The sequence below is a fragment of the Chenopodium album genome, chromosome 8, assembly GCF_948465745.1.
Source record: "Chenopodium album chromosome 8, dcCheAlbu1.1, whole genome shotgun sequence".
In the NCBI taxonomy this organism is placed as follows: Eukaryota; Viridiplantae; Streptophyta; class Magnoliopsida; order Caryophyllales; family Amaranthaceae; genus Chenopodium; species Chenopodium album.
The window spans coordinates 25,669,725-25,741,813 of NC_137841.1; the positions used below are offsets into that span (position 1 = coordinate 25,669,725).

The 72,089-nt window shown below is 36.4% G+C and overlaps 1 protein-coding gene and 1 long non-coding RNA gene across 2 annotated transcripts; one reads left to right on the forward strand and one right to left on the reverse strand.

Moving 5' to 3' along the window:
• The first annotated feature begins 37,610 nt into the window (after positions 1 to 37,610).
• LOC145555956 (uncharacterized) lies at positions 37,611 to 39,203 on the forward strand. Its single transcript, XR_014091638.1, has 4 exons — positions 37,611 to 37,707; positions 38,016 to 38,202; positions 38,928 to 39,040; positions 39,123 to 39,203. It is a non-coding gene; the product is annotated as an uncharacterized LOC145555956 (long non-coding RNA).
• A 6,700-nt stretch (positions 39,204 to 45,903) lies between these two features.
• On the reverse strand, positions 45,904 to 51,225 carry LOC145641787 (cystathionine gamma-synthase 1, chloroplastic-like). The gene is made up of 11 exons (XM_081692746.1): positions 50,599 to 51,225; positions 50,130 to 50,233; positions 49,874 to 49,947; positions 49,616 to 49,784; positions 49,094 to 49,153; positions 48,655 to 48,858; positions 48,474 to 48,560; positions 48,119 to 48,226; positions 47,147 to 47,242; positions 46,913 to 47,031; positions 45,904 to 46,208 (listed from the first exon to the last, which is right to left on the reverse strand). Exons 1-11 carry the CDS (start codon positions 51,095 to 51,097, stop codon positions 46,085 to 46,087), a joined length of 1,644 nt encoding a protein of 547 aa, XP_081548872.1. The 5' UTR covers positions 51,098 to 51,225; the 3' UTR covers positions 45,904 to 46,084.
• Between the last annotated feature and the right edge of the window lie 20,864 nt (positions 51,226 to 72,089).

Consider the following 72,089-nt stretch of genomic DNA (forward strand, 5'->3'; position numbering starts at 1 on the left):
TGGTATTACTGACTGGGAAAATCTTGCTTTGAATTTCTATAATAAAGACTATCCTGCAGAGAGAACAGCGGTGCTAAGGAGTGTTATTCAGAACTTCGCTCAAGAGGCCGACGAAATTCTATATGAGGCTTGGGAGAGGTTCAAGGATCTACAGAGAGAGTGCCCCCACCACAATCTAGCACAATGGCAATTGATCCAAGCATTCTATAATGGACTTGGAAATTCTTCTAGATCAGTGCTAGATTCTGCAGCTAGTGGGAGGTTCATGAATTTAAATGTGGACGATGCAGGACAGGTTATCGAAGACATGGCAATACACAATTCCCAATACAGGAATCCGACAGGGTTTGCAAATAAAGGAAAACATAATGTCGATTCCGTATCCTTTTTGCAAGCTCAATTAACGTCTATTTGTCAAAAATTAGATAATCTTACTGTTGCTCCTAACTCTGTAGCTAATGTTTCTGATGTTGCTAACAATGAAGCTTTTTGTGAAAATTGTGGAATTGTAGGTCATTGGGAGCAAGATTGTAGGAGCTCTATGGAACAAGTTAATGCCTTTCAAACCTATAGGCAGAATAACCCATATTCCAATTCCTACAATGCCGGTTATAAGAACCATCCATATCTTTCATACCGGCGCACCAATGTACAAAATCCTCCACCTCCACAACAACCACAACAGCAAACCCCACCACAGCAAAAATATTATCATCCTAATTCCGGCCAGAAAAGCCAAGCATCACCCTCATCATCTTCCGACCCTGCCATGACAGAAATTAGAGCAATGCTTGCCAATATGCAAAAGCATATGGAGAGTAGGGATGCGCAAATTGATTCTATCCTAGCCCATAATAAAATCATGGACAATCAAATTGCAAAACTTTCATCTACCCTACAATCCCGTCAGCAGGGAGCTCTACCATCACAACCTATCCATCCTACAGATCATGCCAATGCAATCACTCTAAGGAGTGGTTCACATTATGATGGACCTCCTATGCCAAAGGAAGATAGACCAGTTCCTGATCTAGATTCCTCTATACCAAACGCTAATCCTGCTAGCCCTGTAGGGCTACAAATAGATAATAACTCTACTAATGTTTCTGTGCAGGGTAAATCGCAGGATAAGGGAGGATATGTGCAGAGCTCGGTTATCAAACATCCATTCCCTAATAGACAATTGAAGAGTAAGCTTGATAAACAATTCGGTAAGTTTTTAGAGGTTGTGAAAAACCTGCATGTAACAGTTCCTTTTACTGATTTAATCACTCAAGTTCCTGCTTATGCTAAATTTAGGAAAGACATTCTGACTAGGAAAAGGTCCCTTGATGAAGTAGAAACTGTAGCTTTCACAGAGGAATGTAGCGCTTTATTGCAAAATAAATCCCCTCCTAAATTAAAGGATCCCGTTAGTTTTTCTATCCCTTGTCATATAGGGAATGTTTTTATTGATAAAGCTTTGTGTGATTTGGGTGCTAGTGTCAGTGTCATGCCATCGTCTGTCTGTGCTAAACTTAATATGGGAGAATTAAAAGTTACTAATATAACTTTGCAAATGGTAGATCATTCGGTAAAATACCCCTTAGGTATTTTAGAGGACGTCCCTGTCAGAGTTGGTAAATATTTTATTCCTGTTGATTTTGTTGTGTTAGACATGGCAGAAGATACACAAATACCCATTATATTAGGTAGGCATTTTCTCCATACTGCAGGAGCAATTATTGATGTTAAAAATGGTAAACTAACCCTTTCTGTAGGTGACGACAATGTTACTTTTAATTTAGGGAAGGTTTTGAAAGGGCCTATGCTAGAGGAGAATTGTTGCTATATTGATGTAATTTATATAATGGATGATATTTGTGATGATAGCTTGCCACAAGTTCTTGCGAGGGATCCCCTAGAGGAAGTCCTCTGCGGGAATTTATCTAGAGACAATGCAAGCGTTTGGGGTAATGAGGTACAAGATATTGAAAAGGCTCTTTCCTTAAAAGAGTTAATCCCCAAGGAAACAATGAATGTAGTAAATTTAGTTCAGGAATCAAAACCTGCAGAGGTCAAGAAACCTGAGCTAAAACCTCTCCCTTCTCATTTAAAATATATTTTTCTTGATGAACAGGAACTATACCCCGTGATCATCAGTACTGCACTTACTGACCTAAAAACTTCCCAACTTCTAGGGGTTCTCAAAACCCATAAGAAAGCTATTGGGTACAGTATTGATGATCTTAAGGGTATTAGCCCTGACTTTTGTATGCACAGGATACATCTAGAGGACAACTATAAGCCCTGCATTCAACCCCAACGAAGATTAAATCCCAACATGCAGGAAGTAGTCAAGAAGGAGGTTATGAAATTACTTGATGCATGCAGGTATTATCTATCCTATTTCTGACTCCAAATGGGTAAGTCATGTGCAGGTAGTTCCAAAAAAGGGTGGGATGACTGTGATAACCAATGAAAAAAATGAATTAATTCCCACTAGAACTGTAACAGGGTGGCGTATGTGCATTGATTATCGTAGATTAAATATCGCCACTAAAAAGGACCACTTCCCCCTTCCCTTTATAGATCAAATGCTTGAGAGGCTAGCTAACCATAAATTCTTTTGCTATTTGGATGGGTATTCGGGATTTTTCCAAATTTCGATTCACCCTGAAGATCAGAAAAAGACAACTTTTACATGCCCCTATGGCACTTTTGCATATCGTAGAATGCCCTTTGGTTTATGTAATGCACCCGCTACCTTTCAACGTTGTATGATGAGCATTTTTTCTGATTTCATAGAGTCTATTATGGAAGTCTTTATGGATGATTTTAGCGTGTATGGTTCTTCGTTTGATTCATGTTTAATTAATCCCGCTAAAATTTTGAAAAGATGTGAAGAGTACAATTTAGTTCTAAATTGGGAAAAATGTCACTTTATGGTGACAGAGGGAGTAGTTCTAGGTCACATTGTATCTGATAAGGGCATACAAGTAGGCAAAGCTAAGATATCAGTGATTGAGCAATTACCTCCCCCAGTTAATGTTAAGGGAGTTAGAAGTTTCTTGGGTCATGCGGGGTTTTATCGCCGCTTTATCAAAGATTTTTCTAAAATTGCTAAACCACTTACTCAGCTTTTGCTCAAGGATGCTCCTTTTATTTTTACTGACGAGTGTCTTGAGGCTTTCAACAGGATTAAGCAGGTTTTGATATCGGCACCCATCATATGTGCTCCCGATTGGAATCTTCCTTTCGAGATCATGTGTGATGCAAGTGACTTTGCGCTAGGAGTCGTGCTTGGACAGAGAAAGGACAAGGTTTTGCATGCTATTTATTATGCAAGCAAAACTTTGGATGAAGCTCAAGTCAACTATGCCACTACGGAAAAGGAGTTTCTTGCTGTTATTTATGCTTTAGAAAAATTTAGATCATATCTTGTTGGTTCTAAAGTCATTGTTTTTACTGACCATGCAGCATTGAAGTACTTGATAGCTAAGGCGGAATCAAAGCAAAGGCTACTCCGATGGGTTCTTTTGCTCCAAGACTTCAACATAGAAATAAAAGATAAAAAGGGAGCAGAGAACGTAGTGGCAAACCACTTGTCACGAATCAGGTATGATGAGGGTAAGGATTCTCTTCCTATAGATGATTCATTCCCTGATGACAACATGTATGCAGTTGTAGAGCAACACCCTTGGTATGCGGACTTTGCTAATTATTTAGTGGGTGGTACTCTACCTCCTGACTTGTCCTACCAACAGAAAAAGAATTCCTTTCTGATGTTAAACATTATTTTTGGGATGATCCTTTTTTGTTTCGTGAGTGTGCATATGGATTATTTTGCAGGTGTGTTACCGAATGGGAAGTTCATGGCGTTCTTACCAGTTGTCATACTTCACCTTATGGAGGACATCATGGCCCCACTAAAACGGTGGCTAAGATTAATAAGTCAGGCTTCTATTGGCCCACTATGTTTAAGGATGTTAACACTTTTGTGAAGGCTTGTGACTCTTTCCAGAGGACTGGCAACATTTTGCGGAGGCATGAGATGCCCCAAACCGGGATTCTTGAAGTAGAAATATTTGATGTTTGGGGTATTGATTATATGGGGCCGTTCCCATCTTCCAATGGGAATTGCTACATACTTGTAGCCGTCGATTATGTGTCCAAGTGGGTCGAGGCCATAGCTTCACCAACAAACGACGCCAAGGTAGTCATCAAGCTCTACAAGAAGATCATATTTCCGAGGTTTGGTGTTCCACGGGCTATTATTAGTGATGGAGGTACTCACTTCCATGAAAGACAATTGGATAACCTCCTTAAGAAGTATGGTGTATATCATAGAACCGGGCTTAGTTACCACCCTCAAACTAGTGGTCAAGTTGAGGTCTCTAATAGGGAAATCAAGGCGATTCTAGAAAAGGTAGTAGCCAAGTCAAGGAAAGATTGGAGTATGAATCTTGATGACACACTTTGGGCATGCCGAATGGCATTCAAGACACCAATTGGTACTTCGCCTTATAGATTAGTTTATGGTAAGGCATGTCATCTTCCCGTGGAGTTGGAGTACAAAGCTTTTTGGGCGATCAAGGAGCTTAACATGGATTCTAAGGTCGAAGGTAAGAGAAGACTCCTCCAACTCAATGAGTTAGATGAGTTTAGATTGTCGGCATATGATAATGCGCGAATCTACAAGGAGAAGACCAAGAAGTGGCATGACAAGAGGATCTTACCAAGAGAGTTTGCACCGGGTGATAAGGTTCTTCTCTTCAATTCTAGATTAAAGATTTTCCCAGGAAAGTTGAAGTCTAGGTGGTCCGGTCCCTTCACTGTCACAAGGGTGAACAAATTTGGTTCGGTAGAGTTGGTCAATGACAAGGGTGAAGAGTTTAAGGTAAATGGCCAACGATTGAAAGTGTATCATGAGGGCGCTACTATTAGAGATGTGGAGGAAACCCTCCTAACTCCACTTCCAACCTGAGCTACAAGGTGGTAAGAAGGTCGTTCGGGACCTAGATAAATCAGCGCTTTGCGGGAGGCAACCCGTATTTCTTGCTTTCTAGACTAGTTTTTCTTTTTCTTTATTTTTATTTTTATTTTTATTTTAGAGAGGCGTGGAGAGTGAAATTTTACCTTTTATAAGTGTTTTTGTACAGGTATAGATTTGAGTGGTAAGGAGACTTAGAAAAATTTGAAGAAGAAAAGAAATCGAAAAAGAAGCTAAGAGAAACCGACTGGGCCCGGGCCCGATCGGGCGGAGCTTGCCCGATCGGGCGCGCAAGCGAGGAGAATTTCAGCTCTTATTTCGCCTGATCGGGCGAGGCTTTCCCGATCGGGCGTGCAACAGGAGTTGGAATTGGAGCTTAATTCGCCCGATCGGGCAAGCTTGCCCGATCGGGCGCGCAACTGGAGTTGGAATTGGAGCTTAATTCGCCCAATCGGGCGAATCTTGCCCGATCGGGCGCATTTTTGTGGAAAATCGAGTGAAGGAAAATATATGTCGGGCGAGTAAAAAGGCGAAATCTTACTTCGCATTCGCGCCCGATCGGGCGAAGCTCGCCTGGTCGGGCGAGCAAGGAGGAATCTAGAATTCAGTATTTTTGCCCGATCGGGCGCGCTTATTTTTTGTCGTCCCCTTTTATTCCTTTCCCTTCTTTCTTTCCTCACTTTCTTCTTCTTCCATCTTCTTCATTACTACTTTCTCTCTCTAAAACCTCCATTTTCACACCTTCAAACTCCCTTATTTTCAAGATCTCCTCCAATTCTTCCATCAAAACTCAAATATTTTTACATATTCTTAATCCTTTCATCTTTCTCTACAATCTACACCAAATTTCTACCACTTTCTCTCAATTTTCTCAAAACCCTAAGAGAGAGAAAGCTTCAATTCCTACCATTTCTCATCAAAAATGGCTCTCAAAAGATCTACGACCATAAGGAGGGAAAGCTCAAGGCAACAAGCGCCTAGGATTGACCCGGAGTTGCAAGTTTCGGGATGGGAGAGGGTGGTCATCACCACCCAAGAGCAAAAACTACGGATGATCAATCTCACGTCAAGGCGGGTAATTCCTACACGCTTTGTTCATCACCCCACCCTTGCTAGATTAGGAATTGATAAACCCGTAGAAAAATTGTTAAAAGGAATTGGCATGAGTGGTTTGTTTAACTTGCATTATGATACTTCTGATTATTTGACCTTGGAATTTATTTCTAGTTTTAATTTTATAAAATCTGATGCTTTGATTACTCATGTTCAATTTAGATTGCTTAATAATGATGTTAGATTGTCTTTGAAAGAATTTGGCAAATTATTTGATTTAAAATCGGATATAACAATCGAACCTCCTCAAGACAACATTGTCGTTGTCTATCAATCCCTTACGGGGGATGCCAACTTGAACCTCCAACGTGCCAAGGGCACTTGGATACAACATCTCGTGCCAAAGTTTTGGCAACGGTTTGTTGGCCTTACCATCTTTGGGAGGCATGAACCCGCCAACGTTAGGAGGGATGAACTAGAATTGTTAGGGTCATACATGATACCTAGGAGTGATAAGCTCAACATTGTCCATAGGATGGCCCAACACTTCCAAAGGGTGGCCAATGCGGCCGAGGGGGGTAGGTCTAGGGTACCCATTTATTTTGGTGGTCTAGTAACTCACATAGCGGTCAAACACCTTAACTTTGTTCCTAACAACAAGGGGAAGGTAGCCAGCCCAACAATTATTGACCTACCCTATTTAGGTGGCCTAAATTGGATAAATGTCATAGTGTAGACACCTAAAAATATCTCCCCAAAACCAAACCCGATGATGAACAACCTTTCACCGCCATTAGTGGTCGGGTTGAGTATTTAATCTTGGAGTGCTTAAATCCATATTTACATTTCATAAAACCAACCTAGTTCCTATCCCATTTCCCCAAACCATAACTTATTTTCCTCTTTTCGTGCCTTTAAACCCAAAATAATTCATTTCGTGTCCTTTAAAATCATTCATTTCGTGTCCTTTTTATAAAAACGTTTAATCCAGTTTATTTTGGTCCATTATCTGGGTTCAATGATTGAATAGTTGGATGGGGATTTAAAAGAGCTTTCCAACGATATATTATAAGCCCAAATCCGAGTTATAACGAATAAGTTATGGTTAAAATATTAAACTAGCCCAAACCGAACCTAAGCCCGCCTTACCTACGACCCAATGATCATGTGGAGTGTCCAAAAGATTTAATCCCATTCCTAAACCAATTAGGATTAATTGGAAGCTTCTATAATTTTCTAAAAGATCTTAATTATTCATTTTTGAAAAGATAAGATTAAAGAATTTGAAATTGAACAAAACTCTTTTTTTTTAAAGTCCTAATTCTATCCGAATTGAAAGACGTTCAAAGAAAGACGGATATCAATTTCGTGCCTCATATTTTTTATCTGAATTTTATATGGTTGGATAGCCCTTGAAATTATCTTTCCAATGATATATTATAATATCAATTCCGAGCTATAACGGAAAAGATATGAATAAAATGTCAAATTCTATCCAAAACTGACACCGTCTCACTATTTCGGCTATATCTTTTGTTCTACAAAATATTTTAATCTGATTCTAATTATGTTAGAAAGTAGACTTCAAAAGATTTCCAACGATATCTTATTTATCTTATTCCGATTTCTGGATCAAAAGATATGATAAAAACAAAAACCGCAAAAAATGATGTCTATCACAAGAGTTTTAATCCGATTCGAACTTGATCTTTTCTTGATTCTTCGACCCTATTTTTTCCCTATAAATAGAGGTCATATCACCCCTTTTTCAAGGATCAACAAGCTTGATCATCAAATAATTTTCTTCTCTCTCTTTAGCCTAAACACTAGCCACCCTATTCTCTCACCATTCTTCACTTAAGCACTCCAAGGAGTCTATACAATACCCGAAGTTCTTTACTTTAACCAAGGCGTGAAAGTTGTAATTAACTGAGGGTTTGGACCAAATCAAATCTATATTTATTTAATTTAATTTTCATTTGTTTTATATTTTTTTATTGAAGTTACTAACAGTTTATTCATGATGTAGCAATTTAAAGGAACGCGCGGAATGTGAGTAATTAATTAATTTAATTACTCTTATTTCATTTTAATATTGCTAGCATCATGATTAGCTTAGGTTATTATTATTATTTGATTTGACTAACAATTTATTGTTAAATTGCTTCCAATATTAATGTTTATTCTATTATACTATTTATGATCACTATATTGCATGTTTAAAGGGAATATGTAATTGAAAATCATGCCTAATAAGATAATTTGGACAACCGGTTTAGGATCCTTTTTAATCTTGTTGTTAATTCAAGTGATCATAATATTTTAGAATAATATGTTGCATTAATATTAAACCAATTTAGCTTAATAATAGTTTGGAGCAAAATGAATTTTTGTTTGTATGCCTTTGAGATCGCAGGAATCACTTTTCACTATAAGAATCGAGTAGAGGCCAATACGGGCGAATGTGACTCCATGACTCACTTCGTACCATCATCCCCGATCCTCCTTTCGTGGTTCCGAACCATATGGAGTTAGTAATCTCATGGATTATGAATGGGGTGTAACCTTCACGGGTCAATCGTTGTTGCCTATCGTTGTCCCTTATCGTGGTTGCCTTTTTATGATCCGTGAACGGTTTACAAGTTCCTTAAAAACTTGTTGGCGGCTCCCTACTTTCCTTGTCCCTAATCTTATATGTCAATTCCCACTTCCTATGAGTGTCAAGCATATTCACACATGCTTTAACGTAGGCGCACTTCGAACGACGCCTACACATAGGAGGTGAGACTTGGTGGGTGATTCAAAGGGAATCGGGTAGAAGGGACAATGCTTTTACTTTGCCTAACCCGGTTTTGACCAAGTTTGAGAAGGGTCTACCTTCTTACACCTTCGACTTAGGCAACCAAGGTGAGGCCCAAGCGTCTCACCAAGCACCACCCTCACCACAACCTTAATTGCACCAACCACCACCCTAACCCTACACGTATGACATTCCCACTTCCTCAACCAACTACAACATTGACCCCAACGCCCCTTATGACTTTTCGGCTTTTAGGAGCCAATTGGATAGGATTGAGATGGGGCAAGGGAGAGTCGAGAGTATTGTTAGGAACTTGGACACTAGAGTTGGGTCTCTAGATAGACGGGTGGGGTATGTGGAGAGGAACATCGGGAGGGGTTTGTACCCAGTGTACGATGATTATGCACGTCAGGGGGCTATTCCCCCCGAATCATTTGTTCCTTATTGGTTCCAAAATCCTCAAGGAGGATACACGGACCCAAGTGCCTACGGTACCTATGTGGACTACTCATCGATCCATGGTTATGGGACCGGTGTTCCTTTTGGTGGGCTTGGGGGAATGTGGATCCTAACTACTTTGCAGGTGGTTCGGGTTATGGAGGTGGTGGTTCGAGCCATGGAGGAGCCGGTTCTATCCATGGAGGGGGCTATTCGAGGATGGACGAGGATGAGGAGTAGGCTACATTCCCAAGTCAATGAGGGCATTGCTTGATTTGGCTTGGGAGGTGATCTTTCGCTTGGTAATTCTCTTCCTTTTTTCTTTTTATTTGTTTTCTAGTATAGTTTTTTTTTTAGTGTAGTTTCTATTTTCTTTCCCTTATGAGAAAAATACAAAAAAATTGAAAAATAAAAAAAAAATTCAAAAATACGTTCCAATGAATTGTAAATCATGCTTCCCTATGCCCCTTACTTGAGAAAATTTGTTTTGATTCTTGCTTATTGATAATGAGCATTGTGGATTTGTTGGTCATGATTTGAAGTTTAATTGTTTGGATTCCTAAACATGCGTCAATTTTGCCAACTATTTGTGAATATAGTGCTTGACTAGTTGATTTGGTTAGGAATGTGTGATAGTTCCATAGTTCCTGGTATGTCAATGAATTTGAGTATTGGTTTGCAACTATTAGTAATGTTTATATAGCTCAATATTATGCACATTGAGGAGGACGAAGGCATTTGTTCTCTTAGGAAGCCTTCAGACGATATTAGATACATTTGTTCCCTTCTTGTTACCCATGTTGTTGCTTGTGCCTTTTTATTGTTTATTTAGCCACACTACAAGCCTATATGAGCCCCATTGGTTACTAGTCCCAAGCTTGGCTTGGGGGAGCTATTAGTTGGTGAGGTGAGGGAGTTGTGGTGTGCACATTATTTGCACAATGTGGGAATAAAAGAAGAGTGATTGTTCTTTGATTTTATGATTGGAAAATATTGATATGTTGTGTTACAAAGTTGAAATTTCCAATATGAGTTAAAAAGAAAAAAAAAAAAAAAAAAAAAAAAAAAAAAAAAAAAAAAAAAAAAAAAGAGCAAAAGGAAAAAATTTTAATGTTCAAATGTTCTATTTGAAGGTTGTTCAAGAAGAAAAAAAAAAGAAAAAAAATTCAAAAGAAAAAGAAAAAAATTCAAGTTTGAAAAGAAAGGAAAAAAGAATGAGTTCAAAGTTTGTATTCCACTCAAGTTCTACATTATCATATTTTTAAGAGTGAAAATTGTAAGTGTTGGGATTGTTTATATTGTTTGGAGTTGTATTTGGTGGATTCTTGTTGGAGTTAGTTATGTTGATGGAGATGTATGATCATCATTTATTTGGATCATGGGTTTATTAGGATTTAGCTCCCTTAATGCATAGCTTTTCTCTCACATATTCCCAAATTTATCCTACCCTTTACCCTAGCCTTACATTACAAGCTTTAAAGACCTTCCGACCTTTGTGCATAGAGTTGTGTGAATGTGAAAGTGTTGTTTATCAATGCAAGTTATGATTTGACATATTTCGAGTCGACTAGTAGGTTGAGCGTTCATTGTTTTAAACACACGAGAGTGTGAGATGGGTGGGCATTGTTCACAATTAAAGGGGTTGGTTGGAGAGCGATCGAGTACATCTTTTACTCGCCACATAAATGAGAGTTGAGTGCGTGAGCACTAGTCTTGAATTCTATATGCTCATGTGGTTTGCTTTACTTGACAATTGTTGGGGATGAATGATAATTAGATGTATGAGATTGGTTGACATTGAAGCATGTTCATTAGATTTATCTTGAATCGTTTGTGCTTGATTTGATTATTGGGGTGAGGCATGTTTTATATGTTCATTGATGAGCTCTTTGCTTAGGGACAAGCAAAGGTTTGTCTTGGGGGAGTTTGATATGTCCGTTTTATATAGTAATTTACCCCCGTCCCTTGGTCATAATTAGTAGTGTTTTTGGCTCTTTCGAGCCACTTTTATTACTAATTGGTGTTTTCAAGTGTTTTCGTAGTCTTTGTTGAGTTTTGTAGGAAATTGCACCTTTGGAGCATTTTCTCGGGTTTTTCATGGAGCGACTATGGAAATTAGAAGAGCACGACCATCTTTGAAGCCCAAGGCCGGTTAGAGTCATCGAGCCGGTGATTAAGGGCTCGGTAATCGGGATATCGAGGTATTTGGACTGAGTATTCAAGACCCGAAGAGGAAATCCGGATTGGGCCGAGGAATCAAGCCCAATCGAAGTCCAAGCCTCGAAGAGAAACAAGGGCCCGATCGGGCAAGCATTAGCTCGATCGGGCGCGACGTGCAACTTTGGTGCTGGTGCGTGGCCTAAGGCGCGCCCGATCGTGCGAGCATTTAGCTTGATAGGGCGTTGCTGCTGAGAAGAGGCGCGAGGAAATCGGGCGGCCCTTTGCCCGATCGGGCGCGTGTTTTTATCAGATCTGATTAGATTAGTTTAATTTTTGTTTTGAGGAATGTTTAAGAATGAATTATGTACGTAATTTTGATTACCTTCTTTTTTAGATTTTCTCTCTCTACTTAGGATATTTCTCTCTCTTAAATTCTCTCTCAACTTTTGTTCTTAATTACTTTCATTAATCCAGATTTCTTTTGGTAACAATTTCTTCTCTTTTAATTTCAGCTATTTCATTTACTTCTTTGATTATGTTTTGTTTTATTTATTTGATTAGTTTAGTTATGATTATGTCTGAGTAGTTTAATTCTAGGGTTTATGGGGATCCATAATTAATATGAAGGGATAATTTGTTATTATTGATTATTGGTATTGCATGATAATTTCTTATTGAATTGTTTTAAATCTTTGCAATTAGATTATGAATCGAGCAGATGTAATTTGATTGTGAATGTTTAGCAATATTGAATTGATGAATCGAGCAGATGTTAATTTAATATTAAAGGCTATTTTTAATAGGAACTTAGAACTAGTAAATTGCGAGAGCCTGTTAGATCTATGTTGATTAATAAATTGCGAGAGTCTGTTAATCATGTTATTTGTGAAATGTTAATTATTAATTATTATGTTTTATCCCGGAATATTAATTATTGGTGAACATGTAACTCTAGGCCTTCTTATTATTGTTTTTCTCCCTAAACTTATTCTTCGTAGTATAGAATTTATTCCCAAAAATATTGGTTACTTAGATAATTTAGATTATAATAATTAATTAGGAGTAAAAAGACTTGTTTCCCTGTGGAGTTCGACCCTACTTCCCTATCTACTTTAGTTAGAGGACTTAGTTATATACTTTTGATTAGGGGATACGACTTTACCCTGTCAACCACTTTAATTACTTTTCAATATAATAAAATAATAACCTTATTTATTACCCCACTTACATCTTATTTTATTAAACCTTCTAAACTCCACGCAATCTCATCAATAGCATATAAAAAAACAGAAGGAGTACTAAAGTACCAACCGCTGACATCATCCTATCATAAAATTAGACACATGTGATGTTGTTACTAAATATTCTCCCTCCAAACTATAATTGATGTCATCATTTTATAATTTTATTTATTACTTTATTAAAATTCTAATCAATTATAATATTAGAAGTATTAATTTCAAAAAATTACTCTATACTCTATAACAATAATAATTTAATATTTCTCCTTCAAGTACTCGTTTCATCATTCAATTTTTCTATGAACCCTGTTTTTTTTTTTTTTTTTTTTTTTTAATGATGCATAGTTATTTTCAAAAATTTCTTTTTGTATTAATTTGGTATAAAAAAAAACAAATTTAGAATAGTTTATGTGTTCAAATCATGTATCGCATGAGACTAATCTAGTAACACTAACGTAGTAATCCCCATGATGATAGGGCACATCACGTATGACCACGTATAAGAATTTTTGTACTTTATTAATATTAACATTTTATAATTTTTTACAACAATCGAATTTAAGAGATTTGAGCTATAAATGTGCATCGATAAGCGCAAAATCCCTAATGTTGTTATAAAAAAAAAGGCGAAAGTATTAGCTATCACATTGGGCTGTCTGGGAGGAACGACGAGGCCCTTAGACCTGCATATGTGTTGCTTTACTCTTGAGAACGTGGTCGCGATGTATGTGTTCACTTGACTAGGTCTTCTTCTTAGACTCAGACTGGGTTGTCTGACTTTGTAGCTTGGCGAGTTGTGACTGATGCGGCTCATTGTAAGTGGGTCAAGTATGAATCTAGGTTTTAGACGATTGGGTACGATTTCCTTCATTTCTCTTTCTCTTCTCTTAGGGAATTAGAGAAGAAGACAGCTACATTGCTAAAGCGGGCCTAGAAGTTCTTTAAGACTCAAGACATTGGGGCATGTGCTGCTGCTCATATATTCAGTATGATAGGATTTGTTATAGCTAGAGGAGTGGGGGCTCAGATTGTATCTCGGCTCCCCACTATTTTCTTATAAATCGATTGAATTTGTAGGTTTTTGTTGATATTCTATAATAATAATAATAATAATCTTTTTGCTATTGTTATCATCAATATATTTGATAAGTTGAAATTAAATACTACGTAAGTACATTTTATATTACAATTAATAATTTGATACCAAAATGTTTAAAAATATGTAGAATAAATCCATATTTGATACTAAAAATAAATAATTTTTGTACATTTTTTTTATGAAAGCAGCCAAAGGCTATCGTAATTTATTTATTATAAAAGCAAGCGTCAGCATCAACAATATCATCAAAATTATTTGGGCATCCTTCCACCCACACCCTCGTAGATCGAATGATCTAAAGGACTAAGGTGAGCCATCACATGAGATCCTTCGTTACCTTCCTGAACACATTATTAATAAACTAATAATATCAAAGCTATTTGCAAGTGTTAAAGCTTCTTTGACAATGGTTCCTAGATATGACCCCCTTACATTGTCTTGAATGGAGCAATTGGAGACTATCACTTTCTACGTCAATCCAACTACAATAGCATTGCAGAGCCATATTCAAGTAAAAAAACAACATTGTCTTTGCCTCCATTATACTCGCAATTCACGATTGTCGAATTTACTGGCAACCTACTCGTATCAAAACACAGTCATGATGGTCTCTAATAACCGCTCACAATCTAACCCCATTCACTAATTTTTTATAGTACATTCTTAGGTTTGAATTTCAAATTTTAAATTTCAGAAATTTTCAAATTGAAATTTTATAAGCAAATTTATTGGGACCTACTTGCTCAACCAATCAAAACTCAATTTAGTGAATGTCTATACTTGACCCACATAGACTAACGTTGTGTTTGGATAGAGAGAAATGGAGGGAAAGGAAGAGAAGAGAAATGAAGGGATGCATCGTCCCTTGTTTAGATACCTAATGTAAGGAGGGAAGGGGAGGGGATTGGAGGGATCCATTTTCCTTCCACTTTTAATAAACCAAACATCTCCATTGTTGGAGAGATTTGGAAGGAAAATGTAAGGTCTCCTTCTCCCTCCCCTCACCTCCCTTTCCCTTCCCTCTTTTTCCTTCCCCTCTATTTCCCTTCACTATTGTTATCCAAACATAGTGTAAGTCTATGTGTAGCTTTTCCGTCCCCAATCACCTACCCAATCCCCACCACCTGAACCGAAACCCCCACCCCTGCGACTTCACTTGAATTGAAACCACCACCCCTCCCCCACACCAATCCTCGCCCATCCATACCCCAAAATTCTAACCCCCCACTCCCACCCCGAAACCACTGCCCCCACCCACCAAGACCCCAAACAAAACACTAAACCCCCACCTTATCCAAACCCCGAAACCATCACCCCCACATGCCTAGACCCTGAAACCACCACTCCTACTCCAACCTCGATATCACCACCCCCACCCACCTGGATCCCGATCAAAACCCCAAACTCCCCTCCCATTCAAACCCGGAAACCATCACCCCTACCTTCTTAGATCCAGAAACCACCGCCTTCACCCGCCCAAACCTCAATTGGAGGACAGTGAAGAAGAGAGTTTAGAGGATAAAGATAGGGAGGGTGAAGGCGGTGGAGTTCTAGGCGGTGGTCGAGGTCTAGTGGTGGCTGAGTGAGGGTAAGAATAAGGGTGGAGGTTGTGGTGGGGGCGGTTGGGTTGGTGGTTGGGTACGTTGATTTTTATATACTAGTATATGTATATAGTTTTTTTAAAATAAATCTAATCATAGATTTACTTATACTAACTATTTAAGTAAATAAGGTTATAAGTGGAATAAAATTCTTAAATAGAGCAATTATTAGTAAAAAAATAATAATAATAAAGGCGGTTAGCATTTCAGTGTAGAAAATAAAAGATTACCATTGAGAATTTCCCTACAAAAATTTATGTACACTCTATAAGGTGCTCCCATGGGTATAATTTACTCATATGATATATTTTTTAAAGTGAGTAGAAAAATCAAATGAGCAGAAAACAACTTTATGGTTGCACCCACTTCTATAAGCAACCAAGACACCAGGTTTACATCGAGGTGTTGTCGAGTTTGAGCTAATTGGTTGACATTTAAACAATTTATGTAATTGTATTACACGTGTTGATTTCGGGTTGAAGCCCAAACCAAATCCGTTTAATTTTATGTCGAGTTTGTGTCAACCTAACTATTTAAACGGGTCAAGACTTATTGACCTAAATCCACTTATTTCGAGTCAGATTTGTGTTGGGTTATCGTGTTATATCAGCTGTTGACAACCTTAGGAGGAAATAGGCGATGGATTTGGGATTAAGAATTGGATGAATCTTAAACCAAAGATAAGGAGAGAGATATAGAGAAAATGGAGTTATAGAGAAAAGTTTTGAAGGTTTGTGTTATTCCCCTTGATGGAGTTAATGTGTTAGATTGATTAGTTTGTGGCCTGGGTAATGCCTCGGATTTTATTTAAAAAAAAAAATGAAAAATTTGCCTCAAGTTTGTAATTTTTTTTTTTTTTTTTTTTTTGAATGAATGTTAAGTAAAAACTGAAATTATTGTGGAATAAAAGCAACAAAGACAATAAAGTAAAAGAAATTTTATTTATGTTGAATTAATGTGAAATAATTGTCCACTTTATTGGACAATAATGGTAATAAAAGATGGAAATTTCAAGGGGTGTAAGAGTTTAAACATGGTCCAAATACTTATTTGCCAAAAAATTCAAGTTGATTTATGAGATAAATCTGTAAATATATCTCTTCTCACAATAAATTGTTTTTCTTTTATTTTTTATAAATAATAAAAGTGAAATTATAAAGTGACAAAAATTAATACATAAAGTTGTGAGAAGAGATAAACTGAAATGTTAATCTCAAATATTAACTTGGGCTCCCTCTTTGCGGGAACCTCCTTATTTGCACTGTCATGTCATTATCTTTATGGCTACATGTCATAGACCGCATTATGCTATAAGAGTGACACATGTCGTCACCATGTTACCCTTTATGTTTTAATAATATTATAGATTATAGATTATAGATTACTTAGCTTGCGGTTATTAATTACCCTCCAAAGGGTTTCAAAAGCAAAAAATAATGGTGAACTAGTTTGTAACATATTTTGTGTACGATTTTACAGTACAATAATACTTTAGTTACTCGTTTATTAAAAAACATATAAAACGAAATTATTATTTGTAAAAAAAATAGAAATAAATAAATAAATAATTATAATAAACATTATATTGTGATACTTTATAGTACAAGTTATGTGAGAAGGAAGGAGTACAAAGTAATAATAATTCAGTATTTGTAATATTAAAGCTTACACTTATTCTCAAGTAAGTAGTATTATATAGTATTACGTAAATCTTTTATTCTTTACTATTACACTTTTTAATTTTATTTAAATAATTATGGTTGTGCATCATTCCCTACCCTAAATATAAGGCTAAACTGCTAAACTAAACAAACTTCTCTCAATAAAATAAAAGAAGTAACAAACTTTTTAGCTGGACATTTTTTTTTAGGTAATGATATGTGTACTTTGGGATAATTATGGGGATTACTTTAGTATATAGTATAGATAGATATTGATATAGTGCTACTACATGAACTGGATTAGAACAAAAAAGAGTAAAATTATAATAAAGCTTAATTACTTCTTCCGTATCTTTTTAGATCCATCGTCTTTCTTTATTACCTTTTAAAAAGTTTGAGTATACTCTTATGAATAGTATTTGGACAATTATACTCTCTAAAATATTTTTTTACTTATTTGCCCTCAATAATATATGTTTATCACCTCTCTTTTTTTAACTCTTAAGAATAGTGTTATTACATTTCTACCCCTAAAAAAATTGTTTATATAATTTCTCTTATTTACCATACCAACAAATAAAGTTATGAAATAAAGCTAAATCGAAATAACTTCCCGAATATGGATAGTTATGGCGTGCGCATCGCGCGCGTTTACACCCTAGTTACTCTAAAATTAAATGTATTACTTTTTAAAATTTAAAAAAAAAAAAAAAAAAAAAAAAAAACTAGTGAATAGCTCAAGTAATGCCCCGAGTTGCTACATTTATAATTGTACAACTACTAATTTTTTAAAAAAATAATTAATAGTTTGTACATCCTCTGTTTTTTTTATATTAGCAACACACCTTTTATCACGCTTATCGATGAGGTGATTAAACTAGGTACACGAATGAATTAAGCTATGAAATTTAAACCCTAACAACTTATCCCTTTCTTCTTATAGGTGTTAAAATTTTGTAATTTAATTTATCCGTTTATCTAGTCTAATATATTCTTTAACAAGCGTGCCAAAGGGGTGTGTTGCAACTAAATAACAACGAAGTAAGTATGTGTTTTTACTTTTTTTTTTATGGTATATTATTAATAATTTATTTTTGTGCAAAATTAGAATGTAAGTGACAATTAGCTTAGGTGGTTAAACAATGTTTTTTTTTTAAGAAGTGTTCAAATCTCTTCTTACGCACGCCTTTTAATAGATTAGTATAGATTTCAAATTAGACAAGTCACTTTTCTTTTATCTATCTCTCTCTCTCACATCACATGGTTTCTCTTTTCTCTTTCTCTATATCTCAATCTCCAAAAAGTATTAGGAATCCGTGGTTTTTCAAATCTATAACTATTAAAAGTGAGAAGTTGGCAAGTTGAAAATCTCTTAGTAATAGTGTGATGACCATTTTGCCCCTGAAAAAGTACAATTACAATGTTGCCCTTATTTTTGCTGCTTGTGATCTATTGGCTCCTTCTTTTCTCTGCCAAAATGCTAGCTGGTGTTCTGTTTTGCCTCTTTCCCTCTTTTTCACCTTTTGCTTTCCACATTCATCACTTTCTCCAAGATTACAATCAAAATTCAATCTTTGACCTAGGGTTACTGTAGGGAATATTTTCAAGCCTTTAAAATCACACTAGCTTGAACCCCACTGTGATCATACACTAAAGTACGGTGGCGTCCAAAAGGGAAGAAGATAGAGCAAAAGAGTCGCCAACAAGTTTTTAAGGAACTTGTAAACCGTTCACGAGGTGAAGGTTACACCCCTTAACGATCCGAGAGATCGTCAACTCCATAAGGTCATGAACCAAATAAGGGTCCGGGGATGAAGGTACAAATCCAACCTAAAAGAGATTGAACCTGCCCTAATAATAGGCCTCTACTTTATTCTGCTCGTATTCATGTGCGCTTTCTGACTAACATACAATCAATAGAATTAACCCTAAACCTGTTTAATCTATGTTGGTAGAATATTAATGCACAAATAAACTATTATTGGCGATCACTTGAATTATAATCACAATTAACCTAACAAGATTATTAATAATTTTATTAAGCGTGATTGCAAGTACCAATTCCCTTTAACATGCATAAAAGGTGATCAAGCAATAACAATAAAAAATATACCAAGCAACATAATAATGAATATCATCATCATAAAAATAAATTATAATTGAAATAATCATGATAATAATCATAAAATAAAATAATCATCATATTAATAATAATTGAAATAATTATCATAAATAAAATAATCATCAAAATAATAGTATTCATAATCATTATAACAATTATAATTATAATCATATTCATGTTAATATTAAAGCATAATAATAACAGCAAGATCCTAGGCATGATACTAACAAGATTAATAACAAACCCTAGCATGTCACTAAGCAATAAAAATCAAATCTTTAACCCTAACACGATACTAACATGAATTAACATTAGGAAGAACATAGGAAGCATCGTACTTTTAATCATACTTGATATTAAATTTACCCTAGACATGATACTAGGAATCAAAATAACAATATAAGCATGATATCTACATCATAAAATCAATTAAACCATTAAAGTACTTACTTGGATGCCTCGTACCTCTTTCTAATAACAAAATACACACGTTAGTAACTTTAAGGAAAATAATAATCAAAGCAATTAAATTAAATAATTTAAATAGAGATTTGGGACCAAACCCTCAGAAATTAAAACCTTTCACGTCTAGGGCGAAGGCAACTTCGAATATGGCTAGGTGTTTCTAGATCTAATGAATGCGGAATTTTGTATGAAAACCAAAGTTTAGAAAAGAAAGAATGAATGAAGAGATGAATGAATTCAAAGAATTTGATGAATGATTGAGAGTTGATGAAGACTTAAGAATGGAGAGAATTGGTGAATGATAGATGTAGATGATGAAGATAGTTGATGAAGACTTAAGAATAAGGAGAATTCGTGAATGAAAACGGAGTTTTTGATACGATATTTATAGAGAAAATCATCCAAAAAAGATAATTTATCAAAACAGAGTATGAAGACCACAAATCCACCTTGGCGCCAGACCTGGCTCATTGGCGCCAGGAACTGTGGCTAGCGCCAGGCGCCAATTCTGCCGTCTGGCGCTAATCTTGATTCCAGGCGCCAAGGCCTGGGGTTGGACGCCAAACCGGATTTTAACGCATTTTCGAAAATCTAATAATTTTACCGTACTGGAAGATAAAATAATATAATTTCGGTCGAAAATGCTATTTGATCTAATTAAAACTCTGAAGAATCCTAATTGAATTAAAAATGATAAAACCTTCTAGAATGTTCTAGAAGACCAAAACCATTCCTAATTACATTAGGAATGATAAATCATATTAGGCCCTCCCCTAGATCATTGGGCCGTACTTAAAACTCAAACCGGGCCCAGTTTAGTAAATTGGCCATAAATTCCTCAATATTCATTGGAATTGGGCTTATAATATATCGTTGGAAAGGTCTTTGCAAGCCCCATCCAACTACACCACTATTGGACCCATATCATGGACCAACCATACTGGATCGGCTGTTTTCCCTAAAATAAAGTTTTCAAAAACAGAGAGAAGAGAAAAGAAAAGAAAAGAAACTTTCCGCAACACTAGACCTTTCCATACTTTCGTTTCATTCGATTATGATTCGACGTGAAAGGTACTCATCACTGGGTTTGGTTTTGGGGAGACACAAATGGGTGTCTACAGAAGCCCCCACTTTGACTGAGTTTGGAGAAACGCATGTTTCGAAAACGAAAGTCAAAGTATCGATAGGGACGGAGAATGATTCAGAACGTTCTGCGATCCTAAATCAATCTTATAACGCCGATACCTGCAAAACAATGTTAGTTAAACAGATAAGAGAGTTAAGAAACGCGTATCTTGCACCGTCGAGCACACGTCTCTGAAAGTAACCGATTTGCTTTGCTGTAGTTTTGACGACCTCCTGCAAGCTAGAGAATGTCATCCCGCTTGAAAACCGCTACGCCTTGTAACTGCTTCCAAATTAGAAGATTGCTTCGCCTGAAACTATCCTCTCCGCTGTGATAATATTCCACGTCCAAGAGAATACTATCGAAAATTATTTCTCTTGAAACAATCTCCATCCGCTTGTGACAACTCTCCACAATCTAGGGAACGCCACCTTGCTGTTTCGATGTTCACTCGTCTCTGAACAAAGAGCTTCTTTTTTATATGTCTCTAATTTCCGCTTTGATAGTCTTCGAAAAGATCACTGCTTCTTAATGTTTGTTATGCCAGTACGTCGGCGCTTTGCTGCTTTGTGAACCAGTATGTTGGTGCTTTTGCTGTGATGACAATCCTCTTTTCTTTGGGAATAGTTGCCAACACAACTCTTGTATGATGTATGACAATCCGATTTAGGGAAAGTTGTCAATGCCACGTAACAATCCATCCTTGGAAATGTTGTCACGATGAAGCGACAATCCGTACCTCGGAAAATTTGCCAAAATCCAATTTTTGGAAAAGTTGTCAATGCTTCGTAACAATCTTTCATAAGAACTTTGCTACGATCGAAAATCAACATCTTGGAATATAACTCTTGAAAGCAATCCACCTTGGAAATTTGCCAACGCTATGCGACAATCCTTTCGGGAAAATATTGCCACAATTGACAATCCGCGTCTTGGAACATTTGCAAAAAAGAGTCGACCGACAATCCACTTCGGGAAAATTTTCCACTTACTGAAATGAATGATAATCCATGTTGAGGAACTTTGCCGAAATTTATAATGAATAGAGACCTACGACAATCCTTTGGGAAATTTTGCTATAGGGAACTGGGTGTATGACAATCCAATTTCAGAAAACTTGCCAACGATGACAATCCAATCTTTGAAAAAATTGCCAAACAAATAAGGAGCACGACAATCCACGCTTGGAAACTTTGCCAGAGATGACAATCCAATCTTGGAAAAATTGTCGTTGAAGAAGATGCACGACAATCCATTTTTGGAAATATTGTCAGTTGGGGATGACAATCCAATATTTGGAAAACCTTGTCGTTTAATAAGAATGCGCGACAATCCATTTTTGGAAATATTGTCGTTTAAGTGCTTGCTTTTGAACCGATTGTAATGAGCCAGTGTTTTAGGCGCTTTAAGCTAAGCGAGACGATCTTTCATCAGGTCGACCACTTATTGCAATTGTAATCAAACCGACTACTTAATCATGTCAAATTGCTTATAGGGGCTAACTAGCGTACCAAGGAACCCGAAATTGCTGCATGAGGTCGAAATCACCTTTCTGGGAGGCTTCGAGCTCTGTCGTTGCTGAAATATCTCTGGTGCCAGGCGCTGGAGTAGGGTCTTCCCTGTTCTGCTGCATCTGTATTTATTTTTTACTATAGAACTTTGCCAATTTCTTTAATTATCTTAGGGTTGACCTAAGGCTTAATGTTGCTTGACTCATTGACTTGACACGACTCAAGGTATAAACTTGACTCGATATGTTTGACTGACTCGAGGTTGACTCGACTCAAAGTGTAATGACACATGTGTTAGACTCAAATCAAAGTGATATGGCACGACATGACTCAATGTGTACATGACTCGTGTGTGCATTGTAATGTGATCGTGCGACTCGAAAAAATGCAAAAAAAGCAAAAATTTTCCGTCAATTTTGTGGAGGGTACCGACTTTCTCCCGAAAAAGAAAGACGTGAAAAAGAAAATCGAAAGTTTGAAGATGCATGTTGAATGATCTTAGTCAAATGTTGTTTGATACTATCTCTCAAGGTTCAAGGATTAATCCATCCTAGGCTATCTCAACTGTTGACTCCATGATGAAAGTATTTGGGTAACTTAGGCACGGAGGCTAAGCACTTCATACTTCGTGATGCAATGACAATTATGAGTGATGAGTGATGTAACAAGGCATGCTTCATCGTCATGTTAAGATTTCATGACAAAGGGTTCCTAAGGGAAATATATTTGGTCATGTATCTGTGCAGTGTGTGATAGTGACACTAAGGCTAGGCCGCAAGAGCTAAGTGTGTGGAAAAATATATGGAAAAGAGTCAAATGGTGGTGACTCTTAGGCTAGGTAAGCTAATAATGTAGGGATCAAGCCCCCAAGTCTAGCTCTAAATGAAAAGGGATGAGCATAGGGAATTCCTTGATATGATCATGGTGTAAGTGTGTGAATGTGAATATGAATGCATGTTTATTACGGCCGCACCTCGATGTGAGGTTGCCTACGTATCCATAAGGAATCAGGCCAAACGTAGCTCTAGCCAAACCTCGCACAAGTGTGTATACCTCAAAAAGGTATTTTTAAGGGTTGTAACGTGGTTAGGCTAAAGGTTTAAAGAAGAAGGGGATAAAGGCTCAAGACCCTAGATAAGCCCCCAAGGTATGCAACCTTGCTTTTGAATCTTTATATTTTCATGCTTGAGTTTCTACTGTTTTTTTAGCTCTCTTTTATCTTTTGCTTTAGCATTTATTTTATTTTTATAAGTGTGGGCAATCCCGATCATGCGGTCTATCACTCACTTGGCATTCATGTTTCTCAGGCACGGTACCGAGCACTCGATAAGAGACGCAATCTGAGACGTGTTCTTATCAAAGATATTTTCACATCATAGACATTGGAACACTTGCCCTTTTGCACACTTTTATTTATTTTTGCTTTTGCTTATTTTTGCTATTTTTTGAATTACTCAAGCTTTTTATGAAATTGAAAATTGCATAAGTTGCACACCATCCCATCCCAAGGTTAGATAGATGTAAGTTGAAAAAAGAAAGGTCTATCGTTAGACGAGGCTCAAAGGGTTTATGAAGAAAGGATCGTATAATTGAAGGGCGAAAGGAGATATGATGTGGCTACAAGAGGTGCCTCAAATCATTGGTATACCTTGTGCTTAATTTGACATGGATTTTTTTTTTTTTTAATGAAATGATCATATGCAAGGAAATAAATGCTCATTTTATTAAAAAGGGAAAAGAAAAGAAAAACTACAAAATAATCTAAAGGAAAAGAAAAGGTGCCTATGCTAGACTTATTGGGGAAAGGAAAAAAAAAGAAAAAGAAATAGACAAAAGAGGTCATGAAATCTGGTCATTGAAGCTCGCCTCTTGTCTTGTGTTGTTTGCTCCGACATCATCCAGTCTTCTCGCTAGCTAGAGGCAATGGGATCTTATTTGCTTCTATGAGATCTTGAATGAGATTTTGAAACCTGTAGCATTGATCGGTGGTATGACCGTTTCCTCGATGGTACTTGCAATAGGAATTTGGATTCCATCTCGAAGATCGATTTTCTGGTGTTGGATCCTCGGTAGGGCCAATAGGTTTGATTAATCCTCGATCATAGAGATGATTGAAAGCAGCATCGTAGGTCATTCCAATGGATGTGAACTCTCGCCTGGGTTTCCTTTTAGATCCTTGATTGTCCACGGCTAAGACATCATTATGGTCAAAGGTACTAACATTATTACTAGAGTGGGCGCTTTCGGAAGAAGAAGGATTGTCGCTCTTCTTTCCTTTCCAGCCACCGTGGTTGCTATTGTTAGTAGCTTTTTGCTTTGCGAGGTCATCTTCGATCTCGATACCTATGTCATAGACGGCCTTGAAAGTATTCAAGTTGTGTTGATATTTTAAGTGCTTTGAATACTTTTCTTGGAGATTCTTGATAAACATCCTCACGGATTCTTTTTCAGTGGGGACCTCAATCATCTTGGCGGAAGTTTCTCTCCATTTATTAAAGAAAGAAGTAAAGCCTTCATTCTCTTTTTGTCTTAGCATCTCAAGTTGTCTATGATTGGTTTCAACTTGAATATTGCACTTGTACTTATCAACGAAAGCGTTTGCTATCAATTCCCAGGTAGAGGTTTTCTCCTTGTCAAGGGAGAAGAACCATTGTTGGCAAACGGTTTCAAGAGATAGTGGGAACAGAGAGGGGAAAACCTTCTTATCGATACCCTTAATGCTCATTATAGTTTCAAAAGCTCTTATATGGAAGTAAGGGTTGTTTGTTGCCTTGAATTTAGGGATGTCGGTGGCGTTGAACTTATGCGGAAGAAGTTCCTTGTCCAACGAGACCCCTTGTGAACTCATGCCTTGAAATTTATAGTCACTAGATAGCTTGCTTAGACTCTCTTGCATGAGATCCATCCGTTGTTGCTTCACGGGATCATCGACCTTAAGTGTGAGGAGCTTCAGTGTTTCAGTCATGGTAACCAATTGGTTCCTAAGCTCATTGACTTCTTCTTGAGTTTCCATTATCTTCTTAGCCTTCCTCTTCTGACGAATCGGTTTATCAAAAGGCGAGACTTGAATAAAGAGGTTGTCCTTGATTAATCGCCCTTCTCTCCTCGACCAAGTACTGTGGGAAAGGAATTTGGGGATACTTATCATTAATTATTTAACTCAAACTTTATTCAACATGCAATGGATGGAGGAATGAAGGAAAATTGGAATAAAATGTGAAAGAAGATTTAGATGGAGGGATATGAAGAATTAGGAATAGAATGTACCCCCCAACTCAAATGACGGAAAGATCGACTCATGCATGGACCTACGACATGGTCATGGTGACGTGTACTCAAAGTGTGTGCTAAGATTAGTGAGTGTAGATGACATGTTAAGGCTCGTGTCATGACCATGTGGCTAGACTATGTGACTAGACTCAAGCAAAGACTAAGTTAAGACTTCACGTATATGCATTAAACTGGACAGACTGTGGTATTTTAGTCATAAATTTTGATCTGAGACTCTGATTAGGATGAAACCAACGCCAAATTAAAGATAAAACTCGGGGCTACAGATCCATAGGTTGTACGACTCGTAGTTCTTTCTAGAACTCCAGCTATGACCAAAAAAAGTTGACGTTTGTGCAGTATACGGGAATAAAAATCCGGGTTGACTTAAAGGAACTATGACTCGATTTTATGTTTATTTATTAGCTCAAATTAATTAATTAATTAATTAAAAAAAGTCCTTTAGTCATTAATCAGTTTATTTAGTCTTAACACAAGTCAAACAAACGGTTAAGAAAAACATAGAATATATATGCACAACAAATAATGCACAATTAGTCAAGTAGGCACAATATGATGCAATGAGTTCGCAACCTAACCATGGCTCTATTTCTCTAAAGTTCGGGATATGGTTTAGTCAAATAGGTTCCATGGTTAATTGTCCAGATGCACCGCGTAGAAGCCTAACCGTGAAGGGTTAACGCGTGTGGATAGGACACCGCGAGTTTTTAGAAAAAACTCACTTCCATGGTTTGGTGAATTCAACCTCTCAGATGTACCCTTTGTTGCCAGGAGCGTTCAATCAGGTAGATAGAGCATGAATTCCCAGAGGGTTATGTCCATATGTAGAACACATATGGGTTTCAGAAAAGTGAGAAAAAATTCAATCAGGAAGTAGGATCGAGCAAACAATACGAAAAACCGGTCGAAATTAGAACGCATATTTCTGGCTCAGTATTGGGGAAAATTGGCGCCAGCAAACAGAGACTGGCGCCAACTTTTAACTGTAGCGCCTAGCGCCAATACTGGCGTCTGGCGCCAAGCTCTGGCCCCTGACGCTACTTCCCACATGCCTCAGCAGCTTTCTGTGCTCGATAAAATCTTCCAGTTTCGCGCGGTGTTATTTCAGTCCTAGTTGTGAAAGACATTTCTCAAATTTCCTACGTGTAAAAATCCTATGTTTTTGACTCATTACGGATGGTCTTTCCAATGAGAACCTTTTTATGCATATGACACAATGTTAATCAAAATTACGCACATGAAATACTTAGAACTTTTCGAGTCTCATCCACTCATTCTAAATCATTGCCGAAACAAGTTCAGGAATTAAAATAGAAATCCTCCCCAGTGGAGTCGCCAAAAACTGTAGGGAATATTTTCAAGCCTTTAAAATCCCACTAGCTTGAACCCCACTGTGATCATACACTAAAGTACGGTGGCGTCCAAAAGGGAAGAAGATAGAGCAAAAGAGTCGCCAACAAGTTTTTAAGGAACTTGTAAACCGTTCACGAGGTGAAGGTTACACCCCTTAACGATCCGAGAGATCGTCAACTCCATAAGGTCATGAACCAAATAAGGGTCCGGGGATGAAGGTACAAATCAAACCTAAAAGAGATTGAACCTGCCCTAATAATAGGCCTCTACTTTATTCTGCTCGTATTCATGTGCGCTTTCTGACTAACATACAATCAATAGAATTAACCCTAAACCTGTTTAATCTATGTTGGTTGAATATTAATGCACAAATAAACTATTATTGGCGATCACTTGAATTATAATCACAATTAACCTAACAAGATTATTAATAATTTTATTAAGCGTGATTGCAAGTACCAATTCCCTTTAACATGCATAAAAGGTGATCAAGCAATAACAATAAAAAATATACCAAGCAACATAATAATGAATATCATCATCATAAAAATAAATTATAATTGAAATAATCATGATAATAATCATAAAATAAAATAATCATCATATTAATAATAATTGAAATAATTATCATAAATAAAATAATCATCAAAATAATAGTATTCATAATCATTATAACAATTATAATTATAATCATATTCATGTTAATATTAAAGCATAATAATAACAGCAAGATCCTAGGCATGATACTAACAAGATTAATAACAAACCCTAGCATGTCACTAAGCAATAAAAATCAAATCTTTAACCCTAACACGATACTAACATGAATTAACATTAGGAAGAACATAGGAAGCATCGTACTTTTAATCATACTTGATATTAAATTTACCCTAGACATGATACTAGGAATCAAAATAACAATATAAGCATGATATCTACATCATAAAATCAATTAAACCATTAAAGTACTTACTTGGATGCCTCGTACCTCTTTCTAATAACAAAATACACACGTTAGTAACTTTAAGGAAAATAATAATCAAAGCAATTAAATTAAATAATTTAAATAGAGATTTGGGACCAAACCCTCAGAAATTAAAACCTTTCACGTCTAGGGCGAAGGCAACTTCGAATATGGCTAGGTGTTTCTAGATCTAATGAATGCGGAATTTTGTATGAAAACCAAAGTTTAGAAAAGAAAGAATGAATGAAGAGATGAATGAATTCAAAGAATTTGATGAATGATTGAGAGTTGATGAAGACTTAAGAATGGAGAGAATTGGTGAATGATAGATGTAGATGATGAAGATAGTTGATGAAGACTTAAGAATAAGGAGAATTCGTGAATGAAAACGGAGTTTTTGATACGATATTTATAGAGAAAATCATCCAAAAAAGATAATTTATCAAAACACAGAGTATGAAGACCACAAATCCACCTTGGCGCCAGACCTGGCTCATTGGCGCCAGGAACTGTGGCTAGCGCCAGGCGCCAATTCTGGCGTCTGGCGCTAATCTTGATTCCAGGCGCCAAGGCCTGGGGTTGGACGCCAAACCGGATTTTAACGCGTTTTCGAAAATCTGATAATTTTACCGTACTGGAAGATAAAATAATATAATTTCGGTCGAAAATGCTATTTGATCTAATTAAAACTCTGAAGAATCCTAATTGAATTAAAAATGATAAAACCTTCTAGAATGTTCTAGAAGACCAAAACCATTCCTAATTACATTAGGAATGATAAATCATATTAGGCCCTCCCCTAGATCATTGGGCCGTACTTAAAACTCAAACCGGGCCCAGTTTAGTAAATTGGCCATAAATTCCTCAATATTCATTGGAATTGGGCTTATAATATATCGTTGGAAAGGTCTTTACAAGCCCCATCCAACTACACCACTATTGGACCCATATCATGGACCAACCATACTGGATCGGCTGTTTTCCCTAAAATAAAGTTTTCAAAAACAGAGAGAAGAGAAAAGAAAAGAAAAGAAACTTTCCGCAACACTAGACCTTTCCATACTTTCGTTTCATTCGATTATGATTCGACGTGAAAGGTACTCATCACTGGGTTTGGTTTTGGGGAGACACAAATGGGTGTCTACAGAAGCCCCCACTTTGACTGAGTTTGGAGAAACGCATGTTTCGAAAACGAAAGTCAAAGTATCGATAGGGACGGAGAATGATTCAGAACGTTCTGCGATCCTAAATCAATCTTATAACGCCGATACCTGCAAAACAATGTTAGTTAAACAGATAAGAGAGTTAAGAAACGCGTATCTTGCACCGTCGAGCACACGTCTCTGAAAGTAACCGATTTGCTTTGCTGTAGTTTTGACGACCTCCTGCAAGCTAGAGAATGTCATCCCGCTTGAAAACCGCTACGCCTTGTAACTGCTTCCAAATTAGAAGATTGCTTCGCCTGAAACTATCCTCTCCGCTGTGATAATATTCCACGTCCAAGAGAATACTATCGAAAATTATTTCTCTTGAAACAATCTCCATCCGCTTGTGACAACTCTCCACAATCTAGGGAACGCCACCTTGCTGTTTCGATGTTCACTCGTCTCTGAACAAAGAGCTTCTTTTTTATATGTCTCTAATTTCCGCTTTGATAGTCTTCGAAAAGATCACTGCTTCTTAATGTTTGTTATGCCAGTACGTCGGCGCTTTGCTGCTTTGTGAACCAGTATGTTGGTGCTTTTGCTGTGATGACAATCCTCTTTTCTTTGGGAATAGTTGCCAACACAACTCTTGTATGATGTATGACAATCCGATTTAGGGAAAGTTGTCAATGCCACGTAACAATCCATCCTTGGAAATGTTGTCACGATGAAGCGACAATCCGTACCTCGGAAAATTTGCCAAAATCCAATTTTTGGAAAAGTTGTCAATGCTTCGTAACAATCTTTCATAAGAACTTTGCTACGATCGAAAATCAACATCTTGGAATATAACTCTTGAAAGCAATCCACCTTGGAAATTTGCCAACGCTATGCGACAATCCTTTCGGGAAAATATTGCCACAATTGACAATCCGCGTCTTGGAACATTTGCAAAAAAGAGTCGACCGACAATCCACTTCGGGAAAATTTTCCACTTACTGAAATGAATGATAATCCATGTTGAGGAACTTTGCCGAAATTTATAATGAATAGAGACCTACGACAATCCTTTGGGAAATTTTGCTATAGGGAACTGGGTGTATGACAATCCAATTTCAGAAAACTTGCCAACGATGACAATCCAATCTTTGAAAAAATTGCCAAACAAATAAGGAGCACGACAATCCACGCTTGGAAACTTTGCCAGAGATGACAATCCAATCTTGGAAAAATTGTCGTTGAAGAAGATGCACGACAATCCATTTTTGGAAATATTGTCAGTTGGGGATGACAATCCAATATTTGGAAAACCTTGTCGTTTAATAAGAATGCGCGACAATCCATTTTTGGAAATATTGTCGTTTAAGTGCTTGCTTTTGAACCGATTGTAATGAGCCAGTGTTTTAGGCGCTTTAAGCTAAGCGAGACGATCTTTCATCAGGTCGACCACTTATTGCAATTGTAATCAAACCGACTACTTAATCATGTCAAATTGCTTATAGGGGCTAACTAGCGTACCAAGGAACCCGAAATTGCTGCATGAGGTCGAAATCACCTTTCTGGGAGGCTTCGAGCTCTGTCGTTGCTGAAATATCTCTGGTGCCAGGCGCTGGAGTAGGGTCTTCCCTGTTCTGCTGCATCTGTATTTATTTTTTACTATAGAACTTTGCCAATTTCTTTAATTATCTTAGGGTTGACCTAAGGCTTAATGTTGCTTGACTCATTGACTTGACACGACTCAAGGTATAAACTTGACTCGATATGTTTGACTGACTCGAGGTTGACTCGACTCAAAGTGTAATGACACATGTGTTAGACTCAAATCAAAGTGATATGGCACGACATGACTCAATGTGTACATGACTCGTGTGTGCATTGTAATGTGATCGTGCGACTCGAAAAAATGCAAAAAAAGCAAAAATTTTCCGTCAATTTTGTGGAGGGTACCGACTTTCTCCCGAAAAAGAAAGACGTGAAAAAGAAAATCGAAAGTTTGAAGATGCATGTTGAATGATCTTAGTCAAATGTTGTTTGATACTATCTCTCAAGGTTCAAGGATTAATCCATCCTAGGCTATCTCAACTGTTGACTCCATGATGAAAGTATTTGGGTAACTTAGGCACGGAGGCTAAGCACTTCATACTTCGTGATGCAATGACAATTATGAGTGATGAGTGATGTAACAAGGCATGCTTCATCGTCATGTTAAGATTTCATGACAAAGGGTTCCTAAGGGAAATATATTTGGTCATGTATCTGTGCAGTGTGTGATAGTGACACTAAGGCTAGGCCGCAAGAGCTAAGTGTGTGGAAAAATATATGGAAAAGAGTCAAATGGTGGTGACTCTTAGGCTAGGTAAGCTAATAATGTAGGGATCAAGCCCCCAAGTCTAGCTCTAAATGAAAAGGGATGAGCATAGGGAATTCCTTGATATGATCATGGTGTAAGTGTGTGAATGTGAATATGAATGCATGTTTATTACGGCCGCACCTCGATGTGAGGTTGCCTACGTATCCATAAGGAATCAGGCCAAACGTAGCTCTAGCCAAACCTCGCACAAGTGTGTATACCTCAAAAAGGTATTTTTAAGGGTTGTAACGTGGTTAGGCTAAAGGTTTAAAGAAGAAGGGGATAAAGGCTCAAGACCCTAGATAAGCCCCCAAGGTATGCAACCTTGCTTTTGAATCTTTATATTTTCATGCTTGAGTTTCTACTGTTTTTTTAGCTCTCTTTTATCTTTTGCTTTAGCATTTATTTTATTTTTATAAGTGTGGGCAATCCCGATCATGCGGTCTATCACTCACTTGGCATTCATGTTTCTCAGGCACGGTACCGAGCACTCGATAAGAGACGCAATCTGAGACGTGTTCTTATCAAAGATATTTTCACATCATAGACATTGGAACACTTGCCCTTTTGCACACTTTTATTTATTTTTGCTTTTGCTTATTTTTGCTATTTTTTGAATTACTCAAGCTTTTTATGAAATTGAAAATTGCATAAGTTGCACACCATCCCATCCCAAGGTTAGATAGATGTAAGTTGAAAAAAGAAAGGTCTATCGTTAGACGAGGCTCAAAGGGTTTATGAAGAAAGGATCGTATAATTGAAGGGCGAAAGGAGATATGATGTGGCTACAAGAGGTGCCTCAAATCATTGGTATACCTTGTGCTTAATTTGACATGGATTTTTTTTTTTTTTTAATGAAATGATCATATGCAAGGAAATAAATGCTCATTTTATTAAAAAGGGAAAAGAAAAGAAAAACTACAAAATAATCTAAAGGAAAAGAAAAGGTGCCTATGCTAGACTTATTGGGGAAAGGAAAAAAAAAGAAAAAGAAATAGACAAAAGAGGTCATGAAATCTGGTCATTGAAGCTCGCCTCTTGTCTTGTGTTGTTTGCTCCGACATCATCCAGTCTTCTCGCTAGCTAGAGGCAATGGGATCTTATTTGCTTCTATGAGATCTTGAATGAGATTTTGAAACCTGTAGCATTGATCGGTGGTATGACCGTTTCCTCGATGGTACTTGCAATAGGAATTTGGATTCCATCTCGAAGATCGATTTTCTGGTGTTGGATCCTCGGTAGGGCCAATAGGTTTGATTAATCCTCGATCATAGAGATGATTGAAAGCAGCATTGTAGGTCATTCCAATGGATGTGAACTCTCGCCTGGGTTTCCTTTTAGATCCTTGATTGTCCACGGCTAAGACATCATTATGGTCAAAGGTACTAACATTATTACTAGAGTGGGCGCTTTCGGAAGAAGAAGGATTGTCGCTCTTCTTTCCTTTCCAGCCACCGTGGTTGCTATTGTTAGTAGCTTTTTGCTTTGCGAGGTCATCTTCGATCTCGATACCTATGTCATAGACGGCCTTGAAAGTATTCAAGTTGTGTTGATATTTTAAGTGCTTTGAATACTTTTCTTGGAGATTCTTGATAAACATCCTCACGGATTCTTTTTCAGTGGGGACCTCAATCATCTTGGCGGAAGTTTCTCTCCATTTATTAAAGAAAGAAGTAAAGCCTTCATTCTCTTTTTGTCTTAGCATCTCAAGTTGTCTATGATTGGTTTCAACTTGAATATTGCACTTGTACTTATCAACGAAAGCGTTTGCTATCAATTCCCAGGTAGAGGTTTTCTCCTTGTCAAGGGAGAAGAACCATTGTTGGCAAACGGTTTCAAGAGATAGTGGGAACAGAGAGGGGAAAACCTTCTTATCGATACCCTTAATGCTCATTATAGTTTCAAAAGCTCTTATATGGAAGTAAGGGTTGTCTGTTGCCTTGAATTTAGGGATGTCGGTGGCGTTGAACTTATGCGGAAGAAGTTCCTTGTCCAACGAGACCCCTTGTGAACTCATGCCTTGAAATTTATAGTCACTAGATAGCTTGCTTAGACTCTCTTGCATGAGATCCATCCGTTGTTGCTTCACGGGATCATCGACCTTAAGTGTGAGGAGCTTCAGTGTTTCAGTCATGGTAACCAATTGGTTCCTAAGCTCATTGACTTCTTCTTGAGTTTCCATTATCTTCTTAGCCTTCCTCTTCTGACGAATCGGTTTATCAAAAGGCGAGACTTGAATAAAGAGGTTGTCCTTGATTAATCGCCCTTCTCTCCTCGACCAAGTACTGTGGGAAAGGAATTTGGGGATACTTATCATTAATTATTTAACTCAAACTTTATTCAACATGCAATGGATGGAGGAATGAAGGAAAATTGGAATAAAATGTGAAAGAAGATTTAGATGGAGGGATATGAAGAATTAGGAATAGAATGTACCCCCCAACTCAAATGACGGAAAGATCGACTCATGCATGGACCTACGACATGGTCATGGTGACGTGTACTCAAAGTGTGTGCTAAGATTAGTGAGTGTAGATGACATGTTAAGGCTCGTGTCATGACCATGTGGCTAGACTATGTGACTAGACTCAAGCAAAGACTAAGTTAAGACTTCACGTATATGCATTAAACTGGACAGACTGTGGTATTTTAGTCATAAATTTTGATCAGAGACTCTGATTAGGATGAAACCAACGCCAAATTAAAGATAAAACTCGGGGCTACAGATCCATAGGTTGTACGACTCGTAGTTCTTTCTAGAACTCCAGCTATGACCAAAAAAAGTTGACGTTTGTGCAGTATACGGGAATAAAAATCCGGGTTGACTTAAAGGAACTATGACTCGATTTTATGTTTATTTATTAGCTCAAATTAATTAATTAATTAATTAAAAAAAGTCCTTTAGTCATTAATCAGTTTATTTAGTCTTAACACAAGTCAAACAAACGGTTAAGAAAAACATAGAATATATATGCACAACAAATAATGCACAATTAGTCAAGTAGGCACAATATGATGCAATGAGTTCGCAACCTAACCATGGCTCTATTTCTCTAAAGTTCGGGATATGGTTTAGTCAAATAGGGTCCATGGTTAATTGTCCAGATGCACCGCGTAGAAGCCTAACCGTGAAGGGTTAACGCGTGTGGATAGGACACCGCGAGTTTTTAGAAAAAACTCACTTCCATGGTTTGGTGAATTCAACCTCTCAGATGTACCCTTTGTTGCCAGGAGCGTTCAATCAGGTAGATAGAGCATGAATTCCCAGAGGGTTATGTCCATATGTAGAACACATATGGGTTTCAGAAAAGTGAGAAAAAATTCAATCAGGAAGTAGGATCGAGCAAACAATACGAAAAACCGGTCGAAATTAGAACGCATATTTCTGGCTCAGTATTGGGGAAAATTGGCGCCAGCAAACAGAGACTGGCGCCAACTTTTAACTGTAGCGCCTAGCGCCAATACTGGCGTCTGGCGCCAAGCTCTGGCCCCTGACGCTACTTCCCACATGCCTCAGCAGCTTTCTGTGCTCGATAAAATCTTCCAGTTTCGCGCGGTGTTATTTCAGTCCTAGTTGTGAAAGACATTTCTCAAATTTCCTACGTGTAAAAATCCTATGTTTTTGACTCATTACGGATGGTCTTTCCAATGAGAACCTTTTTATGCATATGACACAATGTTAATCAAAATTACGCACATGAAATACTTAGAACTTTTCGAGTCTCATCCACTCATTCTAAATCATTGCCGAAACAAGTTCAGGAATTAAAATAGAAATCCTCCCCAGTGGAGTCGCCAAAAACTGTAGGGAATATTTTCAAGCCTTTAAAATCCCACTAGCTTGAACCCCACTGTGATCATACACTAAAGTACGGTGGCGTCCAAAAGGGAAGAAGATAGAGCAAAAGAGTCGCCAACAAGTTTTTAAGGAACTTGTAAACCGTTCACGAGGTGAAGGTTACACCCCTTAACGATCCGAGAGATCGTCAACTCCATAAGGTCATGAACCAAATAAGGGTCCGGGGATGAAGGTACAAATCAAACCTAAAAGAGATTGAACCTGCCCTAATAATAGGCCTCTACTTTATTCTGCTCGTATTCATGTGCGCTTTCTGACTAACATACAATCAATAGAATTAACCCTAAACCTGTTTAATCTATGTTGGTTGAATATTAATGCACAAATAAACTATTATTGGCGATCACTTGAATTATAATCACAATTAACCTAACAAGATTATTAATAATTTTATTAAGCGTGATTGCAAGTACCAATTCCCTTTAACATGCATAAAAGGTGATCAAGCAATAACAATGAAAAATATACCAAGCAACATAATAATGAATATCATCATCATAAAAATAAATTATAATTGAAATAATCATGATAATAATCATAAAATAAAATAATCATCATATTAATAATAATTGAAATAATTATCATAAATAAAATAATCATCAAAATAATAGTATTCATAATCATTATAACAATTATAATTATAATCATATTCATGTTAATATTAAAGCATAATAATAACAGCAAGATCCTAGGCATGATACTAACAAGATTAATAACAAACCCTAGCATGTCACTAAGCAATAAAAATCAAATCTTTAACCCTAACACGATACTAACATGAATTAACATTAGGAAGAACATAGGAAGCATCGTACTTTTAATCATACTTGATATTAAATTTACCCTAGACATGATACTAGGAATCAAAATAACAATATAAGCATGATATCTACATCATAAAATCAATTAAACCATTAAAGTACTTACTTGGATGCCTCATACCTCTTTCTAATAACAAAATACACACGTTAGTAACTTTAAGGAAAATAATAATCAAAGCAATTAAATTAAATAATTTAAATAGAGATTTGGGACCAAACCCTCAGAAATTAAAACCTTTCACGTCTAGGGCGAAGGCAACTTCGAATATGGCTAGGTGTTTCTAGATCTAATGAATGCGGAATTTTGTATGAAAACCAAAGTTTAGAAAAGAAAGAATGAATGAAGAGATGAATGAATTCAAAGAATTTGATGAATGATTGAGAGTTGATGAAGACTTAAGAATGGAGAGAATTGGTGAATGATAGATGTAGATGATGAAGATAGTTGATGAAGACTTAAGAATAAGGAGAATTCGTGAATGAAAACGGAGTTTTTGATACGATATTTATAGAGAAAATCATCCAAAAAAGATAATTTATCAAAACACAGAGTATGAAGACCACAAATCCACCTTGGCGCCAGACCTGGCTCATTGGCGCCAGGAACTGTGGCTAGCGCCAGGCGCCAATTCTGGCGTCTGGCGCTAATCTTGATTCCAGGCGCCAAGGCCTGGGGTTGGACGCCAAACCGGATTTTAACGCGTTTTCGAAAATCTGATAATTTTACCGTACTGGAAGATAAAATAATATAATTTCGGTCGAAAATGCTATTTGATCTAATTAAAACTCTGAAGAATCCTAATTGAATTAAAAATGATAAAACCTTCTAGAATGTTCTAGAAGACCAAAACCATTCCTAATTACATTAGGAATGATAAATCATATTAGGCCCTCCCCTAGATCATTGGGCCGTACTTAAAACTCAAACCGGGCCCAGTTTAGTAAATTGGCCATAAATTCCTCAATATTTATTGGAATTGGGCTTATAATATATCGTTGGAAAGGTCTTTGCAAGCCCCATCCAACTACACCACTATTGGACCCATATCATGGACCAACCAAACTGTATCGGCTGTTTTCCCTAAAATAAAGTTTTCAAAAACAGAGAGAAGAGAAAAGAAAAGAAAAGAAACTTTCCGCAACACTAGACCTTTCCATACTTTCGTTTCATTCGATTATGATTCGACGTGAAAGGTACTCATCACTAGGTTTGGTTTTGGGGAGACACAAATGGGTGTCTACAGTTACCATCTGAATTCGATCCCCATTTTCTCTCTCTTTCTCTCTCATTGAACAACAATGGAGTTGGGTAGATTCATCAATGAGCTTCGCTTCGAGGTGTTACAGTGAAGGAAGTTCCCGACAAGGTGAAGCCTATGCTATCTCGACATTATTCGCAGCACTGAAGCGACTTCTGGGTTTCCACTCCTTCATGAGGTAAGATTTTCTTTCTTATTAATCATCCCGTATCAATTTCAGAATCTAGGTTTTGTCGAAATTTATATATTTTTTTTCTTGAATGATTTAGCAAATTATGGCTCTGGGGTTTGTAAATTTTGCGTTATTTTGTTTATTTGCAGAAACAAACAGATTACAAGATGCCTCACTCTCGATCTCACCCAAATCGACGAGGACTCTGTTCGTATGTCTCCTGCTAATGATTCGGCACAGTAAGGTTAATTTATACCTTTAATTTCAATAATTTAAATTGATTTTTTTAGAATTTTGGATGAAAATTGAATAGTTGTTTGGGTTTTGTGAAAATTCTGTCATTTCCCCTCTAATTTATCTTCAGAGATCTCCCGTTGACCATGAAAAATTTTGTTTTTCATTTATTAACTTTTATGGGTGAAAATTGCTTTGCACTTCTTTATTTTTATTTTTTAATTTTATTTATTTCTTTTTTATTTAATTTGGGGGAAATTTGATGTATGAACTATGAATGTATGATTTTAAAGGGTTTTTTGGGTAATTGATTTTCAGAGCGCGGGAATTGTTCTATTACTTGACAGGGGATCAGGTTGATTATGGTGAAGAAGACAGCAAATCATGTGGACATTCGCAATTTGGAAGAATTTATGAACAATGTTCTTCAATGGGGTTTTTTTATTCTTTGTGCCCATTCTTCTCAATCTTAATTTTCTCACTAGATTGTGCCCGATCTTCTCTGGTAATTTCTTTGATGTTACCTAAATTAACGAAATGTTGTTCTAATTAAATTTGAATTCGTTTTAGTTTTCGTTTTTCAGCAATAATATTGTTGTTTCTTTCAATTTTCGTTTTTGGGTACTGAATTGTATTTTATTCTTTTTTCCCCTTATTTATCCTACCTCAATCCCTAATCTCTTTCGGACCAAGAGAGAATTGAGAAAGATAATTGGAAGAAGTATTTCGTAAAAAACAAGTACAGTTTAGTTGTTTATTCTAATTGAAAACTTTTCACCTAGCATAAAAAGTATTCTAATTGCTGAATCATAGGATTACAAAAAGTGAGGAAAAATTGACCTTTGACTCTGCATTTTAAATCAAGAAATTGTGATTCTTTTCCTTTTATGCCTCCTCCCTGTCCAACCATGAAATTATATAGATTTGCTATTCTTATGTTTGGGTGTAATTCCGTATAAACTTCATGTCTAATTCTATCCGCTGGTTTGATTGAGTACAGTGATATTCTTAGGCTCCTATTTGGTATTTTTGGGGTATATTAGATAGCTCCCACCTGGGCATATGTATTCCTGCAATTTTGTGTATACTGCACCTTCATGTTTAGCTCTCTCCACTGGCTTTATTGAGTACAGTGATATTCTTAGGCTCGTTTTTGGTATCTGGCAATTTTGTGTATACTGCTTGTCCTTGTAATATATTATTTGATTACTTTCCTAAATTATATTACAGATTAGAGAAAAAAAAAAGCAGAAGTTGAAAAGCTCAAAAGTACGTTTGTTCGGAGAGCATCTTTTGCCAGCTTGGTGGACTTTATGATTAGCGACAAGAGTTACTTTTCTCAGGTAATTGGATCAACTTATTGCTGCACACATTTGGCAAAATTATTTCTTTGGTTAATTTTAATCATTGTGTATTATTGAGCAGCGTGGACAGCTAAAACGACCAGACTATGCTGATTTGCGGTATAAATGCAGGACATATGCTCGGCCTCTACAACATTTGAAGGTTCTAACACTGAAATCTGTTGTCATATTTGCTTGCTTCTTTTCTTGTTTAATCTCATTCCTTATGATGTTCCAGAGCCTTTGACAATAATTGCTTGGGTCCATTGAGGAAAGCGTATTGTAGCTCTCTGAACTTGCTTTTCCGTAGAGAGGTGAGTGGATTAAATAGTTCTGGATTGTTTATCATACTGGCTGCCACCTTGATGTTTAATGACAAATAGGGTGCCTTTAAATTAAGGTACAGTGGGATGATTGATAACTTTCCAGAAAGGACTTTGATTATGTTTACACACTGAATCTAAGACATCAACTGCTTTGTGTGCATAGTTGCATACCAATATGTAATAAACTGGTTTAAGGAGGGGCACTTTGGATATTCTAGAATCTTTAGGTTAAGTCCTTAGTTTTTATTATAAATAGAGAAAGAGGGGGAAAGGAGAAGGCATGTGGATTTTGGAGTAAGTAGTAATAGAGTAGCAGTAGTTGTAGAGTAGCAATAGAGTAGTAGTTGTAGTATTCTCCAAGACTCAAATCTCTTAGCTTAGCCCTTAGCAACTTTTGTAGCCATTATTTACAAATTTCAATCAAAATACCTAAGCTTTCCTCTGATTCTGATTTTACTGTTACATTTAAGCAATCCGAATTACTCAGTCTATAACATAATATATTTCATTTGAAAATGAAAAAGTTTCTGAGAAATATTCTGCTTACTCTGAGAATCACATTGAATCTGAGACATCAAGTGCTTTGTGTGCATAGTTGTAGGGGTGTTCAAAACTACCCAACCCGTTTGACCTGCTGACCCGCAAAGTACCCGACAGGTTTTTTTTATTTTTTTCCCCAATTTAGCGGGTCGGGTACCCGATCCGCTAAAATATAATATTTGCGGGTTGGGTAATGGGCCACGTTCTATGTGCAACGGGTACCCGTTAAATACCCGTTTTTTTTTTTTTACTTTTTTTTTCTGGAAACATTTTACTCCACTAGGGTTACTTGTTATTGGGCTTTTGTGAGTTAGTGAATAGCAGTAGCCGCTATTCTTCTCTCCTCAGTTCCTCACCCTTCTTCTCTCTCCTCTTTCCTCTCCCCTCTCCCATATCTGAACACTCACTCTCAAATCTCCGGCGACACCACACGCACATCACCTCACTCCAGGCGAGCACTATACTTACTCTCAAGAGACCACCGCCCTCACTCTCAGGCGACCACCGCACGCACCGCACCTTACTCACCGTTAGCCGCGTCATCAGGTTAGTTTTGTTTGATTTTTTTGGGTTACTTCGTATACTGATGTTTGATACTTTGTTTATATTTAATTTATCTTTAATTACATATTTAGGGTAAGAGATGATAGTTTTTGTTAATTTTTTTTATTGTAGGGAATACAGATTTGGTTTTAGAGAAAACAACAATTATCATTGATGAAAGTCGTGAGACAATTGAAGTTTCGGCTCCCTGATTTAGTTTGATTTGTAGCTATGAGATTGTTTAGACTTTGTAATTTATTTGGTTGTTTTGTTATTTTAATTTGATGTAAACTCTCTGATTTGAAACACACAGCAAAACAAACACATAATTTTTTTTAATTATTTTTTATTATAATTAAAACAGTACATCAAATAAGGCTTTTTTTGTATAGATACAATAGGGTTTTTTTTAATTAAAAAATTATATATATTAAAATATCGGGTACCCGCAACGGGTACCCGGTAATAATGGGTACCCGATAAGCGGGTACCCGTTTTTACCGGGTCGGGTAATGGGCCGAGAGAATCACTACCCGCACTCCCGGGTACCCGAAAACCCGGGTACCCGGTTATGAACACCCCTACATAGTTGCATACCAATATATTTCATTTGAAAATGAAAAAGTTTCTGAGAAATATTCTGCTTACTGTGAGAATCACTAAGAAACTCAGATGATTCCTATCTAATTCTTGTAACCCATCCAGCAAAGTATCTTTTGGACTGACCAATGATTCACCTGTGCCTTGCTGCGTCAATGGCGTAATGTTGAGGCATGGTGTGGCATTTAATGGTGAAACATTTTGCTGATTATTATTTTTTTTATTTGTTTTTGTGGTCTAAAACTGAATTTTCTTCATGGTTGTGGCATTTTGTCTTCATAGTTGTATTTTTCCCAAACGTCCTTTATTAAAAGAAAAAGGAACGCAAAGGAATTGTTGCTAGACTAGATTCCTAGGTAATTTGAACTGATGATCTATTTGCAGGATAAAAAAATATATATATCTTCATCAACCTAAGTTGAAACTATAACTCTTTTCCCTTATCTCATTTCTTGTGTGTATAATCCTGTTGTGTTATGCAGGCTCGAGAGTTTGCAAATGAGCTTCGAGCCAGTACTAAGGCTTCAAGAAATCCAACAGTTTGGTTGGATGCTTCTGCTGGTGCTGGTCAAACTGTGAGCAATGCAGACACTTCAGCAGTTTCTGATGCTTATGCCAAAATGCTTACAATATTTGTTCACTCCTTGTTGATGAGGTTATATTCCAGCAAATTTGTGCTATAGATTCTAATTTGTAACTTGTCTTACGGGAAGCCTTTTGAATCTCAGAGTTCCTTTTTTGCTCACTTCATGTGCTTTGAAGTTCCTGCTCTCAATCTACTGGGAGGAGTTCCCAATGGTAAGTCTGCATCAAATGTGGATGACGTCGATGATGATGATCTTGGAATCATGGATATTGATGACAATGATAGCAAAACAGGTATATTTCATCTTTCCCGATTTTCATCACCCTCAACAACCTCCTCAATGTAATCTCTCTTCTCAAATTGTTATATATTTGAGATTTGGGTACTCAAATTTATGAATTGGGGGTTTAAGGGATTGTTTGATGTGGGGTTGATTGAATAGTTTGGGTTACTATTAGATTTCTTATTTATTTAATATTTGGTTATAATTGAAATTGATGATTAATTTGAGGTGGGTTTTCTTTTAATTTTGTTACCCTTTTGATTTTGGAAAATTGATTCGAGTTTATGCTCAAACTATTCATTTGGGAGGCTTTTATTGATTTTTCACTATTTTCAGAGCTATTTGGGATAATTTGTTACCCTAATTAACACCATTTCTTGATGACTTCTCTCTGAAATTCGAATTATCAGTGATTATCTGTGAAATTTAGAGTTTTGACTATCAGTGATTGCCAATTTGCCATAGTCTGGATAATCTTTATATTTTATACAAGTTAAGGGAGGTCGACAGTATTAGTTTTGCGCAGTTTGTTATGCTTTGCTTTTTATTATCTTGTTTTCGATTTCTACTGGACTCTCACAGCTCGGGGTTCGTTTATTTTACATAGTTAGCTGCGCTTGCTGTAATTATCTGTTGTCTGACATTGTTAATATTCATTGTTTAAACAGATTAGGGATGAGTTGAATGCTTAATCTGCTGTTGTAAAAGATGCTTACAGTGATGATCGGCATGTTAGGTAAATTGCTTATGCTTTGTTTTAATTTAGATTTTTAAGTGGTAAGTTTGTCATTTTTGCAATTTACGAAATGGCCGAGATTTTGGATAGGATTCTTGAAACACCATCTGAATTTTTGCTTAGAAAGAAAACAATGGTTATAAAGGCTCTTTCGTATATCTATGGGGCACTTTATTAAGGGAAGGAAATGCATATGATTGTTTGATTTGTGGCTCTATCTGCTTGAGGTATTTCATGACCTGCTGGAAATGTAAAGATAGGTTGCATGTTGCCTTTGAATGTTGAATATATATATTTGGGTGATCAGTTATAAAATTGATAGTGTTGGACTCTTGGGTGCCATTGACATCATTCTTAAATTTGTTTGCAGGTAAAGAGAAGTCACAACTGCTTGATTATAATGGAGGAACTAGATTCCCGCGCGTGTGATGATGATGGTGGCGGAGGTGGTTCTTGGAGTGGCGGGTTCTTCTTGACGGACCTTATCATAATTTTAGACGGAGATAAATGGTTGCGGTCAAGTATCTATATGTAGTTACTATCTTGCAAGTCTTTTACGCTCTGATTATACGGTCCACATAGTAATATTTTGTAGCTCATGGGGTGATTCCCATGACAAAATGATGTATTGATCAGGCAACAAATGAGTTCCATTGATATTCCATAATGCATCATAGTACTGTATCATTTTTCACAATCTTTTATCTTTTGGGTCGAACAACAACACTTGCAAACTATATCAAATTTGTTAGGCATAAAAAGTGAATGTTGAATAGCTTGTAGCTAACTATGATTAAAATCATCAATGTTGCCCCCAATTGTTAAGTTATGTTAACCTCACGACCTCACATACAAAGATTTTTCGAAATTTTGAAAATTCTTTTTTAAATTTGCATTCGATATTTGTTTTCCGGATTGGATATTGGTTCTAAATGAAAATTTCGATCAATTCAATTCCTTGTTATATCTAATTTCCATATATAGACATTTTCATTTTCCAACATTGATTTAGAAAATGTTTTACTTATTTGAACTTATTGAATCATTTAAGATGCAATTAAAAAAAAACGGAACTCCAACATTATTGTTAACAAGCATGTCCTACATCACGTTTTGCCATTTGGAGCGCGCACATTAGAGATAAACCAAGATATATAAAAGGGAAAGAGGGGAGAGTGAGAGAGGGAAATGGGCTTTAAAGAGAAGGATCAAGTGCAAGCTATAATTGCCAAAGCCTTTTAGAGATGGTATAAGGACAAGTCATCTGAATAGTAGCACATTTAACATAAAAGCTAAACATTATGGTAGAATTGTGGTAGAATTATGGCACATTTAACATAAAAGTTAAACCACAGCGTGTGACAGGGGTTACTCGAGTTATTTTGTTAGGGGTTATCCGAGTTATGCAGTCAGGGTTTACTCGAGTTACTCGATCAAGGATTACATGTGGGGTTTAGATAGGGGTTACTCGAGAGGTTCACTCGGTTAAGGGTTACTTGAGGGATTACTCGATCAGGAGTTACTCGAATTACTCAGTCAAGGGTTTGGGTTACTCGAGTTACATGGTAAGGGGTTATTTAAGGAGTTCGGTCAGGGGTTACTTGGTCAAGTTACTTGAGGGTTAATTCAGAGGTTGCTTGAGGAATTACTCAGTTCGGGGTTAGTCGGTCAGGGGTTACTTAAGATAGAGGAGGAGAGGAAGGGAAGAAGAGAAAGGGATAAGGAGGTAGAGAAACAAGGGCCAAAATATAGAGAATCATTGAGAGATAGAAAGGGAACTTGGAAAGCGAAGGGTTTGAAGAGAGAGACAAAGAGGGGCTAAAAGATAGGGCACACTGAAAAATAGAGATACCTGTTCAAAAGAGATAAGTGGTAGGCTAGAAGAAGGGATAAAGGCCGGGAGAAAAAAAGTTAGAAAACATGGGAGGGATAGAAATATGGGTTACGAAGGAAGGAGGATGAGATAGAGAGAGGCTAAAAAAAGATATAGGGACTGTAGAAATGCAAGGGGGTTAGAAGAGAAATAAAGAAAGTGATAAATAGGGAATAGGACTCAAAGAAAGAAGAATATATGATAAAGAATGATCCTTCCTTCAAAAAAAATAAAATAATAAAGAACAAAGGAGAAGGCTTGAGGGAGAAAGAGAGAAAGGGAGTAAGTGCGACCTATAATTTTCAATTATTGTTTTATTTTTTCTCACTTATTTGAACTCGATTTTGTGACAACATATATTATCAAACAACAACTTTTTGGTGCAGCAAGCCACACCGTGTGGCAGAGTTACCCGAGTTATCTTCTTAAGGGTTATCGGGGTTATGCAGTCATAAATTACTCGAGCTACTCGATCATGAGTTATTTGTAGGGTTCAGATAGAGGTTACTTGAGAGGTTCACTCTGTTAAGGGTTATTTGAGAGATAACTCGATCAGGGGTTACTCGAATTACTCGGTCAAGGGTTACTCGAGGAGTTACTCGGTCAGGGGTTACTCGAGTTACTAGGTAAGGGGTTATTTAAGGAGTTCAATCAGGGGTTACTTGAGTAATTCGATTAGGGTTACTTAAAGAGTTTAGTCAGGGGTTACTTAGTCAGCGGTTACCTGAGGGTTCATTTAAGGATTACTTGAAGAATTACTCAGTCTGGGGTTAGTCAGCCAGGGGTTACTTAAAATAGATGAGGAGAGGAAGGGGAGAAGGAGAGAAAGGGAAAAGGAGGTAGCGAAACAAGGGCTACATAAACAGGAAGAGACGATAAACAAAAAGGGAAACGCCCCATAATTAATATTCACATTAGAAAATTATTGCTACATAAACAACAACATTATGGATCTATATATAGCAATAACGTTATATTTGTGGATGCAACAAATACTATATCAAAATACAAAAAATTAATTACACATTTACGTTAAATAAAACAAAACTATTCCGATTCGCCAAATGGAGCGCGCGCGGAAGTCGAAAACTAGTAATGCTAAAAGAACAAAAGACCTATATTTTTGCAAATTGGAAAAGACAAGGGCAAGAAAGCACGTCTTAAATTTATTTACGCGATAAAGTCAGGTAAAAAATACGTACAGTGATGTGCAGAGAGAGAACTTGAAAAACAGAAAGATGATTATTAAAACAGATTGCGCAATTTTCTAAAATAAATTGAAGAGAGATTCTCAATCAAAATTCAAAACCTCAAATCTTGCCAGTTGCCACCATGAGAACTTGACTAATAGACGGGGAACAAAGAGCAACAGCAAATAACAACGAAAATGAATAATTTCTTATGAAATAAGCAAATACAATGTTACATTGGGAAAATGGGGAATCATATAAATGAATCACCAACCGCAATGAAGAGAAATCTTTAGGGGATGAAAAAGCATCCTAAAAACAAAACAAGGTACTGTATTAAAAAAAAAAAAAGGCAAGAATTTGCGCCTTATATGGCCTCTAGAGCTTGAAGCATATCTGCCTTCAAATCCTCAAAGTCCTCAACTCCAAAACTGAATCGAATCAAGTTGTCTGAGATACCATATGCTAGCCTCTCAGATTGACTAAGATCCCTGTTTTTCAAAAATAAATGCAATGAGATGGTCAGTCAATCAACCAAACAATGCAAAATTGACCTCCACAATCATTTAAATTGACATGGTGAACTTATCATGTACTCCGAATATGCTGCGAACATAAACTCTTCCACATAATGACAACAATCTAAGAGGGTACTAACAGTTAAGTATACATCCCTAAATTATTAAGGATAGTTGGTTCTAGATGCAAATAATAAATTTGCCCCAAATAAAGACAATGAAATAAGGGGAAAAAAAAGCTACTTTGGTCCCTTTTGTAGCAATATGCTTTTGTAACTATTTTCTGCTTCAATTAAATTTAATTCATCAAATCTTTCCAAATCTCGAAAAATATATTTAAATAAGGAAAATAGCAGCTTTTGAACATATAATTGACATTGAAACACTGGTGTCGGCTTATATAAAATCATAGCAACAAGGTGGTCCAAGGCCTAAGTGGAGGGACCATCATATTACACATCAGCGTGTAACTACTTATAATGACACAAGTAGGACTAAATCCTAAGAATACCACACAACAGGCTATCAATTTTGTAGTGATTTCTCTTCAACTTGACAACTTTCGAGCAATTGGCAATCTAGTAGTCTTAGGAAAATGATAACATGACAAATCAACTCTCTTTATTCTGGTCCGTTACTTTCCAAGAAAAAAAAACGTAAAGAATAGGCATACGTACCAGTAAGACATGATTGCGGGCTGATCGACAATGCTTTCACAGCCTCCAAATGATGGAGCGATATAAGCAATCTTCAATGCATCAACAAATTTAATTGTGTCATGCAGATCACCATCAATCTGCAATATAAAGGATAGAATGTCATTTCAAACTCAGATGTAACTGCAATGAGGGCAACAGTGCAGGAACAAATTTGCCAAATATCAATAAACAGTGCGGAACTGAACCACTCACCTCAAAACTAACCACTCCACCAAAACCAGTCATTTGCCTTTTAGCCAGCTCATGCTCAGGGTGACTAGGAAGGCCTGGATAATAAACACGCTTCACCTGCCAATATTGTCTAGTTAGTTCTGAACCTCTCAAAGAATTTCAGAAACCTATCATAGAACTGATGAACATCAATTCACCAGACAAATACAGCACAGGCATAGATGACAGTAAAATATTAAATAGTATACATGCCTATACTTGATTATCTTTAGAGGGCAATAGCCCCATATTTAATGCTGCCACAATACTAGTTTAGGTACTTCACATGCAAAAATCAATAGTCCATACAGTAAGAACAAGAGACTAGCAAGTTCCTACCATGAATACACAAAGCAGTTTGAGGAAGTGTTAATGATATGTTTGCATGTTGAACCAAAGGTCTACAACATAAGCAAGCTGATGATGTTATTCTACACCCAATCCTTCTTTCAACACAGCCAGAATAAATAAAGGACCCTTCTGCCCAACTGATAAAAGCTTTGCTGAAAACATTGCCATGAGAAAGATAGGTTTCTAACATAGTTCTAGTATTTCTATGAACATATTTTAAGAGATATAAGTAGTCAAAGTTCAACCTCAAGAGCATGAGAGCCTTGTATAGAAGCGGTGGTCAGTATAAGACTCTTGTCAGTAAAGGGTCTGATGAAAACTAGCCTCCCTCAAATTAGCATAATAAGACAGCAAATTTTTTTAGTAAGCAAAAGCCTCCATGAGTAACTTTTACCAAGGTATCTAGACAATCTTGTGGAGAAAAGATGTTGCATACAAAAACACTTGTCTGTAAGATAAGTTGTAACATAACACATGAAAATGGATATGAGGGCCACTATAACGTATAATAGAACACACCCAAAGCTATACAGAAGACCTAGAGGACACAAGGTTCCACCTGATATAAGTCACATAACCAAAACGATAAACCAACTTAATTACCTTAGGATGTGCCTCTAAAACTTCGGCCATCCTCATTGCGGTAGTATTCTGCTGCTGTACACGAAGATGTAGGGTCTTCATACCACGAATGATCAGGTACGCGGCATTCTGGACAAAAGTTAATCCAAACCATGAGAACTGAAGGGTGGCAGAGCCCAACAAATTCAATTCATAATAGGTAATAATTATGATACAATTTACTCTCAGTGTGCACATCCACTGACTTCCAATATGATAGGCTTAAGAAAGTCAAAAGCTACAATAATACAAGAAATACAAAAGCATGAATCTCACATAACCATGAATAACAAGAGCTAAAATAAGAAAAGTAAAAAATTTCAGCAAAGATACTTACTGGGTTAAGAGTTCCGCCAAGAATGTGATGCATATTGCGTATTGCAGATATCAAATTTAGTGAGCCACTGATGCAACCACCAAGCACCTGCAAATATTCACATTTCAAATGTATATATCAGAAACAAAAACCAAAGCACCAATTCTCTATATGATCAAATCCAAAGTAAGAGTCAACATACATCATTATGTCCCCCAATGAATTTTGTCATTGAGTGCACAACAAGATCAGCTCCCAGGGCTAGGGCCTTCTGGTTAAGCGGGCTGGCAAATGTTCCATCAATGCAGACCAAAGTTCCTTTCTTATGGCAAAGATCTGATACCAGCTTAATGTCAACACATCTAAGAAATGGATTGGTTGGAGACTCTGTGAAGAAAAGAGTCACCTGCGAAACACCATATCATGTTGTTAATATCTTCATCTCTTGAACTACATACTTGCTCCCCCTTTTTATTAGTATCCAACTTTGACACTATTCACATACTTCAACCATCAGTGGTTATATACATTAGATCTTGTTAGATTTGTCTTACATCCAACATCAATGTTTTATAATTTTCACACATTGACAATGACAATTAGCATTACCAAGGGCCAAAGTTTCCCTGATTACTACTTACATTATTCTGATCCAATGCAGACTTCAGGCCTTCAACATCAGCAGGGTCAATGACTGTTGCCTACAGTTAGTGGAAAAAAAAGAGCACACAATGAGCACCAATAAAACCTCATCTAGTAACAACACTATATACAACCAGCAGCTTGATACTTAGAATTAAAATAGATAAAAAATGACAATCAAGTGACAGCCCTTACAGATTGAACATGTATATAGCACATCACCTTGCATGATCTAGAAACATCAATGACATTCGAGGCAAGATTATACTTTCAATCACTATTATTAAATCCCATTTTAAAAATCGAAAGTTAAAACATTTCATTCTACTTATAAATGGTCTACCGGTATCTCCCAAATCATACAGAGCTCCAAAAGACCAAAATGCAAAGTTGAAATAAGCACAGCATGACAAAACATCATATTTGATTCACAACCAAATACAAAGTAATTATGATTCTTCCACAAAAATAAAAAATAAGGAGAAAACTATATACATTTATATGGATAGCAAAGAATTTACCTTGATTCCCATTTTTGGGAGGAAATTCTCAATAAACATTCTGGTCTTGCGGTAGCAATCAGTAGTAGTCACAATATGACCTCCGGCAGGAACCAGAGCCAACATCATGACAATACTTGCACACATTCCAGATGCCAATAACATTGTTGATTCAGCTCCTTCAAGTGCACTGTCACATTATAAACAATTAGATCGACATTCCACAAACTAAATAAGCAAGGATTAAAAACAACGCAGTAGATTGATAGAAAGACAAACCTAAGCTTCTCTTCCAAAACCTGTGATGTAGGATTACCATACCGACCATACTCAAAACTTGTTTGACGCCCCTCCTACATAGCGAGATAATTGATGTAAAATACAAATGAACCCAAATAAATTACTGCAGCATACCCCAAAAGAGATCACTCTTTCACAATAACTAAATCCTACACCAATCAGAACTATTCTCCCACCAAAAAACCAGTAATGTATCAACCAAACAACTCGAACAATGAAAGCCAAAGATTAATACCTTGAAATCAAGAAGATCAGCAGTTTTCTTAAAGAAGTATGCAGAGGTGTTAACTACTGGAGTAGTAATCGCATCAGTAACTATGCCGCGCCCTAATCGTTCACCTGCACGACATCAACACTTAAGCTAGCCACACACAATATAATTGCAACAAAACTAAACACCATATTCAATTCCTCACACCATTTATCATTCTGTTTATTGCTTCCTTATTTCGACAAAATAAAATTGGCGGGGTTTATCTAAAACCCGAAACACCTAAACCCTAATAATAAATCAACAAGAGATCTACAACATCAATTAGCAAGTATGAACACACTCATTAATCAAAAGTGTATTTATTTATTTATTTATTTATAGAAATATCAAATATTATTTTCACAAACATAGTACAATCCAAATTAAACCTTAAAAAAAATATCTCAATCAATAAATAACCAAAAATGATTGAATAATTAAGGAATTATACCAGCATGAATAGCAAGACTTCCATCAGAGCTCAAAAAATCGTAAGAAGAAAACTCTACACCACCATCACCATCACCATCACTGTTAGTTTTACAATCACCAAGTACATCAACAGCATCATCAAACTCCGACGAATCATTCACGATTTCGACGGCGGCGATGGCAGCGGCGTCGACGGCAGTAGCCGCCGGAACACCGCTAAAATTACCCTCTTTGTTCGACCATGAGGCCGCAACAATTTGCGCAACACCGATGTTGCTACAGTTCCGGCGAGCCTTGGTGCTCAACTGCCGCACAAAGTTCGGAGGAAACCGCAAGATCATCGAGGAAAGACCGCTAGTACCGGAAAACGAACTCCCGCCAAATCCGGCGAAAGTCCGACGGTATTTACCGGCGTTTGAGGAAGGGATTTCGGGTTTCAAGGTAGCGGAGAATTCAGGCTCAGAGCGGCACTCAAATGGGGGAAAAACCCTGGCGTAGCAGCTGCTGGAAACCGCCATTGAAGGAGATTGAAGGTTTTTTTTGAGGGTTTTTTCTCTCCTCGAGATTTGTGTTGGTGGTGTGTGTAGTTTGGGTGAGTTATCAGAGTTCCGTCCTCCGGAAAATGTGACGGAAATTTCTAAAATGGAGAGTTGATTTTCAAATATAAAAGGGGTGGTATTGGACTATTGGTTGGTGGGGAAGCATTTGGCCTAAACTTAACTATGGTTAGTTGGAGAGAGAAGGCTTTAACTAAGGTTTTTTTTTTTTTAAAAAAAAAAAAATTATTAATTGGGTTTTTAATAAAAAAAAAGACTTTCTATTTTTGTTGGAACTTGGATAATTTTATTTAGGAAAATTTGGATTTTGCTACCTCGAATATGGGGGTAATTGAAAATTCGTACCCGTTTAAAATTTATTTTTAAATTAGTACCTCCAAAAATACATAATCGTAGATTTCAGTACCTCCGTCCAGTTCCGTTAAGTTTTTCGTTAGTGAGGCCCATTATCTAATTATTTAATAATTTAATTTATTAAAAAAACATTTTATTTAAAAAAAAAAACCTTAAAAAATAATAAAAAAAACAGCCACTGCCACCAGCGCCGACGTCGGCTTCCGGCTGTTGGTGGCCGAATTCCCCTGGCACCGGCGCCGACCACCTCTTCCCTTTCCCTCTCTATTTTACCCTTCCCCGAAACCCTAGTGCAACCACCACCATCTTCCCTCCCTTCCTCGTTCCTGGCCGTGGCACCCCACCCCCTCCCTTTCCCTTTCCCTCCCTGTTTTCCCCTTCCCCGAAACCCTAGCGCAACCACCCACCGTCTACCCTCCCTTCCTCGTTCCTGGCTGCGGCAATGTGGTGGTTTTCAGATAAGGTGGTTCGTTTTGTGGTGAAAGGTGGTTCGTTTGGGGGTTTCAGGGTTTGTGGGTGGTGGAGTGGTGGGTTTCTAGGTTCGTGGGTTGTGGGTTGTGGGTTTCGGAGTTCGTGGGTGGTGAGGTTGTGGGTTTCGAGGTTCGTGGGTGGTGGGGTTGTGGGTTTCGGGGGTTCGTGGGTGGTGGGTTGTGGTGGGTTTCTAGGTTCGTGGGTGGTGGGTTTATGGGCACCCCTGCCTAGCCGTGGCGGCAGCTGCTGTGGCTGGGCTTCGTGCCTGGTCGCGGCGGCAGCTGCTGTGGCTTGGTGGTCGCCGTTGGCTGGTGGTTTTTTTTAATTTTTTAAGTTTTTTTATTTTTTTAATTTAAAAATGTTTTTTTTAATAAATTAAATTATTAAATAATTAGATAATGGACCCCACTAACGGAAAACTTAACGGAACATGGACGGAGGTACTGAAAGCTACAGTTATGTGATTTTGGAGGTACCAATTTAAAAATAAATTTTAAACGGGTACGAAAATTCAATTACCCCCATATTTGAGGTACCAAGGCTCGCCGGAACTGTAGCAACATCGGCGATTTTGATTTGTAGCAATTGCAAAAAACTAATACTGTTTTACAACAAAGGATTTCAAAGAGATCAAGAGAAAGCTTTTAGATACTTCGATAATTGTTGTGTATATTTCCTTCAGATTATGCGGGGATTTATAGTACCCTTGCATGAACAGTGTTTACTCGACATATTAAACATTCAGTGAAACGTCTAACCGAGCATGAGGTTTTGAGCGGCGATATTTACTCTTGCATGAGAAGCTAAATGGTGATATTTGGCGGTATCCTTAATCTGTTCATTTTACGCATACGATGCGTATTACAACAAATATAACTGTTAACCGATTCTTTTTTACGGAGTAATAATACAACCATTTTAAATTGCAAAAAAGTAATACAATTATAAACCGGTTCTTTTTATGGAAAATGCTAACGAACGCCCTGGGGCATTGGATAAGCTAGTTAAAAGTAGAAAGATTAAATTAAAACTAACATTAATTACACCGATCGACGCGTGATTTTGTCATGCTTTCCCAAATTAATACTATTTTAGGTAAGATTTTAAATGCTTATCCAACGCATCAGGGGCGTTTGTTAGCAAGATCCTTATATTATACCCTACTAACTTCGACCCCCATCTATTTTTAACAGGCATTTTTATCAGGTAACCTGTTTGAAACAGTAAAATGATGACATGGCAGTTAAAATGATGACGTGTCATTAACTGTTGGACATGGTATTTGAAATGTCCTTTTTTTATTATAAAAATCCCTTTTCTTCCCCTGTTCCTGCATCTTCTTCCTCAAATCCGCACCCTCTTGAATTTTCACTTTGGATTCTCTTCAAAAAGGAGAGAGAAGGTTGCTAAAGTTTTTTTTTTTTTTTTAAAAAAAAGATAAAAAAAATTGGGTTTTTAATAAAAAAAAAAGACTTTTTATTTTTGTTGGAACTTGGATAACTTTATTTAATATTTTTAATTTTAATTTGGAAAAATTGCAAAAAAAATTAATAGGCAAATTTGTTAAAAAAAACCTTTTAAAAGCCTCGTTTTGCAAGAAAAAACCTTTAACATGATTCTTTGTTAAAAAAACCACTACGATCAAATTTTTTTGTCTAAGGAAACATCACCCCTCTTTTCCGAGATTGACTACAACTTTCAGGCGTTGACCTCTTCTTGTCACTACTTGCACCCTATTGTTGGGTAATTTTCCCTCCTAATTTCTTGGGCACCTTAATTTTCCCTCTATAAATAATCTAGGTCAAGCTTCCCCAATTCATTTCACAGAAAATGTAGGGAAACTTACCCAAATCAAAGCAATTAAAAGGTAATTTAAGGTTCTTCATGTATTTCTTACACAATTAGAGTGATGTTTAAAGCAATCTAGGGTTCAGTCCATCGTTCTTCTTTCATCTGTAATCTGATGTCTTATTGTGAGTACTTCTCTGTTCTGTAATTGTTGTGTACTCGATGGTTTTTATCAGGTACAATGGTATATTAGGGAACCTTATTTTGCGTCCAAACGACTTCTTTCTTCCTCCTTTAGCCATTGAAAAAAAGAAATACGTGAGTTCAGAAGTTTAGTAAAAAAAAAGCCCCAATTTCTGAAATCATCAAACAAAATTCCAAAAATTCAACAAACTAGGGCAATAAATGAACAATTCCATTCAAAAATTTCAACAATCAAGTTTGCATGCATTATTTAAGCATAACAGTGCAAAATCATCAAACAACCATGGAGGAAAGGAGAGAGAATATTGAGGAAATTCTTTGGAAGGAAAATAAGAGGGAAAAATAAAAGGGGGAGTGCAATTATAAAAAGAAGTGGCAGCAAGTAGGAAAAGTAATTGGCCAACAAACGCCCAAAAGTGGGAGCCAATGCCGGAAAAGAGGGCCCAGGTTTTATTTAACAAAAAAATTAATCGTATTTTTTTAACAAAGAATGCTTTAAAAGGTTTTTCTTGCAAAATAAAGCATTGTTTTGAAAAGTGAAATGATGACACGACAGCTAATATGTTGACGTGTCATTAACGTTGGACAAGGTATTTGAAATGTCCTTTTTTATTATAAAAACCCTTTTCTTCCCCCGTTCTTCTATCTTCTTCCCCAAATTCGCACCCCTTCTTGAATTTTCACTCTGAATTCTCTTAAAAAAATTCTCTCTTCTCCTATTATTAATTTTCAATTTTAGTAATGTCTGGGTGGAGACAATCATCTTAATATGATAAATCTACAAGTTCAAGTTTTTTTAGGAGGGAGGTTCACCCTAAGATTAACTGTTCTTGTGGGAACGATGCAATTGTGAGGACTGTTAAAAATGGTCCAAATATGAGGATGAGGTTTTACGGATGTCCGTTGTGGCCTGTAAGTAATTTCAGTTAGGGTGGTTGATTATTTCTTAAGTGTTTGACACATATCCTAGTTTTTTTTTTTTTTTTTTTTGAACAAGATACTCGATCATGTGAGATGTTCAAGAGGTTAAATACAAGTAATTGCATTGAGGACATGCAAATGAAGATCTTTGAGAAGGACACAATTATTTGTGAGCTGGAAGTGGAGCAGAAAATCAGGGATGAGAAGATCAAGAAGCTGCAGTCAATGAGGAACAAAGGTGAGGAGAATGTTGTTGAGATGAAGAGTGAAATTAGTGATTCAAGGAAGCAGTTAAAGAAAAGCTCAAGGAATGGGAAAAAAAATCTCATTTTTGTTGTTGTTCTCTTGGATTGTTTTTGGTGTTGTTCTATTTTATTTAAAGTGATTAATGTAATAGTAGTGGAAATGGGTTGTGTTGTTGTTTGGATGTGTTGCACTTGTTTGGAATAATGAATGTTGATTTATGCAAATTATTGAATACTCTTTATTTGAACAACAATTTCACATAATAGTAAAATTATAAATAAAGTCATTCCATATATAATCATGACTCCCATAATACAATGTCGAAAACTAGTTCAAAAGATAAGATTAAGGGCCTGTTTTTAGTTACTGAACTTAACTTAATTAATTGGAGCTAAAATGAACTGAACTGAGCTAAAATGAATTATTTATGAAAGAAGAAAATTATGGAACTGAACCGATTGGATTTAAGCTCAACTCAACTAAAATTAAGCTGAAGAGAACAGACCCTAAGTACATTAAGTTTGCTGATTAAACACATATATGTACTAAATAAAAAGGCTTAAGCTAACATAATACAATGTTCAGAAACTATCACAACAATGATAAAAAATTAAAAGGCTAAAGTTGTTGTTGCGTACTGAGTAAGTTGTTGTCCTGTTGAAGTTTGACTTGACTGTGTCCATATGCCAGCATTATCTGCCTGCATATCCTCTTTAGTATGCTCCCTCTTGTGTTTGGCCCATAGATCATAATACATGAATTTAGTTAACACTTAGAATAATTAAAGACAAAACAGAAGATATTGATTCAAATTAGCATACCTGTTACATTGGTGTGTCATCTACACCAAAACGGACCCCGACCCCAACGGTACAAAATTAAAGTACCCCTTTGACTGCTCCCTCCTCTAACACCTTGATAAGTGGTTTATTTGACCACTTATAATGTTGATTTAAACCCAATTTTGTAATCTTTTCCCCTCTTTCTAACCCGTTTTTGAATGAAAATGTTGTATCTTGGCTTCGCCCTTTCTTTGCTTGTGTTTGTCCATGTTTTGTAGGTACTATATCTCAATTTGCCAAGCACTCAAAGCATGGAGTAATGTTCAAGCGGGCGTGCTCCTGGCTAGGAGCGGGCGCTCCTCCCTTTGAATTTGAATTTTGCCTATGCCGTGGAACAGGGGAGTGGGCGTGCAGCAGAAAGGAGCGGGCGCTCCTAGCACAGGAGTGGGCACTCCTCATTGCGGAGCGGGCGCTCCTTGCTGGGAATCCGTTTATTTTGACGAATTTCCTTATGTGTTTCGGGGAGTATAAATACATCCCCTGTAGCTCATTTGTAATGAGAGAACAGTAGCCTAGTTTTTAGAAACCTCTCTTAGTTTGAAACATTCCTTTTAGTTAATTTAACTTAGTTTTCATCAAATCAAATCATTGTATTAGTGAAATTCAAGAATTATTCTCAAGGTTTGGCAATTTGTATTCAACATTTGAAGCTTCAATTAGTAATTTCTTCAACCTTCTTCTACTTAATTTCAGATTTTATTTGGTATTTGCATGTTACTTGAATCCTTTTAGTTCTTGATAATTCCTTGTTGGATGATAGTGAATTCGATTGTTAACCACTTTTCCCCAATTATTGAAGTAGTTAGAGCCCTAATAGTTGTTTGCATGTTGATAAATATGAGTTGTGAGTAGTCTTCTTGCTAGGGGTTGGGTGAAGCTCAACCTTTTAGGTTAATTATGCAAATGTGGGAGTAGCATTGATGTTTGTATTGCGATTAAATTGATTGTATGATATTGCTTGTTAGTTCTTCATGATAGGATTAGCTACCCTTGATTTAGGAGCTTGATAGCATGATGCTTAGTTTGACATGGAAATGTAATGAAGTATGGAATTCCAATTCGATTATGTATCTTCTATTGCTAAACTAATGAAGTAATGAGGAATCTAAGTTTAGTAGTGTGAGTTGTTTCTTAATTGCATGAGGTTGATCTTACATATAGTCCTTGCTATATCTTGTCTATTTTACTCCCCGTTTGTCTAATTGCCTTGGTTCAGTGAATCTCATTCTCTAGTGTCTTTAATACATCGTTTTAGAGCCATAATTTGTTTGTCTACTTGACAAACCCCCAATTCACCAAGACTTTGAATTAGCTTAAGTGTTAAGATCTTTAGCAACCATATCCCGTTCCTTGTGGATCGAACTCTTACTTGTCATTATGCTTGGTTTGTAGGATGTTTGTTTATAAGTGAGTTTGATTGAATGTGGAATGTGCGACCGTTCCAACGCCCATCACACCTCTGTCTCCCAATATAGTCTTCCACCTCTTCCTAGCTGGGATGGCTGGGTTGTTGATGAATGATGCTCAGTTTGGGTGTAATTCCTCGTACATTTACATATTTCTAAAAATCATTTGTGTATTTATAAAAGGAAAAATTGTCACCATTAATCCCAACTTTGTCTCGTCCGCCAATAATAATCCCTACTATCGTTTATTCACCATCACTCCCAACTTTGTATGGGATTAATTTCTATTGCACCCAAAATGACTTGGAACCGGTTGAATATGTAAATTTTGCTGACTTGTGATTTGTTGCACACGTGTCACATCATGATAGGTTAAAATTAAAAAATTAAAAAAACCCCACAGCCACGCACTTCCATCACCACCACCACCTCAATCTTGCCGAAACCCTAACCCTGACCCTCAATTTCACCGGCAAACGGTCGGCCAACCTCCTTCTTCCACCAAATACCACCGATCCTCCTCCACCACCCATCCCCGACCCTTGAAACCACCCAACACAGCCGGTTTTCGTGGATGATTGTCACCGGTTTTCGAAGGGCTTGAATGGTTAGGGGAAAGGGGCAAAATTCGACGGGGAAAGGGGCGGAATTCAAAGGGGAAGGGAAGGTATAGGCAAAATCGACAGCGAAGGGGGTGAAATCGAGGGTGGGGGAAGGGAAAGGGGTGGGTTTCGAGGGCGAGGGAGGGGTGGGCGCTGTTTTTCGGTAGCGGGGGAGGGGTTAGCGGGATTGGGGGAAAGGAAAGGGAAAGGGGTAGGTTTCGAGGGTGTGGAAGGGGTGAGCGTTGTTTTCCGATAGTGGGGGAGGGGTTTTCGGGGGTAAGGGAAGGGAAAGGGGTGGGTTTTGAGAGCGGGGGCGGGGCGGGGGAGGGGTAGGCGCCGTTTTCCGGCAGCAGGGGAGGGGTTTTCGGGGGTGGGGGCGATTTTCTGGCGGGGTGAGGGTGGGGTGGGGTGTTTTTCAGGATAGGGGTGGGGGCTGAGTTTGGTAGTTGGGCTTTTTTTTAATTTTGTTTTTTTTAAAAAAATTTCTGAAAAAAATTTTGTTTAGACCTATTACGTGTGGACATGTGTCTAGGTAACGTACTACACCAATTTAGATGACCGGTTGGGTGCAATAGAAATTAATGGGGTAAAAAGTTGGGAGTGATAGTGAATAAACGAAAGTTGGGATTAATGTTGGTGGAAGAGGCAAAGTTAGAATTCATGGTGACAACTTTTCCCTTATAAAATATATTTTGGGGCTAAAGTATTTTAACTAGGCAAAATTGGCCTTAACACTATGAACTATGGCTTGGGTGCACCTAGCACCCTGTACTTTGCTTAGTGACCAAAACACCACAAACTAATGACTTGGGTGCAAAGCGCACCTTTAATGAGTTTTCCAGCCACCATTCTCGCGTGGAGTTAGTGAATTTTTTCGGTTTGCGTGCTAAAAATTTACTCTAAAGGTTTAAGTGGTCATTTTGACCCTTAAGGATCCAACTTGAGCTCGAAACACGCAAAAAAAAAAAGCGTATAGGATACGTTTAGCATGTTATAAATTATCTTGATTTGTGTGTCATTGTTTTTTTGAGTCGAACTGAGTCAATTATGCTATTTATTTGCTTGTTTCGAGCTCAATTTGAACCCTTAAGAACCAAATTATCCCTAATACCTTTACGAGACATTTTTCGGCAAGCAAATCGAAAAAATTCACCGACTCCGGTGAGAATGGTGGTTGGAAAACTCACTAAAGATGCGCTTTGCACCCAAGTCATTTAGTTTGTGGTGTGTTGGCCACTACACAAAGTATAGGGTGATGGGTGCACCGAAGCCATAGTTCATAGTGTTGAGGCCAATCTTGCCTTTTAACTATTGAATTTTATAATGATAAAATATATCTTGGGCTAAACGTTTATTAATTTTTTGGGCTCGTTTAAATAATAGTATAAAACAATCCTTACATACTCCTAGTAGATCTACCCATTTCATTTAATTAAGCCCAATTCTTTTATTTGAACCGTTGTGGGTCAAATGTTTCATGATTAAAGTCCATTTATTTATTAAGCCCAACCATAATCTCTACTCTCTACACTAAAAATATATCTCAAAATCCTAAAATTTTCCCACACAAAGAGGCTCAATAACAAATTATTTAGGGTAAAGAACCCTTTTTCTTTATTTTCCCTTTCTACTTTTTCTTATTTTTTGTTTTATTTTTCTTGTATTTTTGGTGGTGGGTGGTACGTGAGGTGCATGAGGTCTTGACCCCACCACCTAGTTGCCACGTGTCCAGCCGGCTACCGCACCTATCGTCAACCACCTCCTGCCGATGACCAGTTCGGCCAACCATCCTCGTCGATCACCGTGGAGGTCTTCTTCCTCATCTCTCCCCTCCGTGTTTTTAATTTAATTTATATAGTATGTATTTTGGGTTTTGATTTTAATTAGTGGAATATGATTAGCATGTCGTATACGTAGTAATTGTGTTTTGACAATTAAAGAGTATAAATTTCATATTAAGAAGTGTATTAAATTTCTGATTTTATAAATTATCAAAAGTTAGGTTTTAATTAAAAAAAAAAATTTGATTTTTAGGGTTCTAACTTACAATTGATTTGGGGGTTTTATATACCTATTAATTGTAAATGATTATAAAGCTTAAATACTACAAGTATATTTTTATGGAGTTTTAAGGAGTTTTTATGAAATTAAAATTGCTGGAATTTTATTTAAAGCACTACTATTATGTTTTTACAAACAGGGTTTAATTACCCATAAGTAGAGAAGGTTTTAATTGGTTTTAATATAAATTTCAGATTTATTTGATGGGTTTAAACCTTAAAAAGTGAGCTGAAATTTTTATATAAACACCATGAATGAGTTTTTACTTTAGGGTTTTAGTTACGCACTTAAAGAAAGAGTTTTAAAGATTTTTAACAAAAATTTCAGCATATTAGAGAGGTTATAAATTGTTTAAAAGTTGCTGGAAATTTGTTAGAAATTTGTGTGATCAAGGGAGTTATTGAGTTTATGTATTTGGTATTATAGCAGACTTTAAGTTGAGTCGTATATATCTGGCATTGTGGCTAGTTGGAAAAACAATTGGAGGTACGTATGCACATAGAATATATTAATTATGCGTAGTACCATGTTAGGAAATTAAATTGGTATCAAGTATGAGATTAGTATTATGTTAAGTTGTTGGTGTGATACTTAGAATGATTGATTGATTATCCATGTCTTATATGTAAGCATGTGAGTATCGAAATTATTATTATGAGCTTGATACAAGTTGAAAGTAATCGAATCATGTTATAGTATTTATTATTCATTATCAAGAAGACATGTATTTAATGAGCATGGCTTATATATGTTTAAAAAAGCTAAAGTTATATTTATTAAGCATGATTCATGATTTTATTCTCACTCATTTATTATTAGAGTTGAGCCAAGAAATTTAGTTATTTATTTACTCACTCACATAAGTTGAGGTAGAGCCAAGAGGTTAGTTTATTACTCACTCACATAAGTTGAGATTGAATCAAGGAAGTTTATAAGTGTATTTTATGCACCAAGGTAGTAATCGTGCAATTTTGTGCACAAAACTTGGCAAGGAACCTTAATTAAAATAAATAATATGTGCTCACTACTTAATTCAAGAACGAATTGGAAGTATGTATCAAAGGTTGTTATATTTATTCTTGATTGATTGGTTTAGTCATCACAAGTTAAATTGGTAAATCACGTAAAGTGTAAGAGAATACCCACAAAAACTCCTAGATCGCATATACCTTGAGTATGAACATATTGGGGGGGGGGGGGGGAGAGTTATGAGGTTATATATTTAACCATAGCTTCTAGAAAGCTGTACATTCTTTATTATTATTATTATTACTATTATTATTACTATTATTATTATTATTATGTGCCGGAATTATGTCACAATGTGACACTAGTTGGTACTCACTTGGTTAGCTCCCAAGTGAGTGGTCCCTTATTATTAAGGAATAGTTGAGGCAAGAAAACCCGTTCGATGCATTATTCAAAACTACATATTAATAAATTAAAATAGAGTCATGAGTCAAAGGTAAGTTGACTTGTGTTGTATGGCAAGCATGTTTTTATTTAATTATATATTGGCTATTGCTAGGATATTCATGTTACTGTTATTGTTTCTATTGGTGCATATGTACTCAACTTTTGCTGATTCGTACTTTGTTGCTTGTGTTTGATTTTTTTTTTTTGAATTGGCCCTGCTATGACCCATTTTATATGGCGAGTAGTGAGGTTGAAATAAAGAGAAGTACAAGTAGAAGGAGCATATCAAGTATGATGGGATTGATCAAAGAAAGTCATATGTTTCTTTGTTTATTATTTATTGTATTAAATTATTTATGTAATCATTGACACTAACATTAATTATTGTTTTAATAATTTAGTTTGGTTTTAAAAAGGGCTTTTAATGGTTCCAAGTTATTAGCTTAATGTAAGTTGGTTTTAAAATTTGAATGTTAATATTAAACTTTATTTTAATTTAGTTTTCGAAAGTTTAAAATAAAGTTTGTCTTCCGCTGTGTGACTTTAAAAATAGTCTTAACCGTTATCACACTGGGGTGATAATTTAGATGTTTCCTAAAAATGAGTTTTATTTAGAGTAAGAGAGTATATTAAAGGAAGGAATTTTCAGGGTATCACATTGGGCTGCTGGTGCAGGTGTATTTGGTGCAGAATTGAAGGGTGCGGATGGAGTTGGTTCTAATGAAGCTGATGGAAGGATGATGAAACTCTTGCCTGATCTTCCTTCTTAGGTCTGCTTCTTCCTTTCTTTGAAACTGGCTCAGGGAAGGTTACAGTACCCTTGTCAGGACACCTTCTCATATTATGGCCCTTAGTTTTGCATAGGTTGTAGGTCATTTCCATGCCACTTCTAAATAGTGTCCCAGGCTTCTTAGGTTGCTCATAAGGGTCCTTAATCCTATTTTTTCTTAGTCTACCAGGACCAATTTTAATGAGATTGGGTTTAGACTGCATGGAAGTCTTGGGCGGTGTCTTTCTCCTTCCAAAGGAGGTATGGACCCATCATAAGAACTCAAATACACATCCTTCTTGTAACAGTCATCAACATACAACTCAACTTCTTTGTTAAGGAAGAAAATGCAAGATATTGCATGGCACCAGGGTAAACCTGTCATGTCCCACTTCCTACATGTACAAGATTTAATATCTAAGTCAAATGTCAGTTGGTAAGGATGTATCTTACATTGAACAAAGTCTCTAATGAAGGTAGCGCATCACATTAAGCAGCTTTGCCCTTCATTTTTTTTTTTTTTTTTTTTTTTTTTTCTAATTTAGCCTAAATCCTAGGATAAAAGACGACTTAAGTGGTTTTCTGCATATTCTTTTTTTTGGTTAACTATCCTTTGCATTAGAGCAATCTTAATATCCTCCCTCATGTATATAATGTGTTTAACATTGATAATGTAGCCAGTGGCGGATCCAGAAATGTAGGAGTGGGGGTACAAAAATCGGTTGGTTAAAATAATACGAAACTTAGCAAGATAATATATTATCTACTTATTGTTTTCACCATTTTATTAGTCATTGAATATATCACTTACTCATTAATTGTTGTCCAAAATTGAACAAAACATATATAATACGAAGTACAAAGTAATATGAAGTATAATTAAAGGTCATACACTTTATTACGCCACTTTTATAAAACTTTTAGAAATACTTTTAATTTAAGTCATCGATTGTATATACATATATACACTAAACAAAATACTTGTTATAATAAAGTACAACTAATTACTCTTAATTCAATACCTTGTCACAATCTAATATATGATACTTCTTATTAACCAATAATAATTAAAATAAATTAGGAAGTTTTTTTTGAAGGATAAAAAACTAATAATTAATTTCTTATTTTTTGACAACCATAAAAGTATACTGATGAACATATACTAAGCTTAAAATAATGCAAAAAACAATAATAATTAAATAATCATCGAAAATTCGTAATATATATGAAATATAATAATATTTAAAATAATACATATTTGATAGTAATGTTATGTACGTATATTCAAGTATATAAATAAAACATCATAATTCATAAAAGTATAAACTATATAAAAGTGAAGAAGGCAAAGGAAAAAAATACTATAATTAATACAAAAGTTCTTTTTTTTTAAAAAAATAAATTTAATTATTTTGGTCGAAAAGTAAAAAGGAACAAAGATATAAGAATTAAATACAGAGTAAATTTTAAAAGTGAGAAATTGATTTTGGTAAATGAACTGACTCACAAAAGAACCACTTATTAAGTAGGCGGTCTATTTTCATTTCCTATGTAGAAAACGCCGCAACATGTGGTATGTTCTCTAACAGTACCTAAGAGACTCGTTTTATGTAGAAACGGGTCTCTTTTATCAGCTTTTTTTTTTTGGGAGAATGGGGATACAATTGTACCTCTGTTTACCCCCTTTGATCTACCACTGAAGGTAGCTATTAAAGGTCTCGGCCATATTGTTTGTAATGGCATTAGTGTGGATAGATGGGTTAGGGAAGGCTCTACAAAAGTTGTAAGACCTAAATGCTACTGCAGTATCTGGGTTCAACACATTTAATTCGTCTAAAGCATCCTCATAGTCAGCCATCACAAATGGACAAAGAGACCATATCAAAATGGCCAAAGAGACTACCTTAGGGGTGGTCTCTAGCTCACAGGTCTCTTTGGCCAAAGAGACCACTTTATTAAAAGTGGTCTAACTTTGCAATACCTTAGACCACCTAGCTAAATAGATGGTCTCTTTTTTTTAGTTTAATAAAAAATAATATAGAGGGATAAGAGACCAAATGTTTTAAATAGGTGGTCTCTGGATTTAAATACTGAGACCACCTATTTTAAATGAGTGGTCTTTCTTTTTTTAATAATGAGACCATTTATTTAAAATAGGTGATCTCTCTGAGGTCGATTTTTTTTTTTTAAAAAATTAAATAATTGTATTCGTCTAATATCCCAGCCTTTTGCAATTCATATTCCTGCAATAAATTTTGGCGCCAATACATATGTTGCTGTACCTGCGCGCTAATACATATATATATACATAAATTTTCCATATAATATATATAAATATAAAAGCTTTAATACAAAAACTAATTCTCTCCAACAGATTTTAACCCAAAATTTACATTAATTCTAATATTCAAAAACAAAACTCAAAGTAGCTTTTCCTAAAAAAAAAAAGTTCAAAAGTGGAGCTAAATTCACAAGTATAATGATTAACACTAAGCTAATCTCTTACTCAAGCTCAGCTCTTTTATCATGAATCTTCTTCAATCAAGAACATATTTAATCCACAAATCACGCATTTCATCAATGTTTTCCGAAGAATATGTACAAATTGAGGGAAATACCTGCAACATACAACATATGCCATCAAATAAGTGAATAATTTATTTATTTATTTTTGACGGAAATCAGAGAGATATTTGACCAAAAGCTGAAAAATCGAACATAACAAAGCATATTGATGAACATCCTCAATCCACAACCTTAGCTCACTTTTTCTTTTTCTTTTTTTAACAAGGAAGGAAATATATTACAACTTAGATGTTAAAACATCTAGCAGATCAGAGTTTGTAAACAGAAGCAGTTTCCAAGTTTGCTTACTAGCTGAAAATTGCAAATAAACCAAGAAACCTTAACCAACCGAAAGACAAAAAGTAAATATATTATAGGACTTGGCTATCTTCCAAAAGAGAAGTTTTAGTACATCCCCCCTATAAGTTTTATGCCACAAAGCATAGATGTGCCTAGCACAATGTCTATGCTTAGCCCTAGGTAACACAATTGCAACAACATGGAGTATAGCCTTCACATAATACAACAGTGTAGACACCCATTTGTGTCTCCCCAAAACCAAACCCAGTGATGAGTACCTTTTGCGTCGAATCATAATCGAATGAAGTGAAAGTGTGGAAAGTCTAGCGTTGCGGATAGTTTTAATTTCTTTTCTTTTCTCTCTGTTTTTGAAAACTTATTTTAAGAAAACAGCCAATCTAGTTTGGTTGGTCCATGATATGGGTCCAATAGTAGTGTAGTTGGATGGGGCTTGCAAAGACCTTTTCAACGATATATTATAAACCCAATTCCGATGAATATTGAGGAAGTTATGGCCAATTTACCAAACTGGGCCCGGTTTGAGCCTAATATGCGGCCCAATGATCTAGAGGAGGGCCTATTATTAATTATCATTCCTAAAGCTATTAGGATTGATTATAGTCTTCTAGAATACTCTAGATTAAATCCTAATGGATTGATAATTATGTTTTAAAGAGTTTGAAATTGAATAAAACTACTCCTTTTAAGAATCCTTGTTTTGTACGAAGTGGAATATATTCAGATTTTATTTTCGTGCCTCATAATATTTATCCAAATTTTATATGGTTGGATAGATCTTTAAATTATCTTTACAATGATATATTATAATATTAAATCCGAGTTATAATGAAAAAGATATGAATGAGACATGAAACTTTATCCAAAACTGACACCCTTCCACAATTTTGGCCATATATTTTTATCTACAAAATATTTTAATCTGATTATAATTGGGTTGGAAAGTAGACTTTAAGAGATTTCCAACGACATATTATATGCATGATTTGGACTTCCGAATCAAAAGATATGATAAAAACAAAAATGCGTTAAAAACGGGCTTGGCGCCTGACTCCAGGCATTGGCGCCTGGAACCAGGCCTGGCGCCTAGTGCTAGCCATTGGCACCTGGCGCCAATGGCCAATGCCTGGCGCCAACCTCGTTTTGCGTGCGCCAGACTCTGTTTTGTTAATTTTATCTTTTTGGCTGATTTTCTCTATAAATAACGTATTAAAACTCCGTTTTCGATAACCAGATTTCATCAATTCTTATTTCAATTCACCAACTCTCATCAAGATTTTCTTGATTATTCTCTCTCTCTCTCTCTTTTTCTAAACTAGCCTTTTCTCAAATACAAAATTCCGCATTCGCAAGATCTAGAAACACCTAGCCATATTCGAAGTTGCCTTCGCTCTAGACGTGAAAGGTTTAATTTCTGAGGGTTTGGTCCCAAATCTCTCTTTCAATTATTTAATTTAATTGTTGTTTATTATTTTCCTTGAAGTTACTAACGTGTGTATTTTGTTATTAGAAAGAGGTACAAGGCATCAAAGTAAGTACTTTAATGGTTTAATTGATTTTTGATTTTATTATGATATTCCTAGTATCATGTCTAGGGTATTTTTAATATTAAATATGATTGTTATGATGCTTCCTATGTTCTTCCTAATATTTATGATTGTTAGTATCATGTTAGGGTTAAAGATTTGATTTTTATTGCTTAGTGACATGCTAGGGTTTGTTATTAATCTTGTTAGTATCATGCCTAGGATCTTGCTATTATTATGCTTTAATATTAACATGAACATGATTATGATTATAATTGTTATAATTTATGATGATTATTTATTATGATTATAATTTTATTGTCATGATATTTATGATTATTATTATGATATGATTATTAATTATTATTCATGGTATTTATTATTATGTTGCTTGATACATTTTTTATATTTATTGCTTGATCACCTTTATGCATGTTTAAAGGGAATTAGTACTTGTAATCACGCTTAATAAGATAATTAATAATCTTGTTTAGGGTTAATATGATTATAATTCAAGTGATCGCCAATAATAGTTTTGTTTGTGCATTAATATTCAACCAACATAGATTAAACAGGTTTAGGGTAAACCTATTGATTGCATGTTACTCAGAAAGCGCACATGAACACGATCAGAATAAAGTAGAGGCTTATTATTAGGGCAGGTTCAATCTCTTTTAGGTTGGATTTGTACCTTCATCCCCGAACTATCAATCATGGTTCCAGACCTATTGGAGTTAACGATCTCCTAGATCGTTAAGGGGTGTAACCTTCACCTCGTGAACGGTTTACAAGTTCCTAAAACTTGTCGGCGATTCTTTTGCTCTATCTTCTTTCCCTTTGGACGCCACCATGCTTAAGTGTATGATCACAGCGGGGTTCAAGTTTGGGATAATGCTTGAAATATTCCCTACAGTTTTTGGCGACTCCACTGGGGAGGATTTCTATTTTAATTCCTAAAAATTATTTTGGCAATGATTTAGAATGAGTTGATGAGACTCGAAAAGTTCTAAGTATTTCATGTGTGTAATTTTGATTAACATTATTGTCATATGCATAAAAAAGGATCTCATTAGAAAGACCATCCGTAATGAGTTAAAACATAGGATTTTTACACGTAGGAAATTTGAGGAATTTCTTTCACAACTAGGATCGAAATAATGCTGCGCGAAACTGGAAAATTTTATCGAGCACAGAAAGCTGCTGAGGCATATAGGAACTAGCGTCAGAAAACAGAGTCTGTCGCCGAGAATTTGACTCTGGCGCCAGGCGACACTCCTGTCGCCAGGCGCCAGAGCCAAATCGCGGCGCCGACCTTTGTTTGCTGGCGCCAAGTTCTTCCAATACCGAGCCAGAAATATGCGTTCTAATTTTGACTAGTTTTTAGCATTGTTTGCTCGATCCTACTTCCTGATTGAGTTTTTCTCACTTTTCTGAAACCCATATGTGTTCTACATATGGACATAACCCTCTAGGAATTCATGCTCCATCTACCTGATTGAATGCTCTGTGCAACAAAGGGTACATCCGAGAATGTTGAATTCACCAAACCATGGAAGTGAGTTTTTAACTCGCGGTGTCCCATCCACTCGCGCCTACCCTTCAAAAGGTAAGGCTTCCGCGTAGTGCATCCGGACAATTAACCATGGACCCTCTTTGACTAACCCATATCCCAAACTTTAGAGAACTAGAGCCATGGTTAGGTTGTGAACTCATTGCATCATATTGTGCCTACTTGACTAATTGTGCATTATTTGTTGTGAATACTCTATGTGTTTTTTCTAACCATTTGTTTGACTTATGTTAAGACTAAGTAAACTGATTAATGACTAAAAGAACTTAACCTAATTAATTAATCAATTAAAGTCTAATAATTTAATCATAATTGACTAAGTACGACTTTAGGCATACCCTGTAGAGTAATAATACCGAAAGCAGTCCCAGATCAACGTTCCAGCAATGGAGCCGAGATTTGGAATGCAGCGCCACACGGTGTAGTGCAGCGCCTGGCGACAGCTTTGTCGTCTGGCGCTACACTGCAGAGTGCGGCGCCAGTTTTGTTGTTTTGGCGACAGTTCGGTATGTTGCTCGAGGCATCACAACAGTTTGCTAATCAATTCGATTACTTTATAATACCTTGTTAAGTCCTTAATCGAGTCTAGGCACTAAGTTCCATGATCTTACACAAGACTCAAAGCATGTCACGTGCACTCACCATATAAAGCACACACTAATATGTATGTACACTTTGACCATGTCTAAGAGAGTCTTGTATGCGCGGGTTTTCCGTCATTTTTTGTAGGGGGGTAAGTCGGATTTTAATCCTCCAATTAAACCACTTGTTTGAACCCTATACTTGATCCCCAAAAATATACTCCTTATTTTTTTCTCTTTCTTTATAAACCCGTAAAGTCAAAGTCAATTCGAGTCAAGTCATTAAAACATAATTGGTTTAATTTACAGCACGTGGTCAAGAAAGGAAGGGCGTTTGATCAAAGACAACCTTTTCATTCAAGTTCAACTTTTCGACAGACCAATCGCTCGAAAAAGGAAAGCTAAGAAGATAATGGAAACTCAAGAGTAAGTCAATGAACTTAGGAACCAATTAACTGATGTGACCGAGGCGTTGAAGGTTTTAACCCTCAAAACTAATGACCCTAAAAGCAACAACAGATGGACCTCATGCAAGAAAGCTTAAGCAAGCTATCTAGTGACTACAAATTTCAAGGCATTAGTTCACAAGCGGTCTCGGTGGACAAGGAGCTTCTTCCGCAGAAGTTCAATGCCAACGACATCCCGAAATTCAAGGCAACTGACAACCCTTATTTTCATCTAAGAGCTTTTGAAACAATAATGAGTATTGAGGGTATTGATAAGAAAGTGTTTCCCTCTTTATTTTCTCTATCTCTTGAAATCGTTTGCCAACAATGGTTCTTCTCTCTTGATAAAGAGAGAACCTCTACTTGGGAATCAATAGTGAACGCTTTCATTGATAGGTACAAGTGCAACATTCAAGTTGAAACTGATTATATGGAACTTGAAATACTCAAGCAGAAAGAGAATGAAGGTTTCACTTCTTTCTTCAACAAATGGAGAGAAATCTCTGCTAGGATAATTGAAGTACCAAGCGAGAAAGAATATGTGAGATTGTTCATCAAGAAACTTCAAGAGAAGTACTCCAAGCATCTGAAGTATCAAAATAATCTACATACCTTCAAGGCCGTCTATGACATCAGAATTAACATTGAAGACGACCTGGCTAAGCTCAAAGCAGTTAATAGTAACTCCAACAGTGGCTGGAAAGGCAAGAAGAACGACAATCCTTCTTCTTCCAAAACCACCCACGCAAGCAATGTTAGCACCTTTAATTTGAGTGAAGTCCTTGATATGAACAACCAAGGACAAAAGAAACCATTTAAGAGGAACTTTACTCCTATAGGTATGAGTTATGACACCGCATTTGACTGACTAAATGCAAAAGGTCTTGTAACTCCTATTGGACCATTTGGGGACCCACCAGTTGAGAAAAGGACAACTAATTGGAACCCCAATGCACATTGCAAATATCACCAAGGTAGGGGCCATCTCACTGAAAATTGTTGGAAGCTTAAGGAAGCTATCTGTAGACACCCATTTGTGTCTCCCCAAAACCAAACCCAGTGATGAGTACCTTTCACGTCGAATCATAATCGAATGAAACGAAAGTATGGAAAGGTCTAGTGTTGCGGAAAGTTTTATTTCTTTTCTTTTTTCTCTGTTTTTGAAAACTTTATTTTGAGAAAACAGCCAATCCAGTTTGGTTGGTCCATGATATGGGTCCAATAGTGGTGTAGTTGGATGGGGTTTGCAAAGACCTTTCCAACGATATATTATAAGCCCAATTCCGATAAATATTGAGGAATTTATGGCCAATTTACTAAACTGGGCCCGATTTGAGTTTTAAGTACGGCCCAATGATCTAGGGGAGGGCCTAATATGATTTATCATTCCTAATGCAATTAGGAATGGTTTTGGTCTTCTAGAACATTCTAGAAGGTTTTATCATTCTTAATTTAATTAGGACTCTTCAGAGTTTTAATTAGATCAAATAGCATTTTCGACTGAAATTATATTATTTTATCTTCCAGTACGGTAAAATTATCAGAATTTCGAAAACACGTTGAAATCCAATTTGGCGTCCAACCCCAGGCCTTGGCGCCAGACGCCAGCATTGGCGCCTGGCGCTAGCCACTGGTCCTGGCGCCAATGAGCCAGGGCTGGCGCCAAGTTAGTTTTGTGGTCTTCAGACTCTGTTTTGATAAATTATCTTTTTTGGATGATTTTCTCTATAAATATCGTATCGAAAACTCCGTTTTCAATCATCAAGAGTCACCAACTCTCATCAAGATTTTCTTGATTATTCTCTCTCTCTCTTTTTCTAAACTAGCCTTTTCTCAAATACAAAATTCCGCATTCACAAGATTTAGAAACACTTAGCCATATTCGAAGTTGCCTTCGCCCTAGACGTGAAAGGTTTAATTTCTGAGGGTTTGGTCCCAAATCTCTCTTTCAATTATTTAATTAAATTGCTTTGATTATTATTTTCCTTGAAGTTACTAACGCGTGTATTTTGTTATTAGAAAGAGGTACGAGGCATCCAAGTAAGTACTTTATTGGTTTTAATTGATATTATGATGTAGAAATCATGCTTAGGTTGTTATTATGATTCCTAATGTTATGTTAGGGCGTTTTGATCTTCCTAGTATCATGTCTAGGGTATCTTTAATATTAAATATGATTGCTATGATGTCTTTTATTTTCTTCCTAATATTTATGATTGTTAGTATCATGTTATGGCTAAAGCTTTGATTTTTATTGTTTAGTGACATGCTAGGGTTTGTTATTAATCTTGTTAGTATCATGCCTAGGATCTTGCTATTTTTATTATGCTTTAATATTAACATGAACATGATCATGAGCATGATTATGATTGATATTATTGTTATAATTTATTATTATTTTGATAATGATTATTTATTATTATGTTGCTTGCTTATTATTTATTGCTTGATCACCTTTGATGCATGTTTAAAGGGAATTGGTATTTGCAATCACGCTTAATAAGATAATTAATAATCTTGTTAGGGTTAATTGTGATTATAATTCAAGTGATCGCCAATAATAGTTTATGTGTGCATTAATATTCAACCAACATAGATTAAACAGGTTTAGGGTTAATCCTATTGATTGTATGTTAGTCAGAAAGCGCACATGAATACGAGCAGAATAAAGTAGAGGCCTATTATTAGGGCAGGTTCAATCTCTTTTAGGTTGGATTTGTACCATCATCCCCGAACCCTTATTTGGTTCATGACCTTATGGAGTTGACGATCTCTTGGATCGTTAAGGGGTGTAACCTTCACCTCGTGAACGGTTTACAAGTTCCTTAAAAACTTGTTGGCGACTCTTTTGCTCTATCTTCTTCCTT

What these genes read in the sequence shown, in the direction of transcription:
- LOC145641787 (XM_081692746.1), bottom strand. Translation starts at nt 51,097, where the DNA reads ATGGCGGTTTCCAGCAGCTGCTACGCCAGGGTTTTTCCCCCATTTGAG. An exon ending in AAGTCTTGCTATTCATGCTG is followed by an intron (nt 50,234 to 50,598) that starts GTATAATTCCTT and finishes GATGTCGTGCAG; the next exon opens with GTGAACGATTAGGGCGCGGC. An exon ending in TCCCAAAAATGGGAATCAAG is followed by an intron (nt 49,154 to 49,615) that starts GTAAATTCTTTG and finishes CACTAACTGTAG; the next exon opens with GCAACAGTCATTGACCCTGC.